Genomic DNA, 61,111 nt, shown 5'->3' on the forward strand with positions numbered 1-61,111 from the left:
CTACTGTTGATAATGATGATGATGATGATGACTTTGCCTTTCATCCTCTCGGGGTCGATAAATAAAGTACCAGTTTCGCACTGGGTCGATGTAATCGACTTAATCCCTTTGTCTGCCCTTGTTTGTCCCCTCTATGTTTAGCACCTTGAGGGCAGTAAAGAAATATATATTAGTGTATGGAAATGAGGAAATAGGAATTTTGAAAGAAGTATTTGTAGAAATAGCTTTTAAACATTGAATAGCCAGTGGATGGAATAAAATAATAAAGGGGTCCATAGGTAAAATATGGTTGAGAACCATTGCCTTAGACCAAAGAGCAGCAACAAAGGGGATTTTGCGAAGGGCCACCAAGGATCAGGTGTGGTGGTGTTAATCTAGGGAACGGATTATGTTTATCACTTAAGATTAGGTACAATCCTCCATCTAGTTTTAGAACAGTTTTCTTCTATGGAATTATTCTCACAAAACTTGGGTAAATCTGAAGTTATGGCAGAAAACACTTATTTGGTCCAAAGTGCCACAGAATGGGATTGAAACCATGAGTAGATTGTGATTCTGAAATGAACTTTTTAGCCATATGACCAGTTGGTCATGAGTAGAACGTCTTTGATCTTAAGCGCCCAATTATCGCTGACCTGCAGCTCAAAGATAAATATCATATCAGAACAAAGCATGTATGTGCACATATATTTGGCACAACATAGTTTAAAAAAAACAGTGTTGTGTGGAAAAATAACATTGAATCAATAACTTAAGTACCAAATTAAAGTAAGCTCTGGGTCAATATGATTGGCCAAAACCTTTGAAAATGGTGCATCAGCATGGCTGAAGTCCAAGAGTTGAGATCAGAGAAAGAATTAAAAAATAAAACAATATAATAAATAATACATTAATTATACCAACCAGCTTGTCACTAATTTCTCCAGTTGGTTTTTGTAACTTCTATCTTTGCTCTAGATATCTCCAGATGGGAATGGAGAGACTGAATAGATACAATTTATTACAGTGAATAAAATATAATAATAGTAATATTATACTGGAGGCGCGTGGCTTAGTGGTTAGGGTGTTAGCACCATGATCGTAAGATTGTGGGTTTGTTGAACTCTCTAATGGTTCTGCCAATCTATTACTGAAGAAGTGCAGTAAAAAAAATAGAATATAAAACACCAAGACAAAATGCTGAGTAACAGTCGGAAATATTTCTAACATTGTAAGCATTCTGCTTCTAGAAATGACATATTCACAATCCAACAAAGGGTTCAATGGCCATCCGTTCTACTAGAAATAGCAGCTTAATCTTAATTGCATCATCACTAGCTGCTGCCTGAAAACTTAGAAGGGCACATTGGCTAACATAATCTTAGAGACAAGCTGTGTCTAGAGGGAAAAAAAAAGTAAGGATTTGATCATGGATGGTAGATATCTGAAACTAAGCAAGGACTACTACTTCTACCACCATCACCACTGGCTGTTGCTGTTATTACTACTATAACACAAGTGGTTAAAGTAATAAGTATTTTGTTGTTTGGGAAGTGGTACAATGATACTCCAAGTAAGCACATCACTTGAAAAAACTGTCATTAGCTAGGTCAAAATTTGGTTTTAACTTTAGTGGCTGAACCAGCTGAAGGTCAGATCAAATGCTTTGTGGTGTTTAGTTACAGCCTTGGTTCAAAATCTGCCAAGTTAGGCTTTTCTTCCTCTTTCAATTGAGGTTGATAACAGTATCAGTTATCCTTAGATCAAATCAATTCACTATTGATACTCCTTGTAGGGTCATAAATACATTATTGTTTATCATATGAAGGGGTCCTGTTAGGATTAAAGGTAGAACAAATTGCCATGTTTAACCTTTTAGCATTCAAACCAGTCATATCTGGCCAAAATATTCAACGGCCATACATTGATACAATCTAGACCCACAGTCTATATATATATGTATATTGGTCAGGAGAGCCAAGGAGGAACCGATAAGGTCCTTCTCATAAACCCTTTTGTTTTACCTTGCAAATTCATCTCAGAGACCCTGTCTTCATATTAAACAGGTAAACCACATCCTATTTCTCTCCAAGACACAAACCTCAGTCACTTACCTAGAATTTGTCTGCTGTCCAGGTTACATTCTTAATTCAAATTCACTGCAAAGAACAGTATCTACATCTATGTCAATTCAACACTTCGTCACCTCCTCAGCTCCACTCCCCAACCATTTCTCTTTTTGCATTGAGAATGTATCACTTTATCTCTCTCCAAAATCATTGTTCTCACCGATTTCAACACTCACATATTAAACGTAGAAAGCTTCTACACCAACACACAGACTCAAACTCCCCCTGATCCCTTTCTTACCTTGGAAGTCAACTTTTCCCTAAGCATCAGTCTATTGGGCCACCTTGTCACTGATATATTCTATCCTCCATACATCCACATACAATGCAACACCCATGACTACCACACTGATATTTCAAGTCAGCTAACTGGCTGGAACTCCACCAATTTTATGGTAACTATTCCTACTGACATGGGCTTCACCCTTGACCTATTAGAATTAGGCAACCAAAACTATCCCTCCACATTTCTCCCACACAACCTAGTCTTTCGGTAGTTCACTCCTAGCTATCTGAACATGTTTTGAGAAAATCACTCATTCCTGGGATATTCGTTTCTACCTAATACCACAATTCTTGTGGAACATCACCTGAATTATGGAGTGCACACTGCATGCCTCCCACTTTTTTCTTACTCTTGCCAAAATATCCAACAATTTAGAAAACCCCTTTCCTCCACTTCTTAATTATAGCGATTCTGTGTGCAGTACACCTGCAGAATCTCTATATAATTATCCTATTCCACATTATGTAAAAACTCAGCCAAAACTATTTCTACTTAGTGTGAAAGCACCTTTAGGCACAAGGCCACTGAAACTGGCAAAGCCTCCACGAACACTATGCCCCTTTTTTCATCAACCTCAACCTCTCTATATGTATTTAAGGAATGCATTACTATGCCCCATTCCCAAATAACATCTCAAGGTGATAGCTATTTACACTTTTCCCAGTACATTAACCCCCCACCCCAAGAGAAAGTTGTTTAAAAAAAGAAAAAAAATCATGTGCTGCTACCCTTAAAGTTTTCACCTGAATCTTGCATGGAAGTCTCCCGTCAAAAACAGCTTGACTACAAGCCTTCACTTGTCTTTTAATAGCGACTTGCAATTAGACTGCATCACTCCAGTGCATGCTGACCCAACAGTGTCCCAAGTTATATTCACTACAGATCGATCTATTTTTTGACATCTCCAGAGACAATATTCTAATTCTTCCTATCATAAGACTACGGGTAACCTAGAACTTCACACTAAATCTTAAATGTCAAACACGCACACATGGATGTCATACCAGTATCAGCTGAAGACAGAATGACATCACAGCCATATCAACTGCGTCAAGCTCGCTACGTTATCATTAGCGAAGGCCCATCTTCTGCACATTAGACTGGCTTTCCTTCTCAGTCCTAACTATGAACTTACGTTGGTAAGCACTAAGAATAATACTGTTACTAACCAAGCGTCCACTTCAATATCCTTTAAATATACTCACTCCTGCCCTTTCGAATGGTCGGCGCACAGCCTCTATCACCAGCCAAAAGTTAATTGAGGTAATACATCCATCCATCAGTTCTTCATAAAGCATTGATACCGGCTGGCTTTAGCATAAATTCGCATCAATATATTGAAAGTTCGTAATTTGCGAAGAAAACCCTTAGATCTCACCCCTCCCCATTTAAAATTTTGATTTTGTTTACTTTGAAGAGATTGTAGTGAGCTGAACACATGCAAATCGAAATTAAATATCGACAAAAACATTCAAGTGAAAAGAATTTAAATAATCGTAAAACTTTTTCAGGCCATTTATCCCTATCCGTTTTTTCATATCTCAACACTACTTGAGAACAGTGGTCTCGGTGCGCGCACCCGCGCCAGCTAGTAGATCCTTACTTTGCTAGGTAGTCGTTGTAGGATCGACTACTTACGACTAGCTAGCGCGCACCAGGGACCACTGTTCGCTAGTAGTACCCATATCTCTCTACACAACTATTTATTGAATTAAAAATTTTGAACGTTTCCTGAATATTCGGAATCTGTCAAAGACGGAAATGTCTGTGTGTGCGCCTGAGAAGCAATAAATTTCCAACGAAATTATGTAAGCACATGCTAAAACTTTTTCGACTGCGTTCTGCATAAAGGAATTAATACAATTATGGAGGAAAAAAAAAATCATGCTTTTAAAATACGGACCATCCGAATCTACCATTCGTTTCTCTTCGCAATTTAAGGAAAAGTACTAACAATCCTAGACTTTACATGTCTATCATAATTGGTAGACAGCCGTACAGTGGTGCGACGTAGTCCAAGTAGACAAAAGCCTCTCTGAAAGGGAAAAAAAAGATGAAGTTTTGGATACTTGTGATTGTCGTAACCGATGTGCAAGTTTTTTTTTCTGTATATAAAGATAACATATCCATTTATAGTGGAGGTAAAGGATCAGCCTATTAGCGTGAATTTCCTAAAACGCCCTTAGATTTTCATAATGAATTAGTTTTGGGGCTGATGCAGTTTCGCAACTCCCTGAAAAATGCATTTTTTCTCTCAGATTCCTATTTTAGGTGCTGGAGATACGCAAAATCTTTTTACCCCCCCTCCATCTTTGATTTTATTTACTTTAAGATATCGTAGCGAATTTACGAGCATAGGCAAATCAAAATTAAAGATAAAGATTTAAAAAGAACGTGAAAAGAATTTGTTTCACTCGTTTGCCTTAAATAATTTAATGTAAATTAATGTACACTATTTTACGGGAAACGAGCGAGAAGAGAGGTTTAAAAAAGAAAAAAAGAAAGAGAAAAAACGAAGTTGATGGGCTTCAGCACGTGCTTGCACCATAATTCCGGACTTTTGCTTACATTACCGAAAAGATTCTTTGCAAATTCCGAATCTGATGTTCAAAATATCCGAGGCAGTTCCACAACAAAGGCGACACCACACATCTATGTATTAATGACATTCTCGGCACCTTGTAACAGCTGACAAATTGTCTTCCTATCTTTAAATGATCAAATACCACAACCGAAGTTCCGCAAAATTTATAACCACAACTGAAAAATGGTCACTTCCTCTGCTTGAAACAGCAGCCATCTCAAAGTACTGCCCTGTCACGCGCGAATTCCTGAACGGCAACGCCTAAACATCACGAATTTTTTCGCCATACAATCCCTTCTCTCTTTGAAGGGTACTTGTGCCTGACTCAACCTAGGAATAAGATGCACCATATTCTAAGGGCTGTAATTAAAGGAGGGAAGCATGCAGGCTATGTTCTAGTCTGCGCCATCGTAATTATCTAGGAAAAAAACGAATTCTAACACAATGCGACCCATCGGTCTTCATTCAAGCAGCGCAAATACCGTTGAAATTCGATACAACCATTTACAAGGACTAGTAATTTTTTTTTTCCTTTTCGCCCACAGACGAAACGTCAGTTACCAAAGAAGGAAAACCCGATTGCTGATAAGACCAAGCAGTTTCTCTACCGGGAGATGGAGACTATATAATACCAGTGAGAAAATAGTGAACTTTTCGAGATACATAGTCTCTCCAAGTCGCGCAGTAAACTACATCGATCGGCACACCCAATTCTAGTGAAACCTACATCGTAAGGCCGCGACCTTCTCGAAAAAGCCTCGAAGAGTAGAGGATGAGGAAAATTTAAAACATCAGATTAGATTGTGTGAAATAAAATCAAAGATATCAGAACAAAATCTAAAATATGAACAGTCAAATGACAATGTCCCTGAAGGATTGGATGCCATAGAAATGCAACTACGCCGAGTTAACATTCTAGACAGCTACGCATCCGGCCGGTAACATTTTTCTGTAGAAAGTTAATTCAATGATAGCTAAGAACCTCCTCGCCGCTGACGTGTATAATCCATAAATGCAAACGTCAAATTACAGCACTTCAAAGAAATTAATTCGACGTACGTACATGGCAAAATATCACAAATGGGATCTAACCCCCAGCAAAGATTCGGCACAAAAACATAACTGCAACTAATTCTTTAAACAAGTACGCAAGTGTACATATAATTATTTAGCCGGACACGCTTGCAGGTTCTAATTTCGCCAAGGTGCGCCCTCCCTCCCCAACAGAACTGCAATGCAAAAATCATACAATAGAATGCAGACATGTAAAAGAAATCAAACTCACCAAAATTCGGTAGCTGGCCTTAAAATAAAATTAAAAATACTAAAGCCAAAGAATAGGTGTACGAAAGTTACAAACAGCAACCATTTTATTTTAAACCAATACAAACTAATATTTTAAAAAATTTAATATTAGCGAGATTTTATTCTTTTTTGTTTCTTTTACTCGAACAGAATCTAAAAAATCGAGTGTCGAGGTTTGCTGCTGCGAGGAAGCAACACTAAGACACATTTTCCAGCCCAAATGCTGACACAATTAGACAGTTTGGCCTCACAAAGGAGGCCAAGATACAAAAAAGACTCAACTGACACAAGCAGAGTTCACAGTCACAAAAAGAATGTATTAGTATCGATCCTTTATTCCATTTACAACAGACGTTCACATTTTTTTAAAAAGTCTCTCATTCACCCCACCCACCCAAGAGGGTCTGAAAGCAGCCAGACTGGAAAGACAGAATTAGAAATAGACAGTTCGAGATTAAAGTTATTAACAGGGCTCCTCCTCTTCTTCTTCCTCCTCCAGGTCGCCCTCATCAGCAGTGGCATCCTGATATTGTTGGTACTCTGAGATCAAGTCGTTCATGTTAGATTCGGCTTCTGTGAACTCCATCTCGTCCATACCCTCGCCAGTGTACCAATGCAAGAAAGCTTTTCTCCTGAACATAGCAGTGAACTGTTCAGAGATTCGTTTAAATAACTCTTGGATGGCTGTGCTGTTTCCTACGAAAGTGGCAGACATTTTAAGCCCACGTGGAGGAATGTCACAGACGGCTGTCTTTACGTTGTTGGGAATCCATTCAACGAAATAGCTGCTGTTTTTACTTTGGATGTTAAGCATCTGTTCATCAACCTCCTTCATCGACATGCGGCCTCGGAAGATTGTAGCGACGGTGAGGTAACGACCGTGTCTTGGGTCACAGGCTGCCATCATATTTTTGGCATCGAACATCTGTTGTGTGAGTTCTGGTACAGTTAAAGCTCTGTATTGCTGGCTGCCGCGAGATGTTAATGGGGCAAAGCCTGGCATGAAGAAATGTAAGCGAGGGAATGGAACCATATTTACAGCAAGTTTACGCAAATCGGCATTCAGCTGCCCGGGGAATCGAAGACATGTTGTAACTCCAGACATCGTGGCGGAGACCAAATGATTTAAATCACCATAGGTTGGGGTGGTTAGCTTGAGTGTACGGAAGCAAATGTCGTATAATGCTTCGTTGTCGATGCAGTAAGTTTCATCTGTGTTTTCTACCAACTGATGGATGGACAGGGTTGCGTTATATGGTTCGACTACAGTATCTGATACCTGCAAGAAAACAGAAAGACCGTACTGTAATCCGAGTAAAAAAAAACGGTCACAAAGAATGCAAGAACTAAACTACATGAAATAAAGAAACATAAATTTCTAGCTTTAAATTTTAGAAATGAATGAAATTAAAGCAAACGATAACAGTTGTAGGTTGAAAGTATGAAAGTTTCATAAATGATAGCAGCCTAGGGTGAGAAAGGTTAAAAATGGCAATTTGTGACTATATATTCTATGTAACCAATTAGGGTAGGAAAGGTTAACAATAGTAATTTGTAACTGTATAATCTATGTAACTAGTTATAACCAAAATTAATTCAAGTGCGGCGCAAGAAAGAACCGGCTGTCTGTATATTTACATTAATTTATGCAAGAACAGCTTCGCGCACCTGCAAAGTGGCGGCGACGGTGGAAGGGAAAAATTAAAAGAAAAAGAGAAATTTTACTTACTTTAGGTGAAGGGACGACGGAGAATGTGTTCATGATTCTATCTGGATATTCTTCACGGATTTTGCTGATTGCTAGAGTTCCCATGCCTGAGCCGGTACCACCGCCAAGTGAGTGAGTGAGTTGGAAACCTTGTAGGCAATCGCAACTTTCGGCTTCCTTACGGATTACATCCAAGACTGAATCGACTAATTCGGCACCCTCTGTGTAATGGCCTTTCGCCCAGTTGTTACCAGCTCCGCTCTGTCCGAATACAAAGTTGTCAGGTCGGAAAAGCTGGCCGAATGGACCCGAACGAACGGAGTCCATGGTACCGGGTTCCAAATCGACCAGTACTGCGCGAGGTACGTATTTGCCGCCAGTCGCTTCATTGTAATAGACATTGATTCTCTCTAATTGCAAATCGCTGTCTCCGTGGTAGGTACCGGTGGGGTCGATACCGTGTTCATCAGAAATAACTTCCCAGAATTTTGCTCCGATCTGGTTTCCACACTGTCCAGTTTGTACATGAACTATTTCCCTCATAATTACTGTAGTCGGTCTCACTCGTTACAAACACGTCTTACTTGCTGAAGCCGCAACAAAGATTTGAAAATAGCTCAGCAAACCACGCCTTTTATACTGGGCGGGAGTAACGGTCTTTTTTTTTTTTTTAGAACGAGAATCACGAATAAACGAGAGTCATAATTAATTTATTATTTTTTTTACGACAACATAATCGTTATTATTTTGCAATTATTTGTTGTTAGTAATTATTTAGTTAAATGCCGTGTTTATTTACAAAAACTTATATTTAATTAAAAATTATAACTTGTGCGCGTCATCACGTGTTACAAACATGGTTGCTTGTGTGACTGAAATTTCATCTCCGAGAAGTAAATATGTCTCTTTTCTTTATTATTTCGCGCTGTACTTCTCTACTTTATATCAATATGATATTATGTATGTTAAACATTAGCTGTTGCACTTATTCTTTGTTTGTAATACTTAACTCAAACAGTTTTTTTCAATGCAAACCGTCTCTAACACTCAACCTAAACCGTTTATTTCAAGGTTAACTCTATTTCGCTGTCGTCCTTGGCAAAGGCATGAATATCACAACACCCATTCGTCGAACTTGTAAATCTGAGGCACTCTCAGACCATTTTAAAAATAAATATATATGAAAATTTCCAACATGAATATCAATAAAAAGTTCTCGCATGTAAGAAATCAATTTATTGCACGTGAAGGGGGGAAAATGATATTACGTCTTCTCATGTTTATTATTGCGGGTAATTATGTGATGCTCATGCCTTTTCTTTCTTCCTCTTTTTTTTTTTTTGAGACCCTTTATGTCGATGAAGCAGGGTTCGAGTCTTGATCAGGTACTCGGATCACTGTGACCTTCCATAGCTTGTCTGCACCGCTCGTGTGCCATTTCACTTAATTTCTCGTCTGTAATGTATCTGATTTTTAGTAGAGTGAAATGAAATATTGCGGCATTGAAGCTGCCCCCATGTGTATTAGTCCCATAGTTAACTGTGCTTAGTTTTGGTATACCTGTCCATCGAAATCCCATGTCCCAAGGAAAAAGGAGTGGGAGAAGGGTCAGAATGTAAAAATAAAAGGAACAAAAATGCTCTTTTCCTTTCCCGTGAGGTATTATACTTCGAGAGACAGCTATTTAAAAATTCAGCTCTTAATTAGATGTGATTAGGGTAGGTATTGGGCTAAGTTCAACTATTGTTTTCTCCCCACAAGACACAATTCTTGTTAACCCAGTCAAACTCATACAGATGTAATGACCATGTGAAACATTTTTTTTTTAACATCAGGGAAAGATATAATTGAAATAATTCTTTAGTGTATGATTGATACTTATTTTTGTGATGCCAGTGAGACAGCAGTTGATGAATGGAATGAACACCCTTAGAGGACTGGAGATTGGATATTCCAAAAGTGAATTGTTTTGAAGGATCATTTGGGTTGGCTAAGAAGGGTTCACGATGCTCTGTATAGCAGGTAGGTTTAGTCCTGAAATGTTACCTGACAAGTATTTGAATGCCACTATTTCCATGTAATGTTTGTGCAATTAAAATGGGTGTTACTCAACTATGGGGGTCAATTGAAAAGCTGTTTTTTGTTTAAGTTAGAGAAAGTGGAGCTTTGTCTGTGGACCCTTGAGGCTGTCCAGACATGAGATTGATGTGGCTGATTCTTAGGCTGAACGTTTACAGAAACAAAACTAAAGGTAAAGTGGGAACTTTATTAAAACCCACTGATCATATTTGATGAGTTTCTTATTGGTGTGACTAAAACTATAGCAGATAAACTATTCTGGGAACATGAAGTTGCAACCGACATAGTCTCATCTTTCTCTTTAGGAATCAATAAAGCCAATGTTTTATACATTTTTATTTCCGTTCAATAATATTTCAAAAAAATACATACCTCTCCCTAATTCCTGAAAGGCTTTTGACAGACTGAACAAATGTGTGTGTGCACATACATACACACGACAGGTGAGCTGAGTTAATGAAACAACTGATGGAACATTGGACGAAATGTTGTGCATTATTTGTTCTGGCTTAAAGTGGTGAGCTGACAGAATCATTAGGATATCGGAAAAAATACCTTGTGGCATTTGTTCCATCTCTTTGCATTCTGAGTTCTAATCCTGCTATTGTCAACTTTGCCTTTCTTCTCTTTGGGGTCGATAAAGTTTTAGTCCAGTACTGCAGTTGATGCTAGTGCCTAATTGCAAATCTGGGGTTCAACACTTGTAATCAGGTATGATAAGGATTGAAAAATCACTCATCAATCACACACACAAAAATCATTATCATCGTCATCATTTAATGTTCGTTTTCCATACTGGATTAGGTTGGACAGTTTGACAGAAGCTGACCAGCTGAAGCACCGAGAGTGCACTGGGTGCTTCTATGCAGCATTGGTATGGGTGCTTTTTATGTGGCACCAGCACTTCTGAGCCCGCAAGATTAGGGATGCTCAGCTGTAGAGGGTTGTAGGGGATGAGCCTGTAGCAGACACAAATATATGTAATATATATAATTATCAAGTTAATGAAGACAATGCAGAAGCTGGAATGGAGGCTTTGTTAAATTCTTCGGCACCCAAACATGGATGAGGAAAACATCAGACTTTGATTGGGGAGAGAACATACTGAGGCATTCGTCTAGCAGTGGACTGAACATATGCAAGGATGATGACCAGTTTAAATTCTAGAGGGTTAATCTTTTATTTTACCTCAATCATTTGACTGCGACCATGCTGGGGCACTGCTGTTAATGTCCATTTTTCCATACTGGTGTGGGTTAGACAGAAATTTATTGAGACAGGATATTACAGCTGGATGTTACTACCTTACCTGTTAGGGAAGTCAGGGATTTTTTTTATTCCTTGTAGTTTTTGAAAGCACAAAGTCATGGTGTTGACAAGGAATGCCATCATCACCACTGTTTCACTAAAATGGTGAAAAGCATGGAATTTCAAACATTTACACACATACATAGATACAGGCATGCACATATATATCTTCAACCAGCTACCTCAATGGTGACTGATAATAAAGTCACAATTTTGGCTAGGAAAAAGAGTGACAATTAATTTATGGTGGCTGGTAAAAGTCACAATTTATGGGATCTGGACAAAACCGCTGTGCCTTTTTTTTTTACCTGGATTCACCTCAATATCCACTAATATGGTGAACACACAAATCAGACTTCATTTTCACCAGAAAATAGGAGAGGCAGTCTGTTGTCAATGCTAAAGCCTTTCCTGCCTAAGAATGGGTTGGTGGTTTTAGAGTCAGAACTAGCCGGACTCGGACAGAAATGATCTGCAGAAGGAAGACATGGAAGTTGAAAAACTCTGCAGTTGATTATAGGTTTAGAGAATTTCTCGCATAACAGTAGAAGTAAGGTAAATGCAGTAAAAATAGGTGGGGGTCAGTGGGTTCCCATTGAAGTGGCCCTTCAGAAATTGAACCTCCTTACATGGTCTCAAGCATTTGTCTTATGAAGAAAGGCTGAAGATGCTCAGCTTTTATTCTCTAGAAAAATGACGCCGCTGTGGTGATCTCATTCTTGCTCACAACATCATAAGCGGAAAGTGTAACCTCTCGAAAGAGCTGTTCTTCACTCCTGCTCCAGAGTGTCGGCTGCGGGGTCACTCCGAAAAGCTCTATCTGCGACAATTTCATCTCAATCGAAGGAGAGGGGCTTTCTCCGTCCGGGTTGCGGATCCTTGGAATAAGCTGCCGGACGAGATAGTGAAGATGCTGACGACCGCTTGGTTCAAAGTCTCTCTTGACCAGAAATGGCCTGAACTCTTTGCATGAACACCCTCCCTGTACATAACTCCATGTCCCCTTACATGGCCTTGCTTTTTGATACGAGAGATTTACAGGGCATTTGGGCTAAATTTAAGTCTATATATATGGAAAGGAAAACACAGTACTACCCCTCCCCCAAAACAAAAAATTAAAATGAAAAAAATATCAACTAAATTATGGCTGAGAAATAAGTTTACTCAGAGTAGCCACCCTCAGCTTCCACAATCACTTCTGACTTTTTCCAGAGGTATAGCAAGGAGTCGAATCCTGCTGCCACACATATGCCCTTCCAGCAGTGACCATCTCCAGTAGCTTCACATAGCTGTCTGAATTGAGCCTAAGGGCCTATTCCAGGATGTGGTGATGAATTCCAGCGTATGGATGCTGTCAGAATGCTTCCTGTGTCCCTTCCTGCTGGCCATGGCTTTGTAGTCTTCATTGCATCTGTCCATGCCAGTTACAGCCTTTACAATGTTGATTAGAGCATTGACCAGCAGTGATGATGTTTGCATTTTGACACCTGGCACAAACTATCATGATACAAGTAACTCTTTACCAATATTCAGATGGCTTCCAGTCCTCCATGTCTGCTAACTTTTTCTTAACTACAACTTTAATCTTTATTCTCTCCGATGCCGTTGACTGTTCGCTAATATATAAAGCTGTTCTTGAGAAAAGGAGACCTTTGAAATTGTTAAATTTAACCCCAATCCCCTGTATAGCATAGATGACAGCTGGGAATTCTTCTAAGATAACTTGTTGAAAGCTAAAGAATAGATATGTGGTGAGTGCAAGGTCCTAGCCAGACAGAAGACAACGGTAGATAGAGCTATATAAATTGGGAGACAATCCAGAAGGAAGATGGAAGCAGAGAGTATTATCTAGTAACTAAGGAAGGTGTAATGTGCTTAGCTAGGGGAGAAGCTGAAAGGAAGATATTTGCACATGTTCTGCGATGTGAGGATCGCATTACCCTGTTGATCCGATAAAGGGACTGTCAGTTTAAGTTGACAGCAGTATGGTAGATAGAACAATTAAAGATAGGAAGGCAGGAAAAAGTGTTGGTTCATCAGGGATAATTGATGGAATGCTCAGACTATCTGGTGAGGTAGGTTATATGCTAGTCCCTTGAATAGGGTAATACAAGGTTGGTATAGTAATACCATTGAAAACCACTGTAAGAGCAAAGGAAATTACAGAGGCATCAAATTGCTGAACCAGGCTATGAATGTTAGAATCCTAGCACAGTTGAAGAGGAACAGAATTAGTTTAGATGTGATGCAGTTCAGTTTAAAAGAGGTACCACAAATGCCATCTTTCTAGTAAGATGACAGTAGAAATACTTCACAAAGAGTAGGCCACTTTATCTAGCATTTATTCAGTTGGAAAAAGCCTTTGACATGATGCCATGCTCAATAATCTGGCAATTACTAAGGAAACTGTTTAAAAGAATGGTTTCTATGACTGTACCAGCTATGTACAAAGATGCAGTCAGTAAAATAAAAATCAGTGATGAGTTCAGCAATAAATTTAGCATGAAGATGGGAGTACATCAAGGTTTAGTCCTCAGCCTTTTATTCTTCATCATCCTGCAGGCTATTGCAGAAGAGTTCAAAACCAGGTGTCCACGAGACCTCCTAATTGTTGAAGATTTAGCTCTTATAGCTGAATCTGTAGTAGACTTAGTAGATATTCCAGACATGGAAACAAAACCTAGATTCAAGAGGTGTCAAAGTAAATTTAATTAAAACCAATTATAGAAAAAGCCGGCTTTGTGTACAGTAGATGCACTGGGACAGTAAACACTGAGAGACCAGAAATAGATTCTTTTAAATGCCCAGTTGACTCACTAGAAGTACTTCATAATTTCTGCTGCCTAGGTGATAGAATTTGCAGTGCAGGTAGTTATTCTGCAAGTACAGTAGTTAAGGTAAGGCGTGGTTGGAAAAAGTCCAGGAATCTCAGAGTGAAGGTCAGATTGTATGATGCTTCTGTTCAAACAACAATGTTGTAATAGTAGTGAGACCAGGTTTGAATGCAGAAGACTTGTGAAAGTTAGAAAGATGTAATGCAAATGTGTTCCGATAGATGTGTAATGTTAGTGTGCATGAATGCCTGAGTAAAAACGAGCCAAAAAAACTGGGTATAAGGGGAATCAGATGTAATGTGCAAGGGAGACGGTTGCATTTGTATGGGTATGTGATGCGTATGGAGGATGATTGCTGCATAATGAAGTGCCATGCTGACCTGAAGATGTTGCATCTCACAGAGGAGATGGCAAAGGACTGTTTTCATAGGTTACCTGGTTACTTGCATTGGTAGTGATAAAGGATGGGATCTCTGTGTGAATTTGTGCATGTATATGGTGAAGGCGCATGGCTCAGATTAGATGTATATAGTGAAGGTACATGGTTCAGATTAGATGTATATAGTGAAGGCGCATGGCTTATAATCTTGAGGTTGTGAGTTCGATTCCCAGACTGGGCTGTGTGTTGCATTCTTGAGCAAGACACTTTATGTTGTTCCAGTTCACTCAGCTGTAGAAATGGCTAAACTAAAATCCTTGCTGGTATGACTCAATCAGTAGGACATATTTAATCACAATTCTTCTCTACCAGGACTCACTGGTGCAGGTAGAGGAGCTCAGTAACAAGAAGAACTCTATCATATATAACAGGTGTGAGTGTCCTTCTAATGACGCTGTGTATTTATATAGCTGTCAATCTTGCTTCAGTTTTACGTAAGATGTGCTTCGTTAATATTTATTGACTGTCTGGAGATATTAATACGAAAACCATTTTGTTTCCTACTCCTGATGGTGGAAGACGGGAGGGGGGATGATATTTCAGGTAGGCATTTGTGGTGGGTATAGAAAGCAATGAGTACAGTGTCGATATGACGGGGATGGGGGTGAGTTGTTTGACAGCTTCTTTATGTATTCTGATTAACACAGCCAGAGCAAACAAACTCGTTAATGAAGTGATCTTGTCCAAACGGCTTTTAATCTGTAGCTTTTTTAATTTAAACATATTTAGAATAATTATTAATCTACACGTGTAAACATGTGTATACTTATACATACATTCATCCATCCATCTATGCATGCATCCATACGTCCACATATACACACAGGCATTCATCTATACATGTATATCATCATCATCATCATCATCATCATCATCATTTAGCGTTCGCTTTCCATGCCAGCATGGGTTGGACGGTTCAACTGGGGTCTGTGAAGCTGGAAGGCTGCATCAGGCCCAGTCAGATCTGGCAGTGTTTCTACAGCTGGATGCCCTTCCTAACGCCAACCACTCCGTGAGTGTAGTGGGTGCTTTTTACGTGCCACCCGCACAGGTGCCAGCGCCGCCCTAGCTGGCCTCCGTGCCGGTGACACATAAAAAGCACCATCCGTCCGTGGCCATGTGCCAGCCCCATCTGGCGCCCGTGCCGGTGGCACGTAAAAAGTACCCACTACCCTCACAGAGTGGTTGGCGTTAGGAAGGGCATCCAGCCGTAGAAACATTGCCAGATCAGACTGGGCCTGATGCAGCCTTCTGGCTTCCCAGACCCCAGTTGAACCGTCCAACCCATGCCAGCATGGAAAACGGACGCTAAATGATGATGATGATGATGATAATAGTGAGCAAATGCTGTGGAAAATAAGTTTGCATTTCTAATTTCAATTCCAGACAGTAGCTATTTCATTTCACTGATGTTGTTAAAGTCTTTGAGATAAGCACAAACATCTCATAATCTTGGTTTTCTTTCTATGTATATGTGAGGCCTTATGAGTACAAAGTAAATCTTTGTATATCCATTTGTTTACCTTTTCCAATTCCTGTTATACATTTCTCCTTTATCTTTGTGTGTATATATGTTTCTTTATTACCCACAAGGGGCTAAACACAGCGGGAACAAACAAGGACAGACAAACAAATTAAGTCGATTACATCGACTCCAGTGTGTAACTGGTACTTAATTTATCGACCTCCGAAAGGATGAAAGGCAAAGTCGACCTTGGCGGAATTTGAACTCAGAACGTAACGGCAGACAAAATACCGCTAAGTATTTCGCCCGGCGTGATAATGGTTCTGCCAGCTCACCGTAGAAATGGCAAAGGACTGGGAGATGTGATTTACTGCAGTTAAGATGCATCAAGCTGAGTAAAATCGCTGTCTTCCACACATGCAGGCTTGTCCTTTCAGGTACCGGTGCCACTTAAACAGTAAACGTGCTGGTGCTGCATTAACGCACCCATTCCGGTGGCACATAAAAAAGGCACCCGACATACTCTGTTAAGTAGATGGCATTAGGAAGGGCTTCCAACCATAGAAACTGTGCCACAGCAGACAGCTTGGAGTTTGGACTGCTCCCTGCTAGCCAGCTCCAAGTTGAACCATTCAACTTATGCCAGCACCTTTGAGACCTTCCATCCCACTATCGGGTCACTTTGCGTCCTTCTACCCTTGTGGAATATAATGGACTTAGCCACATTCATTGTATCTCCTGGTATTAATTATCTGATTCCAAACTTGCTACCCGACATATGTCTTCACATACCCATACTTCACTCGCACCCATACCTAAAGCCCATGTTCCATTATCTCGTTTCTTCAAATGTGTTAAGCGCTGATGCTGATTATAGCTTAATCAATAATTGTAGAAGTAAGGTAAATGCAGTAAAAATAGGTGGGGGTCAGTGGGTTCCCATTGAAGTGGCCCTTTAGAAATTGAACCTCCTTACATGGTCTCAAGCATTTGTCTTATGAAGAAAGGCTGAAGACGCTCAGCCTTTATTCTCTAGAAAAATGACGACGCCGTGATCTCATTCTCGCTCACAACATCATAAGCGGAAAGTGTAACCTCTCGAAAGAGCTGTTCTTCACTCCTGCTCCAGAGTGTCGGCTGCGGGGTCACTCCGAAAAGCTCTATCTGCGACGATTTCATCTCAATTGAAGGAGAGGGGCTTTCTCCGTCCGGGTTGTGGATCCTTGGAATAAGCTGTCGACGACCGCTTGGTTCAAAGTCTCTCTTGGCCACAAGTGGCCTGAACTCTTTGCATGAACACCACCCTGTACATAACTCCATGTCCCCCTACATGGCCTTGCTTTTTTGCTTTTTGAGCCAAAAATTATCTAACTAACTAACTAACCATGTATTTACTTTAAAATGCAGTAAAAATAGGGTTCAGTGGATTAGGGGAGTTGCTGGTTTGAGTTTTGTTGTCCTTGCACCAATGGTCTAGGAGGATTTAACAAACGTAAAAACTTAACAGACAGTGAAACATCACTCAAATTTATAATAGGATTAAAGTAATTAAAATTCCAAGATGCTGAGCTAAAAATGTTCACTATTACACATCCTGGACTACGTTATCCAATGTGTCCCATTTTTTTAATATAATTTTGTGCAATGCAGTAGAAATTTGGCTGTCAGTATCTATATCTCTATATATATAAACTGCAAAATGTATGTGTGTGTGTCCTTTATACAAATCCACAATTTTTCAGTTAGAGGGCTTGCACTTTCTATGGTCATTCAAAACCGTCCAAGGGTGGTTATGCACATCTTTACATTTCCCCAGTCACCCCGCAAAGCCATTAAAAAAATCAATAGAAGTGACTTTTTTGTGAATTTTCTATCCAAAACCCAATCAAAATGCCCGAAACTTGATACGCCAATTGAATGCCAGCTAGCTGTATGTGGTTGGTCGAAGATTTGGACAGTACTCACGTGTATGTGCACACGCACGCACGCAGCTGTATATGCAGGCACTAGCACTATCACCCGGCATTGCCAGGTCATAGTGCTAGTTTATGTTAAATGATCACATAAGGGTTCTTTCATTGTCTTGGCTGCCCACCTATAGATTCTATGCTGATTTGATGAAATCCATCCCTTCTTCAGCTACAGGCACTAGAGGAGTGGGAGTCAGCTTTACAAGCCAATGAAACACTCGGTCTGTTTTCTAGTGTTGCCACTGCTTACAGCAGCAAAACCAGTTTAGTAGATTGGGGCCAAAACAGTGCCAACGGCAAGATTTGAACTGCTAACTTCTTGTTTGGATGTTCAGTACTTTGTTGACATGCCCAGCTGCATTCTGGAACCGTGTAATGCTAATTTAACAGAATTCATCATCTTTACAGCAAGTGCCCCACCATATAGTATCTGTTTTCACTTAGCTAGACTGGGCCCTTAATGAGAGTCCAAAGTAGTGCTAGTGTTAGGACATGAATCACTGACTTTTCAGCATCTTTTGAACTGTCATGTTGCTGAAGATTGGGTTTTTAGATTTTCTTGCAAGCAACTCCTTCTAATCAGCCTCAAAAATTACTCCCTCATAGGATGTAGATGAAAAGAGAGTATTTTTTAATCAGAATATGGAGGAAAAAAAATGTCAACTGTTTATGATATATTTTGAATGCCTAAAGTAAAAGAATTCTTTGGATAAATACATGGCTTCCGTAAAAGGAAATTCCAGACTCTACAATTTGGTACATAGAGAAAACACAAAGAAAAGTCACAAAAAGAAGCCCCACCCCATCTGTAAGTCAGTATTTTAGTGAGTGTTGTGTAACAAGATAGTGTGTGTGTGTGTTGCTATTTTTAAACTACTTTAGATCATTCGTCTCTCTTACCTACACTCAAAAGTAATTTTTATAAACCTATCAAATTTGTTTCCCAAGACACTCTGCTGCTGCTATTATTATTATTATTATTATTGTTATTGTTATGATTGTTGTTGTTGTTGTTTGGAATTGGGGCAGTGGATTTGCAGAAATGTTAAGAACATCTGACAAAATACCTAAGGGTATTTATTCTAACTCTTTACATTCCAAGATCAACTTTGCCTATCACTCTTCTGGGGCCAATAAAATAATTACCAGTCAAGTGCTGGGTCAATATAACTGTTCCCCTGCCCCCCCATTTCGAATTTCTAATCTTGTGCCTATATTAGAAATTACCATTATTGCTAAGACAGTGAGTTGGCAGAATTGTTATCACACCACAGAAGAAAAATAAAATGAGTAGCATCATTATTTTTTTTTTTTTGCTCCGAGTTCAAATATTGCTGAGGTTGACGTTGCCTGTCGTCTTTTCAAGGTTGATAAAGTACCAAATGAATACTGGACTCGAGTGACTCAACTCCCCCTCCCCTCAAAATTGCTGGTCTTGTGCCAAATTTTAAAGCCATTATCATTATTGAGGATAAGGTACTTTCCCTAGTGGCAAGCTGGCAGAATTGTTAACCCATCAGATGAAATGTTTAGCAGCATTTTGCCTGTTTTACGTTCTGTGTTCAAATTCCACTGAAGTCGACTTTGCCTTTCATCTTTTTTGGTGGTGGTGAGGGGGTTCAATAAAATAAGTACCAGTTGACTACTTGGGGTGATGTATTTGACTTACTCCCTTCCCCGGAATTGCTGGCCTTGTGCCAAAATTTGAAATCATTATCATCATTATTATTATTATTATTATTGTGCTGATGTTCAGAATATTATTATCTAGAGCTGGTACCATGATGAAATGCACCCACTTCACTCACTTAAATAGTTTACAAAAGAAAGGCATCAAGAATTTGATAAGATGCTAAAATTGGAGTGTTTGGGGAACAGATGGTTCTTGGGGAAGGTGGTGGCTCCAAGTGAGGATTGATTCAGTCCGGGGTAGCCTATCCGACCCCTGCTAGTATGCAAAAGTGAATGTAAAAACGATCATGATGAGTTGTCAGCATCAGTTGTTTTTTTTTATATAGTTTTTGGAAAATATTGGATTACTTTTGAAGCCAAATGTTTTGTTTTAGAATCATTTTTGTGTAAAACTTTTATATAAGAGCTGGGTGAGGAATCTTTCTTTGAGGAAGGACAGACTTTATACTTTGGCGTAAAATATTTTTTCTTTACTGTCAATGTTTGAAAATTAATTGTAAGTATGGCTTCTACTGAGACAGTGTGGATGGTGGGCTCTCTTGAAGATGGTAGTAATGAAATATAGCGGACAGATTTTTGAAAAAAGATGAACAGAAAGAGAAAATGGTGATTGCATGGACACATTTGCAGAAACAGACAATTACACCTTGATACATACAAGTGGCAACAGCCAAAATTTCATTAACAGCTTGCCAGTAGCATCATCATCATCATCATCATCGTTTAACGTCCATTCTCCATGCTAGCATGGGTTGGGCGGTTTGACCGGGGATCTGGGAAGCCAGGAGGCTGCGCCAGGCTCCAGTCTGATCTGGCAGTGTTTCTACAGCTGGATGCCCTTCCTAAACGCCAACCACTCCGTGAGTGTAGTGGGTGCTTTTTACGTGCCACCTGCACAGGGGCCAGAGGAGGCTGGCAACAGCCACGATTGGATTGGTGCATTTTATGTGCCACCGGCACAGAAGCCAGTCTAGGCGGCGCTGGCATCGGCCACAAAACCTTGTTGGATATAAGTTAACTTCAGGGAGAAAAAAAGTCCCCAAAAGATGAGAATGCTTTGTCACAAAAGACGATACTTTCTTGTCCAAAGATTTCGTTCAGGAAAGGACAAGGTAGTAAGGGAAGTGACATTTTTCTGTTTCTTCTAGAAAGAAAAGAGATTTCTAGATGTTCACAAATGAGCAATTGGAAGAAGCTGTGGCTAATATGTGGAATGATATCCTTTCCATAGACCAGAGTTGGGTGTGTAGTTCTTTAAACCTGGAAATGAGGTGAAGCAAAAGGAGTTGATGTTTCATGCACTAAGGCTGGTACTCATCATCATCATCATCGTTTAGCGTCCGCTTTCCATGCTGGCATGGGTTGGACGGTTCAACTGGGGTCTGAGAAGCCAGAAGGCTGCACCAGGCCCAGTCTGATCTGGCAATGTTTCTACGCCTGGATGCCCTTCCTAACGCCAACCACTCCGTGAGTGTAGTGAGTGCTTTTTACGCGCCACCGGCACAGCTATTAATACGAAATAAGAATAAATAAAGAGGGAGTTTGGTAGTGAGATGAGAAAGGCCTTCTGGTTGAGTTTCCCCTGGAGTGTCTGAGATATATAATCCTATAAGCCTACATACAATTCTCAACCTCATCATAGAAACCCATAATCACACCAGTTTGCTTATTGCTGTTTGTGCTTTACCAAAACTCTGAAGAAGTAAAGAATTTTTGGCATACATTGATATGCATTAAATAGAGAGGCTTAGAAATAGATTTCATCGATATTAAATTTCATAAGTTTAAAATTTAAAGTTTCTACCTATTTCGTTAACTCTTTAGCATTTAAATTATTCTGTTAATTTATTCATATTGTTTTGAATTAATTCTGCATTATCTCATAACTTCAAGATGTGATTGTATATTTTTAGAATGGCATTGTAGGGTTAGGTGTGAGAGGTTGGATCTGACCAGTCTGAACATAAAAGAGACAGTGTCTTGGACAGCTGTGGTCATTTTAAATGCTAAAGGGTTAAATTCATTCATTACGCTAGAAATATTTTTTGATAAAAGCAAATTAATGGCTTGTCTGATTTTCGTATGATTGTGTCTGAAAATATGTTTACTTACCATACACAGTTCACTCTTTAAATTAATTAACCTGTGTTTCTGATTAGTTAAAACAACTTCATGATCATTATTTACATTCGACGGATATTTGTCCTCATTTTGTTTGTTGTAACCACTACGCCATATGCCCATGGGCATATGGTGTAGTGGTTAAGAGCATGGGTTACTAACCCCAAGATTCCAAGTTCGAATCCAAGCAGCGACCTGAATAATAACAATAATAATAATTATAATAATAATAACATCAAAAAATACCTTAGGAATGAGAATCCAGGTTCAAAATTTCCCCAAGACACCCGAAGAAGGCTGGAGGGTATATCAGCCGAAATGTTGTGTTAACAACAAAGAAGATGACAAATATCCATCGAATGTAAATAATGTACATAATTCCTCATCTCTTAAATATAGAACTGAACTTCATGATCCTTAGAAGTAATTTGGGGTTCTTGGGCTGGAGCCTGGTACAGCTCTCTGGCTTACCAGTTCCAGTCAAACTGTTGTACCCATTCTGGCATGGAAAATAGATGCTAAATGATGATGATGTTACATGTGGCTGTGTGGTAAGTAGCTTGCTTACGAACCACATGGTTCCGGGTTCAGTCACACTGCGTGGCACCTTGGGCAAGTGTCTTCTACTATAGCCTTGGGCCAACAAAAAGCCTTGTGGATTTGGTAGACGGAAACTAAAAGAAGCCTGTCGTGTATATGTGTGTGTGTGTGTGTATGTGTCTGTCCCCCCAACATTGCTTGACAACCAATGCTGGTGTGTTTACGTCCCCGTAACTTAGCGGTTTGGTAAAAGAGACCTATAGAATAAGTACTAGGCTTACAAAGAATAAGTCCTGGAATCAATTTGCTCGACTAAAAGGCGGTGCTCCAGCATGGCCACAGTCAAATGACTGAAACGAGTAAAAGAATAATATATGTATATATATATGATGATGATGATGATATATATATATATATATATATATATTATATATATGAATTGCATGTGTGTATGTATATTGCTGGCACCTCCAACTTCCAGCTGTCTCTCAAAGCCTTAGCTTAGCTGTCAGATCACTTATATATCTCTGTAGCATCATCTCAAATAAGGCTGCTTATTTTTACACACTTTCCTTCCTTTTCCTACCGAATTTTTTTTCTCTCATCCCTCACCTAATTTTTTTGGTAATTTTTATATTATATATTGTTATCTATTTATTTAGCTGTATTTTTTCTATTGCAGTCTGTGTGTGCTTTGGGAAAGGGGTTATCTACAACTCCTTTTTTTTGTTTATATTTACTAAGGTTTCTTTGTCTGTAGCACCCTTGATAAGGGGTGCTACATGCAGGTATTTTGGTGATCATTTTTAGCTTAAATCCTACACAAAAAATAAATTGGGGTATACCTTACCTGTAAAAGCATGAAAACAATAAAAAAAAGAGATGTTTCTCTCTGTGCGTGTATTCATTATGTAGTCTTTACCGTTTTCACCATAAAAGTAATTCCTGTTTAGGAAATTAAACATATTAGAAATACAGATGTGTGTGTGTGTGTGTGTGTGTGCAGTTTTTGGGTAGATGTTTGCAAAGATTTTAGGTAAGTAGATTGCGAATAATAATGGTCTCAAATTTTTGGCACAAGGCCAGCAATTTCAGGGAAGGATCTAAGTCAATTATATTGACCCCAGTGATCAACCAGTACTTATGTTATTGACCCCGAAAGGATGCGAAGCAAAGTCGGCCTTGCCAGAATTTGAACTCAAAATATAAGGACAGACAAAGTGCCACTAAGCATTTTGCTTAGCATGCTATCAATTCTGCCAGTTTGCTGCCTTTGTACATTGTGAACAGTAATAATAATAATAATAATAATAATAAGCCTGAAATTTTGGGGGAGGGAGATAGTCAATTACATCGACCCCAGTACTCAACCGGTACTTAATTTAACGACCTGAAAGGAGAAAGGATGAAAGGCAAAGTCAACTTTGGTGGAATTTGAACTTGGAATATAAGGACAGACAAAATGCTGTGAAGCATTTTGCCTGGTATGCTAACAGTTCTGCCAGCTCGCTACCTTGGCACAAGGGCTGAAATTTTTGGGGAGGCAGGGCTACTCAATATCATTGACCCTGTTACTTGACTGGTCCTTCATTTTATCAACCTTAGAGAACAAAGTTGACCCTGGTGGGGGTTTGGACTCAAGAATGTAAAGAGCCAAAACATTCCAGTTTTCTAATGATCTTGCCAGCTCACTACCTTAATAATAATAGTTCAAATTTTGGCACAAGGCCTGCAATTTTGAAAGAAGCAGCTTAGTATTACCACCAATCCTAGTATTTGTGCAATACTTAGTTATACATCCTGGAGGGATGAAATGCTAAGATTGACCTTGGCGGGATTTGAAGTCAACCTGTAACCAGCTGAAAAAATACTGTAAAGCATTTCTTTCAACACTCTAATGATTAAAAAGGCCAGCAATTTTGGAAGAGGTCACCTAAGTAATAAAAGCTTTCAACTATTTCTTGGGAGCCATCTGAGCTTTGAGAGCATCTATTTCCCAGTTGCATTTCCTTTTACGACATGGACACGTGTCCCTATTCTAAAATACAAGGGTGCATATGACAGCAAAATTGGCCTCAGTAGTATTCCAACTGGATGTAAATAATATTGCTTGGCATTTTGTCTGACCAGTAGATGTGACAGTCCATTGCTTTTGTACATCTCTCTCTCTCATATATATATATATATTATATATATATATATAATATATATATATATGTGTGTGTGTGTGTGTGTGCAGTTTTTGGGTAGATGTTTGCAAAGATTTTAGGTAAGTAGATTGCGAATAATAATGGTCTCAAATTTTTGGCACAAGGCCAGCAATTTCAGGGAAGGATCTAAGTCAATTATATTGACCCCAGTGATCAACCAGTACTTATGTTATTGACCCCGAAAGGATGCGAAGCAAAGTCGGCCTTGCCAGAATTTGAACTCAAAATATAAGGACAGACAAAGTGCCACTAAGCATTTTGCTTAGCATGCTATCAATTCTGCCAGTTTGCTGCCTTTGTACATTGTGAACAGTAATAATAATAATAATAATAATAATAAGCCTGAAATTTTGGGGGAGGGAGATAGTCAATTACATCGACCCCAGTACTCAACTGGTACTTAATTTAACGACCCTGAAAGGATGAAAGGCAAAGTCAACTTTGGTGGAATTTGAACTTGGAATATAAGGACAGACAAAATGCTGTGAAGCATTTTGCCTGGTATGCTAACAGTTCTGCCAGCTCGCTACCTTGGCACAAGGGCTGAAATTTTTGGGGAGGCAGGGCTACTCAATATCATTGACCCTGTTACTTGACTGGTCCTTCATTTTATCAACCTTAGAGAACAAAGTTGACCCTGGTGGGGGTTTGGACTCAAGAATGTAAAGAGCCAAAACATTCCAGTTTTCTAATGATCTTGCCAGCTCACTACCTTAATAATAATAGTTCAAATTTTGGCACAAGGCCTGCAATTTTGAAAGAAGCAGCTTAGTATTACCACCAATCCTAGTATTTGTGCAATACTTAGTTATACATCCTGGAGGGATGAAATGCTAAGATTGACCTTGGCGGGATTTGAAGTCAACCTGTAACCAGCTGAAAAAATACTGTAAAGCATTTCTTTCAACACTCTAATGATTAAAAAGGCCAGCAATTTTGGAAGAGGTCACCTAAGTAATAAAAGCTTTCAACTATTTCTTGGGAGCCATCTGAGCTTTGAGAGCATCTATTTCCCAGTTGCATTTCCTTTTACGACATGGACACGTGTCCCTATTCTAAAATACAAGGGTGCATATGACAGCAAAATTGGCCTCAGTAGTATTCCAACTGGATGTAAATAAATATTGCTTGGCATTTTGTCTGACCAGTAGATGTGACAGTCCATTGCTTTTGTACATCTCTCTCTCTCTCTCTCTCATATATATATATTATATATATATATATTATATATATATATATGTGTGTGTGTGTGTGTCTTTTACTCTTTTACTTGTTTCAGTCGTTTGACTGCAGCCATGCTAGAGCACCGCCTTTAATCGAGCAACTCGACCCCGGGACTTATTCTTTTGTAAGCCCAGTACTTATTCTATTGGTCTCTTTTGCCGAACCGCTAAGCAACGGGGACATAAACACACCAAATGCTAGGGGGACAAACACAGACACACAAACACATATATATATACATATATACGACGGGCTTCTTTCAGTTTCCGTCTACCAAATCCACTCACAAGGCTTTGGTCGGCCCGAGGCTATAGTAGAAGACACTTGCCCAAGGTGCCACGCAGTGGGACTGAACCCGGAGCCATGTGGTTGGTAAACAAGCTACTTACCACACAGCCACTCCTGCGTCTGTGTGTGTAATAAGTGTAAATGTTGAAAGATGTACTATAGCATTCTTATTTTCATTTTGTGTCTATTTTTCTATGCTGGCAAGGATGAGATCAGTACTTATTTAAGGAAGTACTCTTATGACTAGATTCCCTTCCTGCTGTCAAGCCTTTCCTATTCTACAAGTTATGGATTTTTTTTATTCCACTCCTTTAAGAATGCAGAGCTATGGAATTTAATGTTTACCATTATTTGCTCAGACAACTTATTTACACACACACAAAACATTTTGTCTGTCTGTCCATCCAAGCAACCAACGACAGGCTTCTCTGCAGTTTCCATCTACCAATTTTGACTCATAAGGTATTGGTTGGCTTTAGGCAATACTAAAAGTCACTTGCTCATGGTGCTATGCTGTAGAGGAACTAAACCCAAAACACAAAGCTGTGAAGCAAATTCTTTAACCATAGAGCTACCAAAAAAAAAAAAAAATTTCAGTAATTAGTATCCGAGTGAATTTTCTAGAAACTCTTGCGCTGTATATTCTTACCTGGCACTGAGTCATGCATTCGTTCTCTGTTAAAGTGTCAGGCAGCAGTACTGAAATTAATGCTACCTTACACATCTCAGCATCATTTTCCTTCATCCTTACTCTGTTTCCTTTTCATCTTATCCTTCCCTCCTTTCTGCCCCCTTTTTCTTTTTTTACTTCTTACTATTTCTTTAATTTTGTTTTTACTCTTTTCTTTTCCCTTTAAATTGATTGCCCTATTCCCCTACTCTTTCAATATTTTCATTTTTCCTATTCTACTTTTGTCTCATCATCATCATCATCATATAACGTCCGCTTTCCATGCTAGCATGGGTTGGACGATTTTGACTGAGGATGGCGAACCAGATGGCTGCACCAAGCTCCAGTCTTGATCTGGTAGAGTTTCTACAGCTGGATGCCCTTCCTAACACCAACCACTCCGAGAGTGTAGTGGGTGCTTTTTACATGCCACCTGCACGAGGGCCAGTCAGGCGATACTGGCAATGACCTCGCTCGAATCTTTTTACATGTGCCACTGGCACAGGTGCCAGTGAAGCGACGTTGGCACCTGTCTCCTCTATGTCATTCCCCACAACTGTGAGGTGGTATAAAAAGGTTCCCAGACTGTTTAATAAAAAAATAACTTATTTACCTAAGTTTTAACATCTCCTTTGAAATAGTTACCTTGCACAGGAATACCCTGGTCCCAGAATTCCTGCCACTTTTGGAATCTGGTCTGAAGTAAGTTTCTGTAAGCGAATCGGAGACCTTCTGCAATTTGCTCTGGATCTCAACAGTAGTGCTAAAACAGTGTCCTTTGAGCTGCATATTCATCTTGGAAAGAGATGGAAGCCTAAAGGTGTTAAATCTGGCAAACAGGGCTGTTGTGGAAGTGATACCATGATTTTTGGCAAGAAACTTATTAGTGAGGAGAGCTTGGTGACAGGATGGATTGTTGTTGTGAAAAATCCAATCCTTCATGCTCCACAGATCAGGTCGCTTTCACCAAATGTTCTCCCTCAAACGATTCAAAACGTCACAGTAGAACTCTTGATCGACTGTCTGTCCCTGAGGGACAAATTCTCAATGCACAATACCTCATGTCTTCTAGATCACTCATCTTCCAGGGACATTTTCCCACTTGAAACATTGTGTATGGCCCATTGCCTCATCGCTGTAAGCTTGCTGAAGCATGCTCAATATCCCTGTAGCATCATCACAATCCTCATCATTATCATTACCATATATACATATAGTGGCATACATACACTTTTGGTCTCCTGTATATATATGTATATACACACACATGTATGCATCTTTTGTGTATCTAGCCCGAAGTTTGTTTATTTGTATTATTAACTCTTCTTTCTCTCTCTCTCTCTCTCTCATTCTATGTATGTATGTATGTGTGAGGACAACCAGATCGAACCATCTGAAGTGTAACTGTCTGAAATGGTTGTGACTTCTGGTACTTGACTGAAGAGAGAAAGCCAAGAATGACCAGTTTTTTTTGCCTGTCCTTCTAATTGTTGTTTTTCTTGGCCTGCGTTTTTGTTCCATTTATTTATTTATATATATATTCATCGGCTCCAGCTCATACCTGAGCATTGGGTTTGTCTCGTCAGTTTCCATCCAGTCTCCTTGGCTGATGTTTGTGCTGAAAGTGATTTTGGAGTCAAAGTTGGTGGTGAAAGAGTTGTGGGCAGAACTCGCACGGGATGGTCGGTGCAGGTTGAAGATGTTGAAGACACTCCTTCCTTCACCTGCATTTTGCCTCCATATTCCATTGTCTGTTCTGTTCGACAGAGCTGGCTCCATTGCGGATAGCAGTCCTCCAGGCTGTCCTATCCACGGCAATCTGTTCCCATGAGAATGGCTGGATGTTAGCTTGAGCCAAGGTCTATTTGAGCTGGTCTTTAACCCTTTCATTACCAACCCGTCCGAAACCGCCTCTGGCTCTGAGTATAAATGTCTTGTTTTCTTAGGTTTTGAATTAAAATCTTCCACCAAAGCTTAGTCACAATTTATGTTACTGACACTAGCTTAATGATAACTAAGTTATTTTTCTAAATTCTTCGTCATATTTAAAATAATTGAAAGAAACACAGAGCATCTCAAAATAAATACGGTAATGAAAGGGTTAAAACGGAATTTTGGATCTCCTCTGGGTTTTGGTCTGATTGCAAGTTTTCTGTAGAGTATGATCCTTGGGAGACGAGAGGGCTCTATACGCTGGATGTGATCTGCCCAGTGGAGATGATGACGAAGAATGTACTTTTACCTTGTCATTGGGTACATGGGTTTGATTCCTGGATCAGGTGGTGTTTCAAGTTCTCGAACAAGGAACTGAATTTCATGTTGCTCCACTTTACTCAGCTGATGCTGGGGCATCTGTCTCTCCTTCCAGCTGCCACATTCTCAATGTTCCATTGGATTATGGGTGGCAGAGCTGAGAGATTTGACTACAGTGAGCAAAAGTACGATATATGCTATCGGGTCATTTGTATTTGTGAGTGTTGGGTGCAGTGGTTTTTTTTGTTGAAATGCATACTTGTGTATGTTTGTACATACCTGCATATATATATATATATATATACATACATACACATACACACATAAAATAAGGATAAAAATCACATTAATGATAATTATTAGGTAGTCAGCATGGAAATAAGCAATTTATATATTAAATTAATAATTATATATATATCCCTACATATCTTGCATCTATTTTCTTTCCTCCACCTCACTCTCTATTTTATATCACATCTAAACTAACTATAACTTAACCATCCTCTCACACTGTCTCCGATGAAGGGATATAATTGATAAATATCCTGGAAACAGCTGTAAGATCTTCTATCTATAAATGTTCTAATATCTACATAGCCTTGCTTTTTTTTTTAACTCATTACGCAAAATTATTCTTATATATATATATATATATATATATGTATATATATAATTATTTTAAGGGAGAAAGTTGAAACAAGACTTATCTCTTCCATGTTGAGTTAATATTCCAAGCATTATGAAGGTACCGGAAAAACTCCATAAATACTTCAATCACATGTATTTATGGAGTTTTTTTTCTTTTATATCTTTTTAATGCTTTGACATTAACTCTCTCTCTCTCTCTCTCTCTTTATATATATATATATAAAATAATATTAGGGAGTAAATCCAAATTTAAAGGGAAAAATTAGATTTAGGATTAAATCTAATTTTATAGTATAAATATATATATATTATATTAAATTATTTATTAATTAATTTTATTTCTATGTATTGGTTTATGATTTTCACTGTTTGATTTGCCTAATAGTGGTTTTGTCTCTAATTTAATATAATATATATATATATATAATGTACCTTCATGCATATGGATATAGTTACATATATGCATACATCTCTACATACCTATATTGATATATGTACACACGGAATTGTACGTACATGCATATCATCATCGTCATCATATAGCATTCGTATTCCATGCTGAAGCTAAATTATAATGGTATTGATGATATCCATATTTGTAAGATTGTGTGTAGGTATATACATACATTATTATATATATCCTAGAAAGTCAAGGTGACTGGGAAAAAAAGTGTATTATTGTGTGAGAAAAAAACAAAGAAAGTTGATAGCTGTGTCATTTCTTCTAACTTTGGAAATATTAACAAAGCCCTCTCTTTCTTCTCTTCCACTCCACTCCAACCCCTTATTTCTCGAGGTAAATATCAGCTGTCTGGTAACATTCCCTCAGTCACTCTCTCTCCATTTTTAGCAGACTATTCATATATACTGACAGTGTCGCTCTGAAGAGAATGGCAGGCAGCATTTGCCATTTTTCATCCATCATAATAATGCTCCCCTCACTGTACACGTAAATTTACACACATGTGCCTATGCGTGTGTGCTCACACACACACACACACACATATGCACACAGTTCCTTCTTCGTAGAATCCCAGGACTCTTTCTCTCTCACCTAAAGTGGATGAATGAGTCAGCCCTTGCAGAGCTCCCTTTTTTTTTGTTCCCCCCCCCCCCCAAGCTTCAAATCTTTTCAAAAGGGAGCAGCTTGATCAGGGAGTCTAAGTCTGTCTGTATGTCTTTCTCTCCTGTCTGTCAACATTTCCATTTCTGTCTGTATGTACGCCTGTCTGTCTTTCTGCTAGTCCTTCTGTCTGTCACCGTGTCCTCGTTCTTCTAGAACACATGATGCAAGAGGACAAAGGTCAAATAAATCTGAGCACACAAATGCACATGCACACATGCATACACTTACACATGCACACAAACACATTCACGATTCCTCTTTATCACTTTGCTGACATTTTGAGCTCAATTTTGGAAAAGAATTTTATTCCCTCTTTGTATTATTCTCTTTGTCTGTTTCATTGTTAGTATTTTTTCAGACATCATCTTCATCGCCTTGGCTATCATCATCATCGTCATCACGATCCTCATCATTATCATTACCATCACAATCTTCAGCATTATCATTACTACTTCTTTCATCACCTCATCATTACAATCATTCCAGTCGTCATCATCATTACCACCACCACCATCATTGCTATCAGCATCCCCTTCGGTATCATCACCATTGTACACCAGATTCCTTCACTGTAATTAGTCCAATTGGTGTCACTCTCCTCCTCTTGTATCAAACACTTGTAATTTCCACAACAGCTATTTGACTTGACTGTTTCTCTCTCTCCATCTCTGCTATTCAAACTTCCTCACTACCAACACCACCATCACCCTCTTTCTTATTTTCAATCTATTAACACTATCATGAGCACAGATAACACACACTCTTTGTCTCTCTCTCTCTCTATATATATATATATATATATATATATATGTATGTATATATACCGTGTCGGTGGCACGTAAAAAGCACCAACCGATCGTGGCCGTTGCCAGCCTTGCCTGGCACATAAAAAGCATCCACTACACTCATGGAGTGGTTGGCGTTAGGAAGGGCATCCAGCTGTAGAAACACTGCCAGATCAGACTGGAGCCTGGTGCAGGCCCCCTGGCTTCCCAGACCCCGGTTGAACCGTCCAACCCATGCTAGCATGGAAAACGGACATTAAACCACACCATAATTTGCAAAAAAATTCATCTGTGTACAGGGTACGCATCACCCTCTAACCCCCCTTTTTTTTTTCATCCTTAATCTGCTTTATCTTGTAATTTTGAGATTTTGATGAGGTTACTGTTAATTTTTCGAATGATATTCTAACGTTGGTGTGAGAGGCTAGATCTGGCTAGTTTGAACATAAAGCATGTGGAATATTTTGATCAAATACGGCCGGTCTAAATGCTAAAAGGTTAAGTGGTAAATTCTTTGGTATGCACCTGGTTCACAAAGTGAAGTCTTGATTTAATAATTGTGAGTTCAACACTCCAGCCACAAGGCCATGTGCCTTTACTGCTGAGGGAAAATATTGGGGTCCCTACTCTGTTTTGAAAAGTCATGTCACTGACTGGCAAAAAGGAAAGAAAAAATCCTCAGATACTTTCCTATACTGAACTGATTAGTTTCTTTGCTGCTTGGTGCCTTGCATAATTAATTGCATTCACTTATCTAATTCACAATGTATTATATTTTATGACAGGTCACACAAAACTCGATGATGGCCAACTACTTTGAAACTGTTTTGTTATGGCTTGGCAAAACTCTAGGAGTGAGTGATAACTCCAGTATTCTATAGCAAGACAAAATATATTGTAAGTATACATAAAGTATATTTTAACTCCTTTGCTTCAAATAATTAAAAAAAAATATTGAAGAATTTAGTAACTTAATTTTGTCACTCATTATCAATCTGGTTTTTAAGGCTGGCAGAATCATTAGTATGCCAGGCAAAATGCTTAATGGTATTTTATCAGTCTTTACATTCCGAGTTCAAATTCCACCATTTGGGTTTGATAAAATAAGTACCAGTTGAGTACTGGAACCAATGGAATTAATTTACCCCCTTCCCTGAACTTGCTGGCCCTTTGCCAAAATTTGAAACCATTAGTAATCTGGTGTTGGTCTCAAAAGTTTGGCATCAGAAGGGTTAATCATATAAATGCAGGCAGCCCACTCACTTACATAATGAAAGTATTGCTTCCTTGACAACCTTGCTATCAGATGGAACCTAGTTTTTCATTGGTTTTGTGTTACAGTATTCCACATTATGTCTAGATTTCCTTTTTTTGTAACATAACACTTCTGTAATATAAGAGATATTCATATGTTTTACATTTTCATAAATTTGAACTGGTTTATTGTTTTTGTTTTGACTCTGAAATATTTGTGAGTGTGTCTGTGTGTGTTTGAGAGTAAAATATCCATGTGCTAGTGTGTGTGTTATGGCCATATGACACAAAACAGTACTGGTGGTGGTGAAATATCAAGCCAGCATCTAACCATTTCCTTGGCAACCAACAGGACCTTTTCAGCTAGCTCCAGTTATTGTTTCCATACTCTCTAGTGTTGTTCAGCTCCAAGTCGTCAGCTCTGACTGAGTAGTCCTATGATCAGGGACATTTCGGTCTTGATCACCCTTTGTTTGTTGTATATCATCATCATCATTTAATGTCTGTTTTCCATGCTGGATGGTTTGACAGGAACTGGCAAGTCAGAAGACTGCACCAAGCACTACTGCCTGCTTTGGCAAGGTTTTTAAGACTGGATGCTTTTTCTAACACCAACCAGTGTGGACTGGGTGTTTTTTATGTGAAGCTAGCAGCAGTGAGGCCACCAAATAATTTACAAGACAGGACCTCTCAGCTTAACCCATTTGTTACCATATTCTGTCGAGATGCTCTGTGTTTCTTTCAATTAATTTTAAATATAACAAAGAATTTAGTAAAACAACTTTGTTATTAAGCTGGTGTTAGGAACGTGAATTGTGACTAAGGCTTGGTGGAAGATTTTAATGAAAACAAGACATTTGTATTACAGAGCCAGAGCCGGTTTTGGCCGGGTTGGTAACAAAAGGGTTAAAGAGGGAGTAATATATAGGAAGGTGGCTTTGTGCCAGAGGAGAGAAGTGTGAGTGGAGGGACAGAAATAGATGCCTTGCAGTAAAGAAGATACATGGCTACCTGAGTAGGAGGAAAAGAGGTGGGGGGAGAAGGAAGATGATGAAGAAGTGATGGAGCGGGGTACACTCAAATTACAAGGTGGGGTATATAAGTGGGATTAAGGATTGGATAAGGTGAGCGGGTGGTATATGCAGGATAGGTGGCACACTGGCTGAAATGTTAACGCATCAGGTGAAATGCGTAGCTGTATTTTGTCTGCCGTTACGTTCTGAGTTCAAATTCCGCCGAGGTCGACTTTGCCTTTCATCCTTTCGGTATCGATAAATTAAGTACCAGTTACGCACTGGGTTCAATGTAATCGACTTAATCCCTTTGTCTGTCCTTGTTTGTCCCCTCTGTGTTTAGCCCCTTGTGGGTAGTAAAGAAATAGGTATATGTAGAACTGTAATATTTTCTTTTTAAAAGATGAACTGATATAATTTGAAGGAATTTAGTTGCTGTTTTTAGTATTTTGAGTAACCATGAAGTGTTCTTCATTGGTTTCAATCAGGTCACTTGATTGAAACATCCGGTCATCTGACATAAAGTGTCTTTCAGAAAGATATGTAAATTAGCAAAAAATAATTTTAAATAAAATGAAAATAGGCAAGCCTCTATGTGTTGGGTTGGCTTGCTAGAAATAGCAGTCGAAATTTCTTTTAAATTGTATATTACCATCTTAAAAGACACTTTGTATAAGGTAGTTCATCATTTTAAAAGTCAATTGCTTGAAAATTAGCTAGGATGGATGGTCATGGTTGGAATGTTTGATCATGAGTCTTTTTAATCAGTACTGACCTTGGTTAAACAACAACATCAACCATAATAATAATAAATAAACAATAATAAAGACAGGTAGCCGGGACCACATTTTGGAGACATGTTTAAGATGTGCTCCCTCATTCATTTGGGGTCTATAAAATAAGTACCAGTTGAGTACTGGGGTCAATGGAATTAACTTACCCCCTTCCCTGAACTTGCTGGCCTTGTGCCAAAATTTGAAACTATTAGTAATCTGGTGTTTGGATGTATCATAGAGCCAGGGTTGGTCACAAATGTTTGGCATAAAAAGGGTTAATCATATAAATGTAGGCTTCCTGTCCCCTTACATGATGAAAGTATTAGTTCCTTACCAAAGCTATCAGTTTTTGCCAATTGCTATCAAGACCTCAGATGTTCTTCGACCCCACACTGGTGATTTTCTCCACAAAATCAGGATCTCTGCTGCCCGTCTGAGAAACGGGGTGGCTGTTGCAGCAAGGGTCACTGCCCATTCCCTGTGGCTAAACACGCTATTTGTTCTGGGGTGTACAAACCATTACTGCCCCACACCATCTTCTGCTGCTTAATCTTCCCTGGGTTTTTTTTTTTTTCTTTGTTTCCCTGGTGAGGTTGTTAGGGTTTTTTCTCAATAATTTGATCTTTTATATTTTTAATGTTTTTCTTTTCTTTTCTTCCTCTAAAAATATTTTCTTGATAAATTATCAAATAATTAAGAATAAACATTTTTTTCTGATTAATTCCTGTTGATAATGTTCTTATCTAAAATCTTAATAGAGGCAATTTTTATCTCTTTAAACATTTTGGGAAAAATTCTATGCATAAATCGCATGTGTGTGTGTACATACACACATACAAATAGATATATATGTTTATGTGTGTGATGTGTTCTTTTAGTTTTCATATTCTTTAGTTATTAATCATGTGTGTGTGTGTGTGTGTGTGTATATATACACACTGATACAAATAGATATTATATATGTGTTTATGTGTGATATATTCTTTTGCTAGCTTTTAGTTTTTGGACAGCATCCATAGTAGGTACATCATTCAGGTATATATATATATATATATATATATATATATATATATGTCTGTGTGTATATATATATATATGTGCGTGTGTGTGTATATGTGTGTGTGTATGTGAGTATATATATGTGTGTGTGTGCGTGTGTATATGCACATGTGTGTGTGTGTGTGTATATATATATGTGAGTATATATATGTGTGTGTATATGTGTGTGTATATATATGTGTGTATATATATATATGAGAAAGAGAGAAGAAACAACATATCCTTAAGATGTTAAGGAATGGAAAGCTGATATCGATTGATCGATTTGATAAGATGAAGATATTTTGGTAACAGTTCATTACACGTGTGTATCCGTGTGTAAGAATGTCTGAGCGAGAGAGGAGAGCATATTACAGCATTCCATGAAGGGTTTTGTTTTTTTTTTTGGTTTGTTTTGATGTTTTCTTGTTTGTTTATTTACACTAACCCCTCCCCCTCCTTGTCTTGATCATTAATTAGACCCATTGGTTGTCTTCCAACCTACAACACAAGATTCCCTCAGAAATAGTTTCCCATATAAACGAATCACAGACTGCCCCGAAGCTCTGATAACGACATTACTGGAATAGCTTTAGAACGGTGAGGAATGAGAAAACTTCCTCTTCAGATGAACTGAAGATTGTCACTACCGCCGGTAGTGGTGGTGGTGGCAGCGGTCTCTCTCTCTCTTTTACTTGTTTCAGTCATTTGAATGCAGCCATGCTGGAGCAACGCCTTTAGTCGAGCAAATCGACCCCGGGACTTATTCTTTTGTAAGCCCAATACTTATTCTATCGGTGTCTTTTGCCGAACCGCTAAGTGACAGGGACATAAACACACCAGCATCGGTTGTCAAGCAATGCTAGGGGGACAAACACACACACACACATATACGACAGGCTTCTTTCAGTTTCCGTCTACCAAATCCACTCACAAGGCATTGGTCGGCCCGGGGCTATAGCAGAAGACACTTGCCCAAGATGCCACGCAGTGGGACTGAACCCGGAACCATTTTGTTGGTTAGCAAGCTACTTACCACACAGCCACTCCTGCGCCTATAAATTCTGTTTATTTATGAGACATTTTAAACCCATTTGTTACTCTGTTTCTGTTGAGGTATCCTGACTTTGTTTCAATTAATTTTGAAAATAATGAACAATATTGTAGTAGAAGTGGCTGTGTGGTAGGTAGCTTGCTTACGAACCACATGGTTCTGGGTTCAGTCCCACTGCGTGGCACCTTGGGCAAGTGTCTTCTACTTTAGCCTTGGGCCAACCAAAGCCTTGTCAGTGGATTTAGTAGACAGAAACTGAAAAGAAGCCTGTCGTATATATGTATATATATATGTGTGTGTGTCTGTGTTTGTCCCCCCAACATTGCTCGACAACCAATGCTGGTGTGTTTACGTCCCCGTAACTAAGCGGTTCAGCAAAAGAGACCGATAGAATAAGTACTAGGCTTACGAAGAATAAGTCCTGGGGTCGATTTGCTCGACTAAAGGCGGTGCTCCAACATGGCCACAGTCACATGACTGAAACAAGTAAAAGAGAGAGTAATTAGTAAAATATCTTTACCATTATTGAGCTGGTGTAAGGCAGTGAGCTTGCAGAAGATGTTGGACAAAATTCTTGGTAGCATTTCTTTTGGCCCTTTATGGAGTTCAAATGCTGTTGATGTCAATTTTCCTTGTCGTCCTTTAGAAGTTTATAAAATAAATACTAGTGAAGCAGTTGGACTTAACCCCTCTGCCAAAATGTCAGGTTTTGTGCATATAGCAGAAAGGATTATTAAACTGGTGTTTGGAACAGAAATTAATATAGAATTGATAGAAAGTTTTAATTCTGGACACGAAAGAACACAAAACTTGTATCATAGAACCAGATATAGTCTTGGGTGGGTTGGCATTAAGAGCATTCAGAATTTGAGCATTGTAACTGGCTAAATCTGACCACTCTGATAGGATGTCCAGTTTTGTTAACATGTTATCTTTAGCAGCAGAAAACGTTTTCATTGTTTATATTTTAAATGTCTGAGAGTAGTAGTAGTAGTAGTTGTTGTTAATGATTATAATTATTATTCCACCAAGGTGGACTTTGCCTTTCATCCTTTTAGTTTGCATAAAATAATACCAGCTGATCACTAGGGTTGATGTAATTGACTTACTTTCTCCTCTGAAATTGTTAGCCTTGTGCCAAAATTTGAAACCAATTTGATTATAATTATTCAGACCGTTATAAATCTTATCTTTAACCCCTTCATTACCGTATTTCTATTCAGTTTTATTCCCCTTGATTCATCATCATCATTCAGCGTCCGCTTTCCATGCTGGCATGGGTTGGACGGTTCAACTGGGGTCTGGGAAGCCAGAAGGCTGCACCAGGCCCAGTCTGATCTGGCAATGTTTCTACAGCTGGATGCCCTTCCTAACGCCAACCACTCCGTGAGTGTAGTGGGTGCTTTTTACGTGCCAGACGAGGCTGGCAAACGGCCACGGTCGAATGGTGCTTTTTGTGTGCCACCGGCATGGGGGGGCCAGGCAAGGCTGGCAACGACCACGATCGGATGGTGCTTTTTATGTGCCACCGGCACGGAATTCTATGTTCAAATACCATCTTGGTAGATCAAAATAAAGAACAAGTGTATGAACAGTTTGTCAAGATGTTTTAATATTAAGAAACTTCAAATAACAATGTAAGAATGGTGTAGCGGCCATATGGGCTGGACAATTAAGCACATGGTCATGAGTTCAAATCTGACTGCAACCATTATGTTGTTAACAGAGAAAACAACTAGATTCTGTGGAAATCAGTGATAGTCTGTCTGTGTTTATCAATGTGTTTGAGGTGTGCGTATGTCACGTGCTTGGGATATTATGTATGATGTGTGTTTGTGATGTATGTGGAAATGCGTCTATGATGTTTGTGATGGTATTGTGTGTGTCAATAATAAAAAGAAAATTGGGAATACTCTTTGTAAAAACCAGACAAGTTTGTGTGCCACAGGGAGGGACAATTTGCTCTTTGAAGAAATGAGTTATTGTTAGTTTATTTGGTTAGTTGCATTTTATTGGTTTGACCGAATAAATAAAAATCAGGTGCTATCACTTTTATGGTTGAGTGCTTCCGGAGAAAGACAGTTGTTGTTGTAACAAAAGACCCCACTCCACTCATCTCACAGAAGTTAGGGTGATTGGGATCTAATCTACAGTTCCTATAAATCTTGTTATATTACTGAGTCAAATGATAAATGTCTAGGGTTTTTTTTTATTAGATCCAGAACAGCCCTGATTAAGCAGAGCTATGAATCAAAAGCTTTCCAGTTGTGACCAACCCATGTTGTCATATAATTAGAATTGATTACATTGGTCTTCTTTTTTTTTTTTTTTTTTTGAAGTGGTTGAGTGTAATCTGAGGTAACTTGGCTGTTGTTTCTTGGAGGTCGATTGAGCATACAGAGGCTTTTTGTTAGCTCAGCAAATATTTAGTGATGCATATATGGGTGTGTATGAGATGGAATTTGGTGATGTGTTATGTGATGGAATGTGATGCACAGAAATGTAAGAGGTACATTGTGTGTGTGTGTGTGTGTGTGAGATGTGTGTGATTTAATGTAATTTTGTGAATATATGGGATGTGTATGTAATAGTCTGTATGTATGTGTTTGATTGAATTTTGAAGGTGTGTAATATATATATATATATATATATATATGTGTGTGTGTGTGTGTGAAATACCAGCGTGTGACTCCACACCACACTATCTTCTTGCTGACTTCACCCCTCATTCACCTTCACTTCATTCTCTTTGACTGTGTGTGTGTGTATGCAGAGACTATAGCAGCATCCCCTCGAATACTATTCTCTGTGTGTGTATGTGTGTGATACACCCTACACCTTTCCAGTTATTGGATTGATGTTATTGTTCTGTGTGTGTGTGTTTCTGTGATTCATTCATCAAAGCAATCAGGCGTGCTTGACTCAAAAATGATTTAAAAAAGCCAATCAATATAAATATGAAATAAAAACAAGATATATATTTAAAACCTGGTTTGAATCAGTAAAAAATATTTTGGGAAAAGTAAGGTTTTGAAAATATCCTCGAAATTATATTAATAATCTTCAATTTTTTTCTTTTTTTATTTTGTTATTCTTTTCTTTTTTGTTATGGTGGTGAGCTGGCAGAATTGTTAGCGCATGAGATGAACTGCTTTTTTTATTCTGAGCTCAAATTCAGCTGAGGTCGACTTTGCCTTTCATCCTTTAGGGATTGAAGAAATAAGTACCAGCCAAGGACAAGGGTTGATTATCCCCCTCCTCCCGAATTTCAGGCCTTGTGTGCATAGTAGAAATTATTATTATTGAGTGAGAGAGCAATGCATGCCATCAAAGTGACTCTGGGGTACAAATATACAAAGCCCAATACATCCATCATGACCACCTGTCTGATAAGAGTACACCCATGTGACATGGTGATCGCATGTCAAGATAAACAGCACATGACCTTACTACAGGTGGAGCCCAGTTAAAATTTTATTCAGGTCGAGTCATCCATTCTGCTCAAAAGGTCCTTAAATAAGGTTTAAGGATGATGAATGAAACACCCATGTTTCCTGAGGTGAATTATTCAAACCCCAAAGAATTCTTCTTAACACATGGCTATGATGCTCCGCCACTACTGCTGCTCGTGATCAGAGGGAGATGCTCACGTGTTCTCTCAGAAATAAAAAGTCTGCTGGTTAGTAGTAGCACTTCGTTTTGACGTAGAAGAGAAGACCAATGTTTTGCAGATAGAGAGACTGCAGGAACAGAATTGATCGGGTCAAAGCATGGAAATGCTAATACAAATAGACACTCAGATTCTGGACCTGATCAATAAGCCAAATAGCTCACAACTATATGTGGTCATTGAGGGCAGAAAGCCCATATGTCACTTGTGCAGTAACTCAAATCACCTTAACCCTTTAGTATTCACATTATTCTGTCAAAAGTAATGCTTATTTATTCGCATTGTTTTAAATTAATCTTGCGTTATCTCGTAGCTTTGAGATTTTGATGAAGTAACTATTCATTTTTAGAATTATATGGTAGGGCTGATGTGAGAGGCCAGATCTAGCCAATTTGAACATAAAACAAGGGAGAATATTTTGGCCGGGTATGGCCGGTTTAAATGCTAAAGGGTTAAGGGTGTTTGTTCGAAAGAAAGAAGACCACTACTTCTGCCAACACCTTAATCACAGTAGCACTAAGGGAATCACCAAGGTAATCAGGAGCTGCACCAATGGTTAGGGTGTAGCTATAGCCAAAATGGCAATTGCGACTCAAGAATCAACATTTTTTTTCTGACTCTTTACATGCAGGTTTCAAGTTTTGATGAGGTCAACTTAATCTTTCATCCTTTCAGCATTGATAGCGTTGCAGTCAAGTGCAGGGGTTGATTGAATCAACTAACACATTTCACTAAAATTTCTAGCTTTGTGCCAAAATTTAAAACAAATATTAAGGGCAATAGATTGTCGGCGTCATCAGAATATGGGTAAATATTCCTCATGGCATTTTTTGTGGTTCTTTACAATTTTAGTTTAAGTCTTACTGAGGTCAACATTTTCTTTCACCCTTTAGGGGTCAATGAAATAAAATATCCTAAGTTCTGGACTGATGATATCGACTTACACCTCACCCCGCCTAGTCATTTGCCTAAATCAGAAACAATTATCTTCTTTCTTTTATCTTTTACTTGTTTCAGCCATTGCACTGTGGCCATGCTGGGGCAATGCCTTGAAGTATTTAGTTGAACAAATTGACTCCAGTACTTAAAAATTTTTTTTATTTTATTGCCCACAAGGGGCTAAACAAAGAGGTGACAAACAAACGGATTAAGTCGATTACATCGACCCCAGTACGTAACTGGTACTTAATTTATCGACCCCGAAAGGATGAAAGGCAAAGTTGACCTCGGCAGAATTTGAACTCAGAAGTCTGGTACTTATTATATCCACTCTTTTAGTGAACTGCTAAGTTACAGACACATAAACCTATACAAGATGTCAAGCAGGAAGGATAAACAAGCACAGATATACACACATGCGTGTGCACACACACACATGAATTAGTTATAAGGATTCGATAGAACCTAGGCAAATCAACATGTAGGACACCAGAAATGGCTAGGTTCAATAACATAGAGTTCACAGTGAGGTAAACAACAATGAAAGTATGAAGCATTTGTAGGATACTGTAGATATGTAAGTACCAAATCCAATTTAAACCATATATCTGACTCTTGGGTTGGTTCCAGGTGTGGAATATGTATAAAAAGAGAACACAAATGACGTTTAAAATTTACGATAGCTGTTTTGGTAGAATTTTATTAGTGTATTCATGGATGACATCATAACATATAGTCCACCATCTTCAGGCAAAATGTCAAACAGGTGGGATTTCATACTCCACAGTTAAGTATCAAACTTAAAAATAAGTCCTGGATTCAATTTAGTTGACTAAAACTGTTCAAGGTGGCATCCCAGCATGAGTGTATCCCAATGACTAAAACAAATAAAAGAAAGTGATTTAAGTACAAGACTTGCAATTTTTTAAAGGAGAGAGTTAGCTGATTGCATGGACCCCAGTATTAGACTGATACTTTACAATACTCGGAGAGACGAAAGGCAAAGTTTACCTTGGCTGGATTTGAACTCCAAACAAATAACCAGAATAAATACTGCAAGGCATCTTTTTCTGATGTTCTCATGATTCTCCCATCTCACCTCCCATAATAATAATACTCCCTAATTTCAACTCAAGCCTAGTCATTTTGAGGAGAAGTGTCAGTACCTTCAACTCCAGTTCCTGACTGGGAGGAAAGGCAAAGTTGACCCCAGTAGGAATTGAACTTGGAATGTAAAAAGCTAGAAGATACTATCTTAATATGGGTTTCATATTTCGGCACAAGTAGAGGGGTTAAGTTGATTGCATTGACCCCAGTGCTCAACTGGTACTTATTTCATTGACCCTGAAAAAAACCAAAGGCAAAGTTGACCATGGTGGAATTTGAGTTCAAAATGTACTCTTCAGAAGCAATGCTGTTATGTATTTTGTCCGACATGCTAACGATAACGAGCTATTTTATTGAATGCGTCCAAATTCTTGATTATCTTCAAAATTAATTAAGACATAGTGAATATGGTCATGAAAACCGTTAACTGACAAAAACTTTTGAATCAGTTGTTAATCACTTGTTCAATCCAAGTCACTCATAAAAACCTGTTGTGTGTGTGGATGGTATTAGCTAAGCGTATCGACATCTGGCACAATGCCCGGGTTATTTATTCAGTCATAAATATCGTGTTCTATTCTACTCTAAGTACAGATACTGTCTTGTGCAAACATATGCATGGAGTCATGGTCAATTTAAACAAATAGCTTTAGAGAATATCAATAATAGAATGTTTAATATAACATATACTGTGTGCAGAGTGTATATACAATGTAGCATGTGTGCAGTGTTGTTTAACCCTAGGGTGTTCCTGATTGGGGAACCACGATCACCTGTTTTTTATTTTCCTTTTATTTTTTTTCGGATATATCTAAAACTACATTATTCAGTGTGTGTTTGTGTTTTTTTTTTCCTTATAAAGACAGTGAGCCATGTGTGGATATTCTAAAGATAGTGAGCTGTGTGAGGGATATTTGGTTGCCTTTTTTTAGCAGTCAGGAAATCACATGGAGGCTCCTTCACCTGCTGCAAATTGCTTCATACATGTGTGTGCATGTGTCTAAACAGATGTGACTGTCTGGTTAAGAAGCTCACCATGCAACCATGTGGTTTCAGAGCCACTCCCATTCCACGACACCTTTTGCAAATGTCTTCCACTATTGTCCTAGGTCGAGCAATACTTTGTTAATCAATTTATTTCCAACTTTATGTACCTCTGGTTTTGTCCTTGGCACTGTGCATCGTTCTCACATTTATCATCATTTGTGCTGCCACCTACCACCTTCCTGATTCACTCCTTCTTCCTCTACCTTCTCCTCCAACCACACTGCCACCCATGTTCACCAGTCACTGCATTTATCTCTACCTGTCGTGAAGTCACTCACCTACCCCACTCAACCTGTCCCATTCTCTGTATCACTTCTCTTATATTTTGCCTTCCTGTGAACAGAGGGTATGCCCTGACAATTTTCACCATCGTCTTTCTCTCTTTTCCATTAGTGGTAGCCATGTATCTCTTCTATAGCAACACCACTTGCCCTCATTTGAGGGAGTCTTGTCTTACGAGTTACATGGTGACCTCACTGATGCTGGTGCCACATAAAAAGCACCCAGCTGTAACAACCATGCCAAAGCAAACACTAGAGTTCGGCTCAGTCTTCTGGCTTGTAAGACTCCTGTTGAATTGTCCAACCTATGCCAGTGTGGAAAATGGATGTGCCGCACTTGTACCAGTGCCATGTACAAAGTACTCGTGCCACTTGCATGTTAAAAGCACCCAACACACACTCTCAGAATGGTTGGTGTTAGGAAGGGCATCCAGCTGTAGAAACCGGACCAAATCAAACTGGAACATGGTGTAGCTTCTCAGTTTGTCAGCTCTGGTCAAACCATCCAACCCATGCAAGCATGGAAAACGGACATTAAAGAATGATATATACATGTATGTATGTATATATACGGACATTAACACATACATATATTCGTATTTCTTTATTACCCACAAGGGGCTAAACATAGAGGGGACAAACAAGGACAGACATAGGTATTAAGTCGATTACATCGATCCCAGTGCGGAACTGGTACTTAATTTATCGACCCCCGAAAGGATGAAAGGCAAAGTCAACCTTGGCGGAATTTGAACTCACAACGTAACGACAGATGAAATACCGCTAAGCACTTCGCCCGGCGTGCCAACGATTCTGCCAGCTCGCCACCTTCATACATGTATACGGACATTAATACATGTATATATACATGTATACATATGAATCTTGATGTTGTATTTGTTGGCATATGAAGCATAGTGGATCTGATGTTGACATTTCTAATTGACCTTATGATCAGCAGCTCTGCACTTTCAAAGATCTGTGGTGTAAAAAAAAAAATCCAGTACTTGAAAAACGGGTGAAGGTTGGCAACAGGAAGAATATTTGGTCACAGAACCTAGTCTCAAAATCAATTTCCTGCTCAGATTCATTAGTGGTAATTGGTAAGGTGTTTTAGTGGCAGTAGTTATGTTGTTTAATGAGAAAGTAGTGGGTGAGCTGTATCCATGACCATTGAAGGACCGCTTAGATAGTTTGTGTGTTTTATGTTTGTTGGGAAAAGATGAATAGGGACTAGGAGAAGGTTTCGGTGAGGGTACAATTCTGAGGTGGAAGGAATTTACTTTTAGTTCTGTCTTGAGTTTGAATCTTACCGAAGTTTTCATTTGCCCAATGCTGATAAAATATGTACCAGTAATATATTGAGATTCACTCTCTATTCTTTTGGATTTCAGTTCTTGTTGAAATTCCCCCATTGCATGTGGTGTACCATGCAGTTGGTTGTTCAGTAGAGCTTATGGAAGTAATTATAATGTCTCTGTGGGAAGAGGGGGGGGGGTGCTTGGTGAATTGATTCCATCGACCTCGTCTTTTTCTTTCTTTTCTCTTACTGTCTCCATTTCCTCCTCCGTGGAACAAATCAATATCAGTAATCTGTTTAAATACCCAATGTCATAAATCAAACTTATCACTACGGTGACAGCGGTATTGTTGTCGTCATCACCACTGCCACTATCATCATCATCATCCTCACCACCACCACCTTTATCACTACGACACCATCATCATCAATGTTGTCATTGTTTCACCACCACCACCACCACCACCATCACCCTTGCTGTCATCATCATCACTGTCATTGTTGTCGTCATCACCACTGCCACCACCACCATTATCACTATGACACCATCATCATCAATATTGTCATTGTTTCACCACCACCACCACCTCCATCATCACCATCATCGTTGTCATCATCATCATCACTGTCATTGTTGTTGTCATCATCATTGTCTTCATTGTCATCAGTTGCTTATCCAAACTGTTCTAGTCTTAAAAACCTTAATCATCCAACTTAGTAATCAGGAGTTTGGGCTAACAATCATAAGTTCAGGGGTTCAATTCTAGAACCTGGCTGTGCAATGTGCCCCCGAACAAGGCATTTCATTTCATGTTGTCCCAGTCTACTTGGCTGATATAGTGCACCTACCCAATAATGCTGGTGCAGTCCTTTCTCTTTCCAACTGTCACACATCCTTGATGTTCCACTGAATCAAAGGCTAGAAGAGGCCGAGAGGGTGTCTATGTTTGTCTGTTCATGACCACAAAGACACCTAAAACATTTAATGAAAACATGGGTTCATCCTACCAAGTTATGCCTCCATGTGAATGATAGCTTTGGAATTTTTACAGATCTGTATGGGAAAAAAAATTCTCTTTTGATTTTATGTCTAGTGAAGGCACATGGCTTAGTGGTTAGGGCATTCAGCTCATGATCATAAGGTCATGAGTTCAATTCACAGCAGCACATTGTGTCCTTGAGCAAGGCACTACTTTTTGCATTGCTCCAGTTCACTCAGCTGGCAAAAATGAGTAGTACCAGTATTTCAAAGAGCCACCCTTATTGCATTCTATGCTATAGTGAATGTCATTGAGAACTACGTGTGTCTGTGGAGTGCTCCATCACTTGCTTGCTAATTTCATGAGCAGGCTGTTCTATTGATCAGATCAGCTAGAACCCTCGATGTCATAAATGGCAGAGTGCCAGTTTTTTTGTTTTTTTTTTATAAATAAGTCTGAAATTGCTATTGCTTGTGTGAAAAAAAAAAACAGTTAATGCAAATCCCCTTCAATATATCCTATTTGACACATTTGTTTATAGACAGATGTTGTAAGTTATGTTATAGAATCTTTTCACAATAACCCCCTCTGAGTCACTACAGGGTATCGAATATCTGGTACTGGGTCATTTTTCACATTTTACACACACAAACACAGACAGGGTTTTAGTTTATTCAAAATGGAATATATTTTGTGTTAGCATGGGTTTGGACAGAGGATTGAGGCAGGATTTTAGGTGCAGACTGTGTGCTTAAGAAGTTTGCTTCCCATCCACATCACTTCAGATTCAGTCCCCTCACTGTATGGCACCTTGGGCAAGTGTCTTTAACTATAACCCCAACCAAAGACCTTTGATTGACAGAAGCTAAAAGAAGCCTGCCGTGTGTGTGTGTTTTTTTATATATCATCATCATCATTTAATGTCTGTTTTCCATGTTGTGATGAATACTCATATTCATCGCAACTGTCCAATGAAAGGGAAAGTGTAAAACTTTGAGTAACAGTTCTGTGATAATTTTGCAGCTTTAATAAATTGTGTGTGTGTTAGCGCATGCACAGATATGCACATTTGTATATCACAGCTTAGGTAAGTTCAACACGAACTAATCATATGGTTATCTCTTCAACTTTACATATCTATAATTTTGTTAATTTTGCATCCGTTTTTCTTCCATGCTAGCTTGGATTAGACATTACACGAATATATTATACATTTATACACACATACACCAGCTAATTCTGTGTATGCCTACACACACACACACGTGCACATGCACACCTTAACATTACTTTTGAAATCAAACTGACTGACTCACACTACAGGGAAAAATCTGCAGTTTCGTTTGTTGTATGCAGCTCGATGTTAGCATCTGGCTAGAAGCTACAGAAATGCAGCCTACTTGCACAGCTGCAACCAAACCATCCCACCACTGCCACTATGGCCTATACCACCTTACACGTTCCTCCCACCCCCCGTCTATTGGCCAGTACTCTATTTTTACATTTGCACTATTTCTGTGCATCCTTCTTGCTGTTGTACTTTACAAAGGAATGCATTGGAATTGCAAGCTGCATATATATTCATTGTGCTGCAAAGATGCATCTTGCAATAACCTCCTCCTCCTCCCAGCATCCTGACCTCCCCCTCTCACCCCCACCTACTCCAGTCTGTCTTTTGCCAATGAATGCATATTTCTATATGTGGATTTCTTATTGATCTTGTCGTCCTGTGTTTTGATTGTCAATTCAAGTCTGACTCTTTGCTCAATAATGGCCAGGCTTAATGTAACTCTGCTGCGGTCTCAGTCATACATTCCTCGACAGTGGCACATAGGAACCGATATCTTCCGAAAAAAGAAGAAACGCCATGTATTCTTCCCAACTTTGTATTTTTGGGGTTCAGTCCCACTGCATGGCACCTTGGGCAAGTGCCTTTTAACTATAGCCCTAGGCTCACCAAAGCCTTGCGAGTGGATTTGGTTGTTTGGTGGATGAAAAACTGAAAGAAGCCTGTCATATATATATAATCATTTAATGTTCCTTTTTCCACACTGGTATGTGTTGGATGTGTGTGTGTGTGTGTGTTTATGCCCCCACCACCCCTTGACAACCAGTGTTGGTTTGTTTACATCCCCATAACTTAGCAGTTCAGCTGAAGAGATCGATAAAATGAGTACAGGCTTTAAAAACATAAGTCCTGGGGTTTTAACTAAATCCTTCAAAGTTAATGCTCCAGCTTGGCCACAGTCCTACAACTCCGTGCTTTGACTCCTCCTTTCCCACTCCTCACCCCACATAACATTTTTGGTGATGCTGGTGGTGGTGTGGACGATGGGTTCTTGGTTGTATTTACGATGATGGCAGCTGGATATTTTTGTAAATCAATTTCTCTTTGAAATAGTAAACCATTTCTCAGAAATAACAACAAATTAGAATTCACTTTTGTCTTCCAACCACAGTATTGGTTCCTAAACATTAACCAGGAATCCATAAATTTGTACGTAAATCATATGAGAACAAAACTTTACTTGTTTCACTCATTTTTGTATAACTTGTTACCCCACCCTAAAAAGAAAAAAATTCCTTTCAAATCTTACAAGTCATTGTAATTGCTGATCTTAAAGTAAAATGCAGGGTTTCCTTTCCATCATAATTCTTTTACTTCAACCATTTCGCTGTGGCCATGCTGGAGCATTGCCTTAAAGGGTTTTAATCGAAGAAATCAATCCGAGAACTTATTCTTTGTAAGCCTAGTACTTATTCTATCAGTCTCTTTTGCTGAACTGCTAAGTTACGGGGGATGTCAAGTGATGGTGGGGGAGGACAAACACAGACACACCCACATAAATATATACATCCATATATATATATGTGTGTGTGTGTGTGTGTGTACACACATACATATATATGATGGGCTTCTTTCAGTTTCTGTCTACCAAATCTACTCACGAGGCTTTGGTCAGCCTGAGGCTATAGTAGAAGACACTTGTCCAAGGTGCCATGCAGTGAGACTGAACCTAGGGCCATGTGGCTGGGAAGCAAACTTCTGTACCACAGTGCCACAGTGCCACACTGAATATATTACAAGTGAGAGTTGTCCACCTATCATGCAGTTGAAATACTCTCGTGAGTAAAATCTTTGCCTGAGACTGACTTACATTTTAATATCTGACTGAGTTGTGATGCATTCGAGTACCTGGTGACTTGTTTCTTTCTTTCTTTTATTTTTTTTGGTGTGGAAGTGTGAGTGAGAAAAATATCTATAATTGATCAGCCGAAATAATTGGAATCTGTGTGTGTGTGTGTGTGTGTGCATTCTCACGTGCTTGTATTCGTTCATCTGCGACTAAACCTTCAGTTTCAAATGAATAAGCTCTACTAAATGTATTGTATACTTTTTCTCTAATTTGTACATCCAAACAGACACACACACACATGATGAATGATAGAATGGAAGAGGGCTGTTAGTGGGTTACACTCATAATCATCGTTACCATTATAAATTATTAGCGTTTTGTCTGATTAACCAACCACTGGCAGCTCCATCCATCTGTTCCCCTCAAGGCCATATGTTAAAACTATATTTTGTTTGTTTTGACAAATTTGCTTTGTTATTAGGGAGAGGGTGAGTGGTGGGGAGTAAGAGATCGATTGAATGTGTGTACGAAACCATCAGGTACCAATACGTATCTTAACGACTACGATCGAAGAAGTACCGTTGTTCAGAGATCTCGTTATATTACATGTGAGATTACTCTTTACTCTTTTACTTGTTTCAGTCATTTGACTGCGGCCATGCTGGAGCACCGCCTTTAGTCGAGCAAATCGACCCCGAGACATTCTTTGTAAGCTCAGTACTTATTCTATCGGTCTCTTTTGCCGAACCGCTAAATGACGGGGACATAAACACACCAGCATCGGTTGTCAAGCAATGCTAGGGGGACAAACACAGACACACACACACATATATATATATACATATATACGACAGGCTTCTTTCAGTTTCCGTCTACCAAATCCACTCACAAGGCATTGGTCGGCCCGGGGCTATAGCAGAAGACACTTGCCCAAGATGCTATGCAGTGGGACTGAACCCGGAACCATGTGGTTGGTTAGCAAGCTACTTACCACACAGCCACTCCTGCAGATATATCATCATCATTATTTACATTCAACGGATATTTGTCCTCATCTTGTTTGTTGTTAACACAACGTTTCGGCTGATATACCCTCCAGCCGTCATCAGGTGTCTTGGGGAAATTTCGAACCTGGGTTCCCATTCCTAAAGTCTTAAGCAAAATTTGAAATCTTTAAAACGAGAGATTTTGTATTGGAAGCAAAGGTTATCTCAGGCGGGTTGGAATAAAGATGGTTAGCAATATTCTTTTTTGTTTTCAAATCTTTTATCATTTACTTGTTTCAATTATTGGACTATGGCCATGCTGGAGCACTGCATTGAAGGGTTTTAGTTAAACAAATTGACCCCAGTACTTTTTTTTAAAGCCGGATACCTATTTTATCGTTTTCATTTGCTGAATTGCTAAGTTACTTGGAAGTAAAGAAATGAACATCTGTTGCCAAGTGGTGGGGGCAAACACACACACACAGACGCACTCATACACAGATGTACACACACACAGATATGTACATAGGCAGGCGTAGACACACACATGATAGACTTCCACACATTTTCCATCTACCACTTTCACTCACAGGACATTAGTTGACTTGGGTCTATAATAGAAACACTTGCCTAAGGTGTGATGCACTGAGACTGAACCTGAAACCATGTAGTTTCAGAGCAAGCTTCTCAACCATACAACCCTCTCTGCACCTGAACAAATGTCAAGACATCTTGTTTATCCGGTCATGTCATGTTGTGGCATCTCACTTTTCAATGATGGAAAGAAGATTTATTAAGGATATTGAACACAGTTCTTCAGTTCTTTTCTCTTGTGTGTTCTCACATTGCTTACAATGTCCATTCAGTATTTTATCAAGAGAAGCTAAAAGAAAGGTCTGTTTGCTAACAGAAATACTGTCTGTCTTCTTTTCATATTTTACGCTGCTGGTAAAAATATTTGTAAATCATGTATGTACCTTCATAAACTGTTCAAAGTGAAAGTATTTTTTTGAAGTCTGTGTTGCATTGTCTATGTTGACAGACATACAGAAACACACACAACCAAAAAAAAAAAACTTTCTTTTGAAGTTTGTTGCGTTGTGTTGACAGACTTGCACCTAAAATTCCTGTGTTTGTAATCAAAACTTAGTTACTAAGGCGACAATACTAGCTGTTTATCTTTCACACTCTCTTTCATTGTATTTCTGTCTCAACAATAACTTCTCCTCCTCCCTTTCCCTCTCCCTACACAGATGTTGTTACAGGCAAATGGAGATCAGCTCTTTTATGATATAAGATTTGTATTAACTCTTGACTATTATCCTGTTACACTTTCCCGTCTGTCTGGATCTTTACTTACATTTCCTCCTTAATTTTAAATTTAGAAACAACACCATTGAAATACTGATTTCACTTTTACAAATGCTTGGTCATATTACATGGCATTTGTTCAAAACTCAAGTGGAATGAACACTTGGGCTGGAAATAACTTTTTACTGAGATATCATCACTAATGTAAGCAGGTATTAATTAACTGATTTTCTCAATAAATTGGCACTGGTATGACTTGAAATTAATAAGTCTACTTCTTAACTACATGGTTTTGTGTTCAGTCCCATTGCATGGTACCTGTGACTGGTATCTTTTACTATAGCTTCAGGCTGACCAAAGCCTTGTGAGTGGATTTGGAAGACAGAAACTGAAAGAAGCCCATCGTGTGTGTATTTCCTTGTCTTGAAATCACATGGTTACTCTCTCTTTTACTTGTTTCAGTCATTTGACTGCAGCCATGCTGGAGCACTGCCTTTAGTCGAGCAAATCGACCCCAGGACTTATTCTTTGTAAGCCCAGTACTTATTCTATCGGTCTCTTTTGTCGAACCGCTAAGTGATGGGGACGTAAACACACCAGCATCGGTTGTCAAGCAATGCTAGGGGGACAAACACAGACACACAACCCCCCCCCACACATATATATATATATATATATATACATATATACACAGGCTTCTTTCAGTTTCCGTCTACCAAATCCACTCACAATGCTTTGGTCGGCCCAAGGCTATAGTAGAAGACACTTGGCCAAGGTGCCACGCAGTGGGACTGAACCCGGAACCATGTGGTTGGTTAGCAAGCTACTTACCACACAGCCACTCCTGCGCCTTGTTGTAAATATATGTCATTCATTTCCAACAGTCAGTGAAAACATCTCTGACTCTGGGGAAATATTACCTTGCTTGGAAATAGGTAAAGATTTAGTGGCAGGAAGGGCATTCAGCCACAGAATATCTACCTCAATAAACACCACCCAGCCCGTGCAAGCGGATAAAAGTAGATGTTAAAAATAATGATGTACAGTATTCATATCATCCGATTGTATAGTGTCTTGGACTGTGTTATCTCGTATATCCTTCCTAAGATGGTTGGGTGTGATTTAAAGGAAGATTAGCTTCTATTTTGAGCAGGCCAGGCAACTAATTAGACACATGGTATAAGACACACCCAACCATCTTAGGAAGGATCAGCTGTGAGGATTGAAAAGGAGCAGAGTAACTCACACATGGCATATCTGATAAAATTAAGAGAGTTTAAGACTTTTTATGGCAAAGAAAGAAAAAATTATATTGGTCAAATTTTATTTTTGTTTACTCATTAGTAAAGATGAGGGATGGGGTGGAATTATACATTTGGAGGGTGGGGTAGGAGCAAGATTTCATGTTTGGAGTGTGATGGTGTGCTGATATTTAACAATTTGAGAAGCACTGCGTCTGTTCACAGGGTTGTTGTCTTCATTGCTTAACCTCAGGACAATACTGATCAAACAAACCTTGGGCTTTGGCTTGGCTTCAGACTCTTGCTTTAGGGGGCTGGGATCAATCCAAGTTAGTGGTCCCAGAGGTATCATACATAGAGCCAACCAGGCTCCACCTGTGTACTTCATCACTGACAGTCCCATGCCAGCCCCTCTGCATCCTCCGAGCAGCAATCTGGTGCAGGGCCTGCCACTAGGCTCCTTTCAGCCCACAGCTGCTGTGTCAAATGAGAGTAAAGCTCTGACAGGATGATCTGGTGGGAGACACAAATCTTTGAATAGTAATATTACTGACCTGGCCATTCCAGCTGTTATTTCAGGCATAGCATATCTAGGACTACATCAACAAATGCTTTTCATTTAAAAAAAAAAAAAAAAAGGTGGAATTTGAATGAGATTTTGACTTGTTTCTAGCAAATTACTCAACCACATCAAGACACCCTTCATTGCAATGTGATCTTTTGTGCAAGGAAATAAGTACCAGATCTTGTGGGAATGTTAGCACACAATCCCACAGGAGATTCATATCTCATCTGTGTAAAACTACAAAATACAGAACAAAAACACTGGTTTCCCCGATACCCCATGGTGGGGGGTATCATAACATTATTCCATTACATGTCATATATTTTTTTAATATTTCTTGAATTAGCAGATGGTTTAAGCTGAGATATGTTCTTTCACTTCCACTCCACTTCACCCCTCCTTCCTCTCTAATATATTACTACCATGACCACCACAGCCACTATTACGGCAACAATAACAACCACTACCACCAGCACCATCACTACCATCTCCAAGATTATGAGCACCACACCCTCCACTTTCATCACCACCACAACCGCCGTCTCCACCAAGGTCCCCACCCCTACAGCCATCACCATCATATCTGCCACCCCTTCACGTGACCATCACAGCTGCCACACATTAGGAACCTCTAATTTCTAAGAGTTCCTCTCTTGACTCCAACAAGTTTACTCTAATTAATGTTAGTTACGTATATAAGTTAATGAAGTACTTTTAGATTACTCATGCCAGTTATAGTCAACGTAGATGTTTTAGTCAGTGGTGAAGATAATGATGGCAGTAGTAGTGATGCTGAGGGTGGTATGGTGTTGATGGGGAGGTGGTGAGGATGGTGGTAGTGATGAAGGACAATAATGATGATGGCTTATAGTTCTTTAAGCATTATGGTTATTAGTCACTTGGAGTGTTTGGAAACATACAATGTCAGAGCAACTTGACTTGAGTTTCATGTTACCCTGTTCTGAGTTCAAACCCTAACTGGGTGTTTTTATACACACACACACACACACACATATATATATATAGGGGCCACGGGTTATGGCCCGGCAAGACTAGTCAGGCCATAACCCGTGGCCCCTACCTGGGACGTAGTCAGTCCACCTGTGCATACCTTCCTTCTTGTGACACTTGTGAAGACTTGTTGAGGCAAGTGAAAATCAAACCAAATCAAAATAGATGAACATCAATAGAATTTGTATCTTTGTGGTACCAGTGCCGGTGGCACATAAGAAAACCATCCGAACGTGGCCGTAGCCAGTACCGCATCGACTGGCCTCCGTGCTGTGGGCACGTAACAAACACCATCCGATCGTGGCCGTTCGCCAGCCTCGTCTGGCACCTGTGTCGGTGGCACATAAAAAACACCATCCGAGCATGGCCATTTGCCAGCCTCGTCTGGCACCTGTGTCGGTGGCACATAAAATCACCCACTACACTCTCGGAGTGGTTGGCATTAGGAAGGGCATCCAGCTGTAGAAACACTGCCAGATCCGACTGGCCTGGTGCAGCCTTTGGGCTTCTCAGACCCCAGTTGAACCGTCCAACCCATGCTAGCATGGAAAGCGGACGTTAAATGATGATGATGATGATGAAAATGCATTATAATTGAAAGGCTCTGATTTCCTGTAGTCGGAGTTACTGGTTTGTTCTGATCAACTGCTGGTAAACTGAGTCTGCTTAGATATTTTATCTGTTTTATGTTCAACCCAGCCAGATCAGACCTCTCACACTTACCCCACAATGTCTGTCATTCTAAAAATTCCACAATCACATTATAAAGCTCCCAAAGCTACAAGATAATGCATGATTAATTCAAAACAATGTGAATAAATAAGCTTTACATTTGACTGAAAAATTTGAATGCTAAAGGGTTAAAGCAGTACTTTTCAAACTTTTTGCTGGAGCGGAACCCCAAGGAAACATTCCACTGGCTCGAGGAACCCCTGTGCAATAATTTAATAGTCTTATGCACACATATCTGCACAGGAAAATTGAAAATTACTGCTGACTTTAGCAGTTTTGTAACTTCTTGCGGAACCCCTGGACTGGACTGGCGGAACACTAAGGTTCCGCGGAACCCTGGTTGAAAACCACTGGGTTAAAGAATACTTGTATTTGATTACATGTAATAGTGCTGGTGGTGGTGGTTTTCAACTTTAAAATCTAATTTACTCTGATTTAATAATAAGAATTTAAAAAAAAAATTTTCTCTTACATTTTGTTTTTCAGAAATTGTTCTATGCTGGAACTTTCTATGAGAGGCAATGTCTTCCCCGCTGTTTATACATTTAGTAAGACTGGTGTCAAAGCGCAGTCGTCCAATGTTCATCCCAGCCACTCCTGCTGCACAATGTTGGATCCATTGTTATTCAGTTCGACACAACTGGTACAAGAATCAGTTGGATGTATTTCATAAGGATAGCCTCACGCATCAGCCTCCTGGGAAGAAGACAAACGAAAAGGTACATCTATATATACTCTTTTACTTGTTTCAGTCATTTGACTGCGACCATGCTGGAGCACCGCCTTTAGTCGAGCAACTCGACCCCGGGACTTATTCTTTTTGTAAGCCCAGTCTCTATTGGTCTCTTTTTGCCGAACTGCTAAGTGATGGGGATGTAAACACACCAGCATCGGTTGTCAAGCAATGCTAGGGGGACGAACACACACACACATACATATATATATACGACAGGCTTCTTTCAGTTTCCGTCTACCAAATCCACTCACAAGGCATTGGTCGGCCCGGGGCTTTAGCAGAAGACACTTGCCCAAGATGCTACGCAGTGGGACTTTAGAACCGGAACCATGTGGTTGGTTAGCAAGCTACTTACCACACAGCCACTCCTGCGCCTATATATATATTACTATACGTCTTCTATGATTTTGTTTCTGCTCCTCTTTGTTTTAAGATGTTTGAGGTATACTCTACTGTTACTCACTGCCTTGTTTCATTGGTTTATAGCTCTATGTGTGCTTTGGGTGTGTGTGTAGTCCCTATTAATTCTATAAGGTGTGGCTGTGTGGTTAAGAAGCTCACTTCTCAATCACATGGTTCCAGGATCAGTCTCACTGTGTAGCAACTTGAGCCACTAGGCCGGCCAAGGCCTTGTGGGAGTGGATTTCGTTCACAAAAACTGAAAGAAGCTCGTGTATGTGTGTGCGTGCGTACGCATGCGTGTTTGTGTGAAGGCACATTGTTCAGTGGTTAGAGTGTCAGGCTCTCAATCATGAGGTAGTTAGTTCAATTCCTGGACCGGGCTGTGTGTTGTGTTCTTGAACAAGACACTTTATTTCACGTTGCTCCAGTTCACTCAGCTGTAGAATTGAGTTGCGATGTCACTGGTGCCAAGCTGTATCGGCCTTTGCCTTTCCCTTGGATAACATCAGTGGTATGGACGGGGGAGGTTGGTCTGTAAAGGCAGACAAAATGCTGCTGAGCATTTTGTCCAGCATGCCAAGGGTTCTACCAGCTAGCCACCTTTTTATGTGTCTAAATTAAAACCATAATGTTACTTTTATGTGTCTTTTGTTTTAATTTACTATTCTTTTATAAATATTTATATTTTAGGTTATTTCATTCCTTGATCTTGTGAAACCAAAAGCTCCATTCAGCAGACACGGCTTACAGAGCAAACTGGAAACTCTTGAAGTCCTTGGTTGTTCTTTAGATCAAGTCCAAGAATGTCCCGAAATCCTGCAGGTCCCACAGGCTGAGCTAATGCACAGGGCTACCCGGTTGCAGCAACATGGTCACCGAAAGATCAATGTGCAGATGTTAAAACTTGTTCACTCTAAAGTATCGAATGCTCATTTGAAGCGGTTACAACCAGTTTTGGATTTAATGCAAGGTTACAACACCATCACAGAGTACATGATGGATGTTCTGAAGTGCAACGAAATGGAATTCCATGAAATTATTACCAAAATTCCATTGCTGAAGAAACTGAGAAACATGCCGGCATTTACAGAAAAGGTCAAATATCTTCAAAGCTTCGATGTGAAAGCCGAGCACTTCATTAAATATCCACAGCTGCTCTCTTACAGTCTTGATACCTTAAAGAGACGCATCGAAAGAATGAAAGTACACCAAGAGGGAAACGATTTCCCTATTTCGTCTCTTGCCATCTCTGAAAAACAGTTTAAAAGATTCCTGAATAAATACAACACTGAACAGAAAGTTCTTGATGGAAGTCAAAATCGCTATGAGTATATAGCAAAACTGTTCAATGTATCCGTTTCTGTTGCTCAAAAAATGTCTTACTTAGAGAACAGGCGTCTTACTACACTGAAGCCAAGAGTCGACTTCCTCCTATCAGTCGGTATTCCGATTGAGCATCTCCGAAGCCATACCTATATTCTACGTCACAAAACAGACACATTGAAGAAAGCGTATGCCAAGGCGCAAGAAGCTGGAATCGAAAAAGTCAGTCTGTTACACATCATACACATCATTTCATGTAAAAATGTTCCCTTGAGAGTTCCTAGTCCCAAATCAACAGTCTTCCTGCCAAAATTAATCGGCATTGATACCGGAACTCTGCAGAAGAAACTTTACCATATTGCTCCTTTAGTAACTACAGACCGTGTAACACTAACTACCAATTTCGAGTACCTAACTAGTCTTGGTATTACCAAAAAAGACATTTGTAGTTGTCCACTAATTCTGTCTCATTGTCCCAAATATCTGAAACAGACAGTTGAGTCAATAGCAAAGAGACAAGAACTACAAGAGTCGTTAGACTTGTTATCAAATCCATCTGCATTTGTTAATTTAGTGCAATATTTGATTGAGAAAGAAGTAAACTTTCGTAATATACACCAGGAAGTGGTCTGATGTTGTACGGCTGAATTAGTTTACGAATAAATGCATTTTGTAGTATATAAGTAAAACCTTTCTTTTGATTTTTCTTCTGTAAAATAATGGTCTAATATCTGTTTTCTGTCAATTGTAATGTGGACTTAACCCTTTGGAGATGAAGCCTCATTTGGAGTTTTAGTGCCAAGAAGATGGAACCCTTTTTACAAGTCCTATAGAGGGCATGCACAAAGATTATAAAAAATTACTTTACATATATGAAACTACATATATTCTTGTAGGAAATTGAATAAGGTAATACAATCTCCTTCGTCATTCAACTTTTTGGTTGATACATTGGCCCTATCGTCTCCTAAGGGTTAAGGAAACCTTTATGCATAGGGAAAACTCACCTTCTCACCTGTGATTATAGTGTTGGGGGTAATCTGATGGGCCTCTGCACATTTTTTTTTAACCAAGGGTTATTCAACCAGAGACAGTGGTAAGTTAACTCCATTATATCAGTGCTGCTGGACTGGCTCCTGTGCAGGTGGCACATAAAAAGCACCATTTGAGTGTGGCCGTTGCCAGTACCGCCTGACTGGCCCTCGTGCCGGTGGCACATAAAAGCACCCACTACACTCTCAGAGTGATTGGCATTAGGAAGGGCATCCAGCTGTAGAAACTCTGCCAGATCAGATTGGAGCCTGATGCAGCCATCTGGTTCGCTAGACCTCAGTCAAAATCGTCCAACCCATGCTAGCACGAAAAGCAGACGTTAAATGATGATGATGATGTATAACATGTCTCTTATGAGAATAGGTTTAAAGTCCCAGATAAACACATTGATGGAACACTATTATTGCAACTGTCATTATCAAAATTATTGTCATCATCACCAATGTTATTACTCTAATCATAAATATTATTGCAATCACCTTCATTATCATTAATATTATTTTCACTCGTTGTGGGGATCCCATTAAGAGTCATAGGAGCTGCTTTTCCTTCTGACTCAAACATGAAAAAAAAAATTACACTCTATCCCCTGTAAATTCTTTTGATAAAGACACAGTATACAGATTATAGTCCCCTCCTTCTACATGAGTTCCTTCCTTAGCTGAAATTTCTCCTCCAGGAGCCAAGAACCTTCTGTCTGAGATAGCGGTAGTTGCAGTTAGACTGTTTCACTGATGAGGTTTAATAAGATAGAAACATGTCCAGAGTTGTCACTGCATTTCTAAACATGGCACTTATACCCACATCCATCTCTGCATTTCATATTTATTTAATTTTGATTGAAATTTCAGTATTGTTGCATTCTCTCTCTCTCTCTGTCTTTTAAACATTATTTACTAGAATCAACTAATTAGATAATTATTGCCCTTATCACTAAATAGATAATTATAATAAATTAGTTTCCTGGCTTACAACATTAAGCATGTTAACACCCACTTCATTCAGATTTTTTGCAGCAAGCGTCCTGGGAAATTTTCTCTCATAATTCTTATTCTAAACCTTTGCTCTACTTCTGTCAGTTCATTCAAGTGTGTGTGTGTGTGAGAGAGAGAGAGATAGATAGAGATAGATAAAGATAGAGAGATAGATAGAGATAGATAAAGATAGAGAGAGAGCCTGTCATGTTTATTTCTACTATTTTTTCCTCATTTACAGACAAAGGCTAAAGGCTTGAATGGTTACACACCCCATTCTTTCATCGCACAAAAATTCACAAATTCTTCTAATGACTGTTTGTTGCTGACAGACTATCCTGAGAATCTGCAGTTCTTACCTTAAACCTATTGGTGTTACACTTATCTATATATCTCAGTGCGTGTGCGTGTGCGTGTGAGCATGTATATGACAATGTGCCAGTATAGCTGATTGCTCTATGTTTGTGTACATTGGTGGGTGGATGGGTGGGTGTCTGTCAGTCACTGAGTGTTAGTAATATAAAGAACCAGTTAAATACAGTACCATCTACCCGTGTGGTACCCTGTTGCTAGCACCACCAATATTCCTACATGCCAACCCTTCCCTCACCATACACGTTTTTTTTTTTTAGTGAGTGGGAAGGGAGGGGGAGGTGTGTATTGAATGTGTTGCTTTTCTTACTCACCTTATCTATTCACCACCCTCACAGGTAATGCTGATGTACAGAGGTGGTAGTGGTGTTGGCGGGGTTAAGCATGGCGGCGGTGGTGGTGGTGCAGTAGGAACTGGAGACGGTGAGATAGACGTGGTGAAGTGATGATAGCATTGGGGAGGAAGATGGGGATGACGCTGTTGTGTAGGTGATGGTGATGTTGCTAGATGGGGGGGGGGGGTGGAAGATGTGTAGGAGATTTTGTTGCTCCTGATGACATAAGTAGTGGTGGTCATGGCGCTATTGTGGAGGTGATGGTGATGTTACTAGATGGGTGGTGGTAGTAGTGGTGGAAGATGTGCAGGAGCTTTTGCTGCTCCTGATGACATTAGCAGTGGTGGTCATGGTGCTATTGTGGAGGTGATGGTGGTGACGAGGATGTTGTGTGTGTGTGTGCGTGTGTACAGTTATTGTTTAATCCCAGGTCAGCTCTGAATGTGCAGACCCAGGATCAAAAGCATTCTAGATACAACCATCTATTTTTCGTGGAAACTGATGTGATCGCATTATCTATCGTGTCCTTTTTTTTTAAAATAAGGGCATCCAGCTGTAGAAACATTGCCAGATCAGACTGGGCCTGGTGCAGCCTCCTGGCTTCACAGACCCCAGTTGAACCGTCCAACCCATGCCAGCATGGAAAGCGGATGCTAAACGATGATGATGATGATAGTAGCATGTGATTGACATAAGGTTTAGCTGTTATTTCTAGCATATCGGATTCCTTCATCGGCTTGATGATGGAGGCAGGGTTTGTGTGGGTGATGATGGTTGAACTGGGGAAATAGTATAGCAGTACAGATGTTGGGGGAGATAGTGCTATTGTAG

General features: G+C 39.3%; 2 protein-coding genes and 1 long non-coding RNA gene across 5 annotated transcripts; 2 read left to right on the forward strand and 1 right to left on the reverse strand.

The window, feature by feature from the left end:
- Window positions 1–6,315: 6,315 nt before the first annotated feature.
- LOC115222380 (tubulin beta chain) lies at window positions 6,316–8,607 on the reverse strand. Its single transcript, XM_029792592.2, has 2 exons — window positions 8,013–8,607; window positions 6,316–7,562 (listed from the first exon to the last, which is right to left on the reverse strand). The coding sequence occupies exons 1-2, from the start codon at window positions 8,532–8,534 to the stop codon at window positions 6,747–6,749; spliced, it is 1,338 nt and encodes a 445-aa protein (XP_029648452.1). The 5' UTR covers window positions 8,535–8,607; the 3' UTR covers window positions 6,316–6,746.
- LOC118767164 lies at window positions 7,705–8,568 on the forward strand. Its single transcript, XR_005003068.1, has 2 exons — window positions 7,705–7,764; window positions 7,821–8,568. It is a non-coding gene; the product is annotated as an uncharacterized LOC118767164 (long non-coding RNA).
- A 156-nt stretch (window positions 8,608–8,763) lies between the features above and the next one.
- LOC115222379 lies at window positions 8,764–58,235 on the forward strand. 3 transcript variants are annotated; one of them, XM_029792590.2, is made up of 4 exons: window positions 8,764–8,884; window positions 32,429–32,540; window positions 55,572–55,804; window positions 56,914–58,235. In XM_029792590.2, the coding sequence occupies exons 3-4, from the start codon at window positions 55,607–55,609 to the stop codon at window positions 58,177–58,179; spliced, it is 1,464 nt and encodes a 487-aa protein (XP_029648450.1). In that variant the 5' UTR covers window positions 8,764–8,884; window positions 32,429–32,540; window positions 55,572–55,606; the 3' UTR covers window positions 58,180–58,235. The 3 variants fall into 3 exon arrangements, with proteins under 3 accessions (XP_029648450.1, XP_029648451.1, XP_036367169.1); XM_029792591.2 differs by lacking the exon at window positions 32,429–32,540 and having other exon boundaries at window positions 8,778–8,884; XM_036511276.1 differs by lacking the exons at window positions 8,764–8,884; window positions 32,429–32,540 and adding an exon at window positions 51,611–51,740.
- The last annotated feature ends 2,876 nt before the right edge of the window (window positions 58,236–61,111 follow it).

The sequence above is a fragment of the Octopus sinensis genome, linkage group LG19 (genome assembly GCF_006345805.1).
Source record: "Octopus sinensis linkage group LG19, ASM634580v1, whole genome shotgun sequence".
Taxonomy (NCBI): domain Eukaryota; kingdom Metazoa; phylum Mollusca; class Cephalopoda; order Octopoda; family Octopodidae; genus Octopus; species Octopus sinensis.

Coding starts and splice junctions, on each gene's coding strand:
- LOC115222380 (XM_029792592.2), bottom strand. CDS start 8,534: ATGAGGGAAATAGTTCATGTACAAACTGGACAGTGTGGAAACCAGATC. Junction 7,563..8,012: donor CCGTCGTCCCTTCACCTAAA/GTAAGTAAAATT, acceptor GTTTTCTTGCAG/GTATCAGATACTGTAGTCGA.
- LOC115222379 (XM_029792590.2), top strand. CDS start 55,607: ATGTCTTCCCCGCTGTTTATACATTTAGTAAGACTGGTGTCAAAGCGC. Junction 55,805..56,913: donor GGAAGAAGACAAACGAAAAG/GTACATCTATAT, acceptor TTTATATTTTAG/GTTATTTCATTCCTTGATCT.